This window comes from Hemiscyllium ocellatum, chromosome 45, assembly GCF_020745735.1.
Source record: "Hemiscyllium ocellatum isolate sHemOce1 chromosome 45, sHemOce1.pat.X.cur, whole genome shotgun sequence".
Classification (NCBI taxonomy): Eukaryota; Metazoa; Chordata; class Chondrichthyes; order Orectolobiformes; family Hemiscylliidae; genus Hemiscyllium; species Hemiscyllium ocellatum.
In genome coordinates this window covers 187,926-248,873 of record NC_083445.1, presented here as the reverse complement: position 1 = coordinate 248,873, position 60,948 = coordinate 187,926, and the positions used below count along the sequence as shown (strand labels likewise).

At 44.4% G+C, this 60,948-nt stretch overlaps 2 protein-coding genes across 8 annotated transcripts in view; both read left to right on the top strand.

Annotated features, from left to right (window-relative positions):
* Positions 1–2,017: 2,017 nt before the first annotated feature.
* Positions 2,018–22,754, top strand: acp5a (acid phosphatase 5a, tartrate resistant). 7 transcript variants are annotated; one of them, XM_060855056.1, is made up of 8 exons: positions 2,018–2,440; positions 2,930–3,033; positions 9,130–9,214; positions 10,968–11,167; positions 11,948–12,075; positions 12,171–12,368; positions 15,796–15,943; positions 21,549–22,754. In XM_060855056.1, the coding sequence occupies exons 1-8, from the start codon at positions 2,335–2,337 to the stop codon at positions 21,789–21,791; spliced, it is 1,212 nt and encodes a 403-aa protein (XP_060711039.1). In that variant the 5' UTR covers positions 2,018–2,334; the 3' UTR covers positions 21,792–22,754. The 7 variants fall into 7 exon arrangements, with proteins under 7 accessions (XP_060711039.1, XP_060711038.1, XP_060711043.1 ...); XM_060855055.1 differs by having other exon boundaries at positions 2,019–2,440; positions 9,124–9,214; XM_060855057.1 differs by lacking the exon at positions 2,018–2,440 and adding an exon at positions 2,501–2,703 and having other exon boundaries at positions 9,124–9,214.
* Positions 22,755–40,258: 17,504 nt separating this feature from the next.
* Positions 40,259–60,948, top strand: part of elof1 (elongation factor 1) — a 56,406-nt gene continuing 35,716 nt past the window's right edge. The window contains exon 1 of the mRNA XM_060855172.1: positions 40,259–40,368. The gene's annotated coding sequence lies outside the window, so the exon portion shown is untranslated. The remainder of the gene's footprint in view (positions 40,369–60,948) is intronic.

The window sequence follows — 60,948 nt, the reverse complement described above, 5'->3', positions numbered from 1 at the left end:
GTGCGGCTGTCTCAGAAATGTTCTCTGAAACGATATGCAAGAAGGTGTCCTGTCTCCCTGATGTAGAGGAGACCTCACCAGGTGCAACAGATAGAGTAGTTGACATTGGTAGAGGTACAGGTGAATTGCTGACGGATGTGGAAGGAACCCTTGGGGCCTTGGGCAGAGGTGAAGGGAGTGGTTTTGGTGCAGGCTTTGCACTTCCTGCAGTGGCAGGGAAAGGTGCCAAGAGTGTGGTGTGGGGTGGTGGGGTGTGTGGAACTGATGAGGGAGTCACTGAGGGAATGGTCTTTCTGAAAGGCTGATAGGGGTGGGGAGGGAAATATATCTCTGGTGGTGGGGTCCGCTTGGAGGTGGCGGAAGTGGCAGAGGATGATATGTTATATACAGAGGTTGGTGGGGAGGAAGATGAAGAACTAGAGAGGTTCTGTCTTTGTTGCATTGGGAGGGGTGGGGTTCAAGGGCAGTGGTGCATGAAGTGGAGGAGATATACTGGAGGGCATCATCAACCATGTGGGAAGGGAAGTTGTGATCGTGGAGGAAGGAGGCCCCCTGGGACTTTCTGAGGTGGAATTGGTCACCCTGGGAACAGATGCGGTGGAGGCAGAGGAATTGGGATTAAGGGATGGCAATTTTACAGGAGGTAGGGTGGGATTAGGTGTAGTCTAGGTAGTGGTGGGAGACAGTGGGCTTGTAGTATATGGCTGTGGGTAGTAAGTCATTAGAGATGGTGATAGAGAGGTCCAGGAAGGGTACAGAGGTTTCCGAGATGGTCCAAATGAATTTGAGGTTGGGTGGAAGTTGTTGGTAAAGTTAATGAAAGGTTCAATCTGTTCAGTCATCTATGTAGTGGAGGAACAGGTGGGGGTTGGTGCCGGTGTAACTTCGGAAGTGGACTTTTCCACACATCCAACAAACAGGCAGGCATAGCTGTGTTCCCTGCAGGTGCACATGGCTACCCTTTTGGTTTGGAGCAATTGGGAGGATTGGAAGGAGAAATTGTTGAGAGTGAGGACCAGTTCAGCCAGGTGGATGAGGGTGTCCGTGGAAGGGTACTGGTTGGGACAGTGTGAGACGAAGAAACGGAGGTCCAAGGTGAAGATGAGGCGTTGAGGACCGGGAAAACGAAAATCTTGGAGGAGATGAAGGGCATGGGTGGTGTCACGAACATATGTGGGGAATTCTTGGAGTAAGGGAGACAGGATAGTGTCGAGGTAGGAAGAGATGAGTGCGATGGAACAGGCGCAGGCTGAGACAATTGGTCAACCTGAGACAACTGATCAGGTTGGTGAATCTTCGGGAACTGATAGAATCAGGCGGTGTGGGGTTCACAGACAATGAGGTTTGAGGCTGTGGATGGGAGATCCCCAGAGATGATGAGGTTGTGGATGGTCTGGGAGATGATGGTTTGGTGATGGGAGGTGAGGTCGCGATCAAGGGGTCAGTAGGAGGAGGTGTCTGCGAGTTGGTGCCTGGCTTCAGCAGTGTAGAGGTCGGTGCGTCACACTACTACTGCGCCCCCCTCCCCCTTGTCCCCGGGTTTGATGGTGAGGTTGGGGTTGGAGCAGAGGGAGTGGAGGGCTGCGGGTTGTGAGAATGTAGTGCTGGAAAAGCACAGCAAGTCAGGCAACATAGGAGAAGCAGGAGAATCGACGTTTCAGGCATTAGTCCTTCATCAGGAAGTTTAAAGTGACAGCTCTCCCAGTTTTGGTCCTAGGTCTCCAATGTTAGTTAAGTCAGACTTGCGGGGTCAAATCTCTGGATTTGCCTAAGACATGATCGGTTCTGAAGTAGGTGCTGAGTGGTGTTCAGCTTCTCTGCTTTTCTTGGACTTAATAGCAATTTGATGTGATGTTCTCTTGTTAATTCCGGAGCACATAAGAGTTAACGACATCGCTGTGATCTAAAGTGATACATTGGTCAAGTCGGGTGAGGACAACGGATTTCCTTCGGGCTTCCCTCCTCTCTGGAGATATTGAATCTTGCTTCCTTAAGCACATCACCAAACATCAACAAGTGTGCGTGGGATAGTCACCTGTTTGATTTTCGCTTTCACTGAAGAATTGCTCCTTCCCGAGTCATTAGATATAGCAGGAGCGCGATAGGCTTTTCCTGACCTGAGTACTGAGAGCAGGACTCGAACACAGAGTGAGTGTCCCGCTTTCTGGGCTTGGCACTACTTCAGGGGAGGTGCAGAGAGCACCGCTTGGTGTTTGTCACGAACACAAACAATCATTGCAGAATCTGCAGAGAGAGAGAGAAGCAGGGCTCAGGTCTGGAACTAACTGGGACATTTCTGTTCGTGACGGATCTTGCTGCTGGTATTTCTGGGAGATGGAAAGCTGCGCTCAGCCCCATTTGTATCTGGGAGTGTTCAGTGAAAATGGAGTCGGCTGGGGCGTGAGCAAACACCAACTCACGGACAGATCCGGAATAAAAGGTGAGAGGGTGAATTTCCTGGGAGTCTGTGTTCTGTGAGTTACTTTCTGTTTCATGGTCACGGGAACAGGAGCAGGGCTGGCTGTTCGATCGGGACCGAGCTGACGTTTGAAGCAATCATTAGGAAAACTCGGAGGTGACTAGTTTCTTTAGGGAACCAGCGGGTTGTCTGTTTAAACTTGTTCCAAACGGAAGTTTCCGAACACTATCAGCAGCTGAAGGCGAAACACAGAGTCAAGCGACGACCGCTTCCTGCAGCACCTTGTGAGTTTTTGAATTTTAAGAACTGGGATTTGGTATTAAGGCTAATTTAGATTGAGAACTTTTATCTATCAGAAGGCAAGAGTTTGGGGAAATCTCAGGAAAGAGACAGGAACCCATTTAATTTCACTTCCTCCAGACTGCATCTACAATGTGTTACTTTGGCGGGGAATGTCTGGAGTTTTGTAATGAGAGTTTTTTAAAATCCCTTTCTTGGATACTTGGGCAGGTTATCACAAAGGCCTCCTCCATCGCCAGACCCTGGCCACACGACGCCTGGAGGAAAAGCGCCTCATCTTCCGCCTAGGAACCCTCCAACCACAAGAGATGAATGTAGGTTTCTCCAGCTTCTTCATTTCCCCTCCCCCCACCTTATCTCAGTCCCAACCCCCGAACTCAGCACCACCTTCCTAACCTGCAATCATCTTCCCGACCTCTCCGACCTATCACCCTCACCTCCTTGCACCTATGTATTCCCAGCGCCCCTCCCCCAAGTCCCTCCTCCCTACTTTTTATGTCAGCCTGCCTGACACACCAGCCTCACTCCTAAAGAAGAGCTTATGCCCGAAACGTGGATTCTCCTGCTCCTTTGATGCTGCCTGACCTGCTGCGCTTTTCCAGCCCCACATTTTTCAACTCTGGTTATCACAAACACATGAGAAGCTGCCAGCCAATGTTCTATACTTCTGTACCTCATCATACTTCATCTCAATAAAGCTGGAAAATAAAGGGGAGGAAGTGATGCTTCAGTGTCAGGAAGTGTTAGTTGGGTCAGTTTTAGAGTACAGAGGAATCTCGATTGTCTGACAAAATACTTCCCGCTTGTGTCGTTTGGATAATCGAGGCTCCTCTGTATTCTGAAATGAGTGTTCCTTTCCGGCTCTCGGAGATATGGACAAGTGCAAGTATTTCACACTTAATGCAAGGATAGCCGGTCAACTGGAAACCAGTCACTTTAATCATGTGATGGGAAGCCTGTAGAAACAGTATTTCAGGATAAAAGTCCACATGGGCAAATATAGAAAGCCAGTGTGGATTTATAAAAGGGGAAATCACATTTCTCTAACTTGAATGCAGTTTTGATGAGATAATGGAAAGAGTTCACAAGGTAATGTGGTTGATGTGATGTGCATAGAGTCCAAAAGATAGAGTTGCCAGAAAAACTGAAGGTCTTGAAATAGAAGGAAGCAGCGAGAGCAGGTAAATGAAATTGGTTGAGTGCCAGAAATACAGAACATTGGTAAACAATAGCTTTATCAAGTGGTTGGAAAGATACCGCAGGAGAACAAATGAAGAAGGAGCCCCGTCAAGCCCCGTAAGAACGTCATATGTTGGAGTCAGGTCATTTCTCATTATTCTAAACTCCATTAAAGACCTAGTTTGAAGGCAGCTCACTATCTTCTCCAAGAGCAACACAGAATGAGCAATAAATGCTTGCCCTACCAATGATGCCTACATCCCTGGAGTGAACTTAAGAAAAAAAAAAGTGATGCTCCCTGCCAGGGATTGGTGCTAGAGCCACTATTTTATTGACCATTAATAACAACATAACTATGGATTTACAGGACAGAATTTCATAGTTTTTAGATCTCATAAAACATGCAAGTATCACAAGCTGTAAGGTAGATGGAGCAGGGAATGATCAGACAGGTCATAGAGCACAGAAATGGACCCTTCACTCCAACTTGTCCATGCTAACCAATTTTCCCAAACTAAACTAGTCGCACTTGCCTGCATATGACCCATATTCCTCTAAACCTTTCCTAGTCGTGTACCTTTCCAAATGTGTTTTAAGTGTACCTATATTTACCACTTCCTCTGGAAGTTCATTCCAGATACTCACCACTCTGTGTGAAAAAGTTGCCCCTCGGGTCCCTTTTAAATCTTTCCCCTTTCACCTTAAACCAATGCCCTCTAGTTTCGAATTTCCCTACCCTTGAGAAAAGACCTTTGCTATTCACTTTGTCTATGCCCTTCATGACTTCATAAACCTCAGTAGGATCACCCCTCAACCTCCTATGCTCCAAGGGAAGGAAGTCCCAGTCTGTCAAGCCTCTCATTATAATACAAACCCTCCAGTGCTGGTACATCCTTATCAATCTTTTCTGTACCCTTTCCATGGTGTACTGCACATAGCATACAAAAGTGACCTCACCAATGTCCTGTACAGCCACAACATATCTCAACTCCTGCGCCAAATATCTTCTTCATCACCCTGTCTACCTGTGACACCACTTTCAAGGAACTATGCACCTGAACCCATAGGTCTCTCTGGTTGATAACCTGCCCAGTGCCTTACCATTAACCTTGTAAGTTCTGCCCCAGTTTGTCTTACCAAAATGCAACCTCACATTTATCTAAATTAAACTCCCTCTGCCACTCTTCAGCTAATTGGCCCAACTGTTCAAGATCCCATTACACATTCAGATAGTCATCTTCACTGTCCACTATACCATCAATTTTGATATAATTTCCAAACTTACAGTATGCTTCCTATATTCTCATCCAAATCGCTTATGTAGAAGACAAATAAGAGGACCCAGCACTGATTCCTGTGGAACACTGCTGGTTATAGTGCTACAGTCCAAAAAAAATCCCTCTATCATAACCCTCGTGTCTCCTCTATTAGAACCAATTTTATATCTAATTGACTAGCTCTCTCTGGTTCCCATATGATGAACTTTACTAAGCAGTCTACTGTGCAAATCCTTGTTGAAGGCCTTAAAGTCCATGTAAACAACACCTGGCACTCTATCTTCATCTGTCTTCTTGGTCACATCCTCAAAAAAACTCAATAAAGTTTGTGAGACATGATTTCCCACGCTGACTATCCCTAATTAGTCTTTGCTTCTCCAAATGCATGTTCATTCTGTCTCTTAGAATCCCTTCCAACAACTTAACTACCACTGATGTCAGACTCACATAATTCCCTGGCTTTTCCTTGCAGCATTTCTTAATTAAAGCCACAATATTAGCCACCCTGCAGTCTTCTAGCACCTCACCTGTGGCTGTAGATGATACAAATACCTCTGCTAGGGACCCTGTAATTTCATTCCTAGCTTCCCACAATGTCCTCAGATACTTGATCAGGTCTTGGGGATTTATGTGCATTTTAAGACCTCGAGCACATCCCCCAAGTTCCCTAGTTGCCATGTCTTTCTCCACAGTAAATACTGATGTGAAATATTAATTTAGTATTCTACCCATCTCCTGTAGTTCTACATATAGACTGCTCTGTTGATCTTTAATGGGCCCTATTCAACCCCATTGCTCTTTTGCCCTTGTAGAATTTCTTTGATTCTCCTTAACCTCATCTGCCAAAGCCATCTCATATCCCATTTTTGCCCGCATGACTTCCTTTCCCAGCATGTTCCAACTCCCCTTGTACTCTTCGAGGGATTCATTGATCTTAGCTGTCTATACCTGACACGTGCCTCCTTCTTTCTCTTGATCAGAGCCTCAATATCTCTAGTTATTCAGTGTTTTCTACTCCTAACATCCTTACCCTTCCCTCTTACAGGAATGTGGTAAATTAAATTTAATGTCGAGAATTGTAACAGTTTGTTAGGCACAATGACAAACAAAACATAAAGTAAAGCAATTGATTTGAAAAGGGATGCAGGAACAGTGACCTGAGGGTTTGAAGTGCACAAATTGTTTTAAGATGGGAAGGCAGATCAAGAAAGCAGTTAAAGCATATGGAATCCTCATTTTTACATAGAGCAGAGAAAGTGAAGGAAGGAAGTTATTATGAACCTTAATTAAACACTGGTTCAGCATCAACTTTAATATTGTGTCCAGTTCTGACACCAGATACTAGGAAGTAGGGGAAGCTTTAGGTAGAATGCAGAAAGCATTTACAAGGATGGTCCTACAATGAATGTGTGATAATCAGTTACATAGCTAGTTTGGAGAAGCTGTGACTCTTTTTTTAAAAAAGAGAAGGGTTGAATGGAGATCCAATGAAAGAGTTCAGAATCAAGTGGCATTTATATCAAACAGAGAAAAACTATTATCATTGGTAAGAACTGAGACCTAGACAACATCAGTTTCAGGTAAATGGAAAAGTAACAGTTGGCAACATGGAAAAATATTTTATGCTGACTGTGGTTAGAGTTTGGAATTAATTGTCTGAGTGTGTGTTGGTGGTAAAATGAATCATGAATTTCACTACGAAAATGGATAAGCACCTGAAAAGAGAAACAAAGCCACAGGGTTGAGGACAAACCAAATGCCGTTTTCTGTACTGCAGTCATTCTATAATTTTACAGGTGTGGAAATGTAGCCCAATCTCCTATCAGTTTGGTTTCTAAGGCTTTAATAGCAGTAAATGTCCTTCAGAGAAAAGAATCTATTGGTTTTACCTGTTCTGACCTATATCACATCATAACAATTTTGTTGACTCTTAACTGTCCCTGGAAATGGCCTTGCATGCCACCATTACAATTTAAGAAAAAGAAATTTAAATCAGATGGAGCATCCAACATGGACCTTAGCACCAAAAATAACAATGGTAAACTCAGCTATGATGAATCTACAAAGTACTCCTTACTCACATCTGGGGTTTGTCTCAAAATTGGATACGCTGTCTCACAGATTAGTTAAGCAACAGTCATATTTCCAGAATTGTTTTTTACAATTAATGTCCAAGCCACCACTGTCACTATCTCTGAGTATGTTCTGTCCCATTGGCTGGACAAATTAGCCAGAGGTGATAATGTAGTGCTATGCAGTTAAGATGGGGTTTTCCTGGGAGTCCACAACATTTACCCCAGACCTTGCAAAGTCTTATAACGTCAGATCAAACATAGACATAGAAACCTCCTGCTGAATCCACCTACCACATCATCTCAACTGATAAAGCCATACATATCCATGCTGAACATCAAATGGAAGAATCAATGAGGATGACAAGGGCACAGAATGTGATCTGGATGGGAATTTCACTAGAAATCTCCAACAAAGGCTCAGTAGAAGCACTACTGATTGAATATTAAAGGACGTAACTGTTAGACTGGGTCTGCAGCAGGTGATCAGGGAACCAACAAGAGGGAAAAGCTACTTGGTCCAATCTGCAACAATCCACCAGTTGCGTATGCTTCAGTCCATGACAATGTTGATAAGTGACAATTGCATGTGGCATTGCCACCGTGCTAAATGGGAAATGTTTTGAACAGATCCACCAAGTCAAAATAGTATAAATAAGATGCTGTGACCATTAGAAGCAGCAAAATTGTATTCAACCAACATTTGTAACTTCATGGACTGCTTTGCCTCCCACTCCTCCATTTCAATTAACGTTGGGGGATCCATCCCTAATTCAATGGAGAGTGCAGGCCAGGAGCAGCATCAGACATATTGGAAAAATGGGGTGCCAACCTGGTGAAGCTACAACACCGGATTACTTGTATGCAAAACAATTGAAACAGACAGGGCTAAGAAATCCCACGATCAGCGGATCGGATCTAAGCTCTGCAGTTCCATCACATCTAGCTATGAATATCGGCAGATAATTACTCCTCATAGGATGAGGAGACTCCTCAAATATCCCCATCCTCACCAAAGGGGGAGCTCAATGTAACAGTTCAAAAAGCAAGGCTGAAGCATTTGCATCCATCTTTAGCAAGGAATGAAAAGTGGATGATCTCTCTTGACCTTCTTCTAATGTCCCAGTGGGAGTGTTAGGGATCAGATATTGATGAATAGGTTTGGAATTGGGAAAGAACAAAGTACATAGTCGGAACAGCAAAGTCTACAATGTTTTACTTCTGCTTTGTGAAATATGTATTGGAGAGATGCAGTGCAGACTCACTAGAAGATATCAGGGCCAAAATGGTTAAATTGGGGAAGGGTTGAAAAAAAAAACACTTGGCTTGTATTTTCTTGTGTTTAAAGCTGTGAGGTAATGTGGCTGAGGGTTTTAAAATGACAATAATTATCTTTTTATTTCTTCTCACAGGAATCCAGATCAAAAAGCTATCGTGTTTCCTTCCTTTATTTATTTTGGGTACCTTGCATGAAAAGCTTTGCAATACAAACCATTACGGATTGCACTGTTTAAAGTCAGCAGGAATTATTGAATAAGCTAAGTCAGTCAACATGGGATGTGATTAATACATAAATGATCAAGTTGAACTCTGTTCCAGGGCAGAGTCCAAATGTGCTGTTCGAGACTACTTGAGAAGAACTAGTTAGTCACAAACAAGCACATGAGTAAAATCCAATCAAAGTCTGTTGCAAATAAATCTAGCAAGTGGTGGTGGGAATGAGTCAACACTGTTTTGGAAAAGGTTCAATATAGCTGTTGGTCTGCTATAAATTGTAAATCATGCACATTTAGAGTTGTTGTTACAGAGAAAGAAAGTCCTTGGGATTTAAGTGTTCCTTTGGGTGAATCCTACTAAATTATTTGTGTTGTATAAGTTTCAGATGATGGTGTTTCTGATCCACACAATGGTGCACCTGATCGTTTTTCAGACTGTGATATCAGTCACCAGTTCAGCTCATGTGATGGGTAAGAATTGTCAATTATGCTATCTGTCATGCCATGACAAGCAATATGGATATGTTTTGTGATAAGTTGGGAGATTTCAAAGCTATACAAATATTTGTGTGTTGTTAACTGTGAATGGTTTGTGTATATTTTTATTCCATCCATTAATAAGAGTGGGTTACTTTCACCTGGCAATGGAGCAGGTCTCCAAAATTGTGATTTCAAATAAATCTGGATTGTAATCTGGTGACTTGTGACTTCTGACTCTGTTTACCCCAGTAACAGCTGTTAGACAGTCAAAGATTTACAGGTCATTCTGCTATAACATGCATTTCATTCAGACAAATTTGCTGTCATGTGATTGACAAACTGGGGACACTTTCTAAAGCTCAAACATTTAAAACGTATATAAGCTATGATGCGATTACATGCCAACACTTTAGTAACTGCTTCAAGTGCAATTTTTCTATAATGTGGGTTTGCACAAGTATGCAACTATAGTCACAGAAGAACTATCTATATTATAAAGCAGAGGCTTGAAAATACAAATGGACACTGTCTCTTAAAGGTCCAAAGAAAGATTTTTCACTTTCATAGCATTCCTAAACCTGACAAGGGTTTTGCCCAATTCCTTATCTTGGGAGTCTGGTTTTCTTATTTTCCGACTGTGTGGGGATGGGTAGTGACTAACACCCACACTCACTCACCCAGTCAGTCTCTCAGCCTAATGCAGGCCTTGAGACATTAAAAGCTGTCCGCAAATCAGAGACTGGCATCTTCTGAATCCTAAAGACCACTGGCTGAGATCTATTCCTTTTGGGATACAGAGTCAAGAAAGTAAGATTTTCAGTTGTCAGGAAGGTTGGTGTCCAGGGGTTTGGAGGCAGGGGCAGGAGTATGGCTTTCAGAGACTTCGACTTTGCCCCCACCAATGCTTCAGTGTGCAATGACTGGGGCAAATAGAGATCTCTTGTCCAGTCTGGTAGGCAGCTCATTCTAGTTTCCCAGTCAGGAACTAGCCAACTTCATCAGTCAAGAAGGCACCAATTAGTGGTGGATTAAGCATCTCCAATAATATTCTTGCCCAGAATTTAAAGGTTACTCTACAGGAAAAAAAGGAGGAAAGTATTTACTCCCTTCTCACCTTCTACAAGAGAGAAAAGTTCTGGTGGTGGACTTGTTGAATGGCTTGCAAGGGTCCAGCAAATTCATACTATACCTGAACCAGCTGAAGTAGTTAATTTGGTGTTCAGGTGCTCAACAAGAGACAGAAGCTTCCGGTCAGAGTAATTATTAAGTGGCATTTAGCTGCAAAGTGGGGAAATTGTTATTGATTCCTGGTGGGATGGGGCAATTACTTTGAAATTCTTAGCGTCCAGGAGACTTTGGATTTGAAAGCTCAGATTAAACTTTGTTGAGTATTTGTATGTTGTACTGAATCTGAGATGGGTACAAGTGATTTGGTCCTTTTTCACATTGTTATTTAGTTCAAGGTTCCAAACCTCCCTGTGGTAATCAGTTTGGGAATTTATAAGGTGTGCACGTTCTGATGGTAGGAGAGAATGAGGGAGGGATAATCAGTTTAAGGCACCAGATCAAAAGATTGCTTTTAAATCATGTAACCACTTTGAAAGTTTCTCCTATAAATTACATCAGACAACAAGGCTATTCAAAACTATACTCTTGCACATAGCTTTTCAATTGGCATCTGCTAATTTGCTGACATCTTTTGTGTACAATATTTGTAACCTTTCTCCACTTAAATTTGGCACAGGTCACTCCAAAGTTATTCGTTTCTTGGCAGTTGGAGATTGGGGTGGGCTCCCATATTCACCATTCACCACACCTGTGGAGAAAAGAACTGCACAACAAATGGGTGTTGTGGCTGAGATGATGGGTGCTGACTTTGTTCTCTCTCTGGGGGATAACTTTTATTACGATGGAGTTAACAGTGTAACTGATAAAAGATTCCAGGTAACGTTATCAAATTCTCATTTTCTCAAATGCATACATACAACCGAAGGCTTGAGGAGAACCATAAATGGTTTATGCCTGGGCCTATTTTATAGAGTTACAGTGGGATGGTATGCAGATGTGATTGGGCCTGTGAATGTCCATTAACACTCAAACAATCTTGAAAATGGGTTGACATAGTGATGGATGCCAGGAACTTCTATGAACATCTAGCACTGACCCAAACAACAACAATTAATTGTATTATATGGAACATTTTACAATATTAAAGGCTCTGACAACATTTGGCAGCATTTGTCAAACAAAGTTTGATGAGGTATTTGGACAGATGACTAAAAAGCTTGGTCAAGATGTAGATTTTCAAAGGCGTATCTTAAAGGAGGGCAGATAGAAATATCAAGGTTTAGGAAATAATTTCCAAACCTTGATCCTGAACAGCCATAAATGGTAAAGTGATTAAAATAAAAATGTGCAAAAAAAATCAGAAGTGAATTAATGGAGTTGATTTGGAGGCTATGGAGGTGGTATTTGGTGGGGTAGGGAGGGGATGGAGAGGGCCTTGAAATTAGACTTTTGCCATGGATAGATACAGATATATATCTATTATTCTCAAATGGATTACAGCTTGATACTATCAAATGTCCTGGAAAATAAGCAACCTCAGAAACTAACACTGAAACTTGATGTAAAAGAATATCCGCTTCAAAGCCTCAAAGGTTTAGCTTTGTTTGAGGCAAATAGATTGATAATTTGAGGTTGCAGTGTTCTTTGTAATCACAGGAAACATTTGAGGAAATCTTTTCTGCCAAGTCACTGAAGGACGTGCCCTGGTTTGTTGTAGCAGGAAACCATGATCATTTGGGCAATGTAACAGCACAGATCGAGTATTCCAAGGTTTCCAAAAGATGGTGAGATGGGTTAAGTTTCCTGTAGTTTCCCATTTCTCCAATATCACAACTGTTTTTGATTAATTTGTCTAAACAGTCCATGGTTTGATTTCCAGGAACTTTCCACATTATTACTATGACCTAAATTTCACTATCACAGACTCAAACACCACTGTTACAATCCTGATGCTCGACACTGTCCTTCTCTGTGGAATTTCTGATGACTTCCAGGGGAAGGGACCAGAAGCACCGAAAGACTATACTGTGGCTAATACACAACTTGAGTGGGTCAAAGACAAGCTGAAAAATTCCAGGTACGTACCCTGTGAACTCTTCCATATGTAAAGAGGTTATTCTGTGAATGTGTAATATTATTTAACTGGCTGTGTTTAAAGAAAGTCTTTCATACCATCAATATCTCAGTGTTTCAGTACTAATTAACTGCCATTGGAAATGTGAGCACTGTTATGCAGCGGTCGTGGATTGGGAGCAACAACATTAACAATATTTTCCTTTATTATTAAAATACCTTAAAAACAACTCCTGCTTCTTATTTTTAAATTGGTCCTCAAGGCTGCTGAATCATTCAGTATTTCCATGCAATATCTTTTGCCCCATCTGCTTTTTTTTTACCTGAGACACTGTCCCTTGGGCTTGTAAACATTCAGAGCATCCACAAACTTCAGAATTTCAAATTTTCACAAGCCTTTGCATGGAGAAATTTCTCCATCCAATTCTAATTAATCAAAGACTGTGTTCTAGATTCCCTAGAATGAGACACAGTCCACAATTTCAAAAGGAAATTGGTCTGATACTTGCAAATACTAAACTTATAGGCTGGAGGGACAGTGGAGGAGTGGGGTTAACTTGATTGTTCTACAGAGTGCTGGTATAGACTCGATATATTGTTTCCTTTTGTGTTTGTAATGGCTGTTGGGCCAAATAACCTTTTAATATTTATACTATGTCCCTATACAATTTTGTGCTTCAATGAGGACAACTTTGTGTTTGTTTCAGTAAAAACTACCATGTGAAAACATATTGTTTTTTAATTTCAGATCAAATTATATTCTCATATCTGACTTGTCTAGTAGTGGCATCAGTTTGGGATCATTAAAAAACTCCATTTGTCATACAGTACAATGCCAAACCGAACGGCTTGCTGGAACTGCATGCAGTTATAGACCAGAGCAGACCAAACCCCCTTAAAATGTATTAAAGAGAGAACCTAGATCCTAACTTGTACTTAACAGCAAGTGTAATGTATGGTACTGTGTTCCAGATTTTGATTTGATTGGTCTACCAAAAGGCTTTAAGCAAAGCACACTTTATTCTTGCAACACAGTTAAAATACAAAAAAAAGTATAACTTTAACTCTACTGAAATACTTAGTTAAAAGGTATTATTATTTAACTACTAATCATCAACTGTTCTAATATGGCAGCATTCCATAAACACACCCTTGGCAAAGGCAAATTCAGCAAAACAGATTTCCTTGTGCTATCTCCCTTCCAGTACAGGAGAATGGATTCTGAAAAAAAATCTAGCAGCATAGGAGAACTCAAGCTTTTTGTTGCAGCATAGAGAGCTGCAATAGTCCACCCTGTACTCGTGGGAGATAAGTTCCAAGACTTACTGCGGAAGCCTGAAACAGCAGATATTAGCGAACCCATTTATTTAAATGGGAAATTTAATTCCCTGGCAACCCTTCATCCAAAATTCTGGAGTGTTCCATGTGATATGTTAGCACTGTGGGTAACTGAAACTGCAGAAGCTCACTCCACGGATACAGCGGTCACGCTGTGTATCTATATCGGTTCCACACTGTAGATTAGAGTGGTGCTGGAAAAGCACAGCAGGTCAGGCAGCATCCAAGGAGCAGGAAAATCGATGTTTCGGGCAAAAGCCCTTTTTTGCCCAAAACGTTGATTTCCTGCTCCTCGGATGCTGCCTGACTGTGCATATCTAGCACCACTCTGATCTCCAGCATTTGCAGTCCTCACTTTTGCCCTATTGGTTCCAAACTCTAAGTGAAAGACCCTGGGTCTTTGTGAATCGGACTCCACCCACACATGCTTCTTTTGTTTAATTTAGAAAAAACACTTCTGGCGTTCAAAGCTGTTTTCCCCCATTGCTCCAGCAGCAGATAAACCAACACAACTGTGGCAACAGCTCTCTACAAGAGAAACAGCACAGAACAAATCTCTCAAAGGCACAGTACTGTCATAATTCTAACTCCATCTTCCTTTATAGAAGAATACTCTAGCCTCTGAGTACTAAGTTTTGCTTTTATTATTGTTACCAAATTGAACAAGCTCACACTTGCCGACTGATCCCAACTATACCCTGCTTCCTCCATCTACATAAACCTATTATGTCCAATTTCTTGGATACTGATGAAGTCCATGTTGAAATGCAGCAAGACCTAAGTGGTAAGTATCATTGGCAAGCCACATAAATACCAGCAGTGACCACTTCCAACAACTGAGAATCTAACCATCATTCCTTGACATTCAGTGGTATTACTATCATAGAATTGCCTGCTGTTAACATCCAGAGGGTTACCATGGAGCAGAAACTGCACTGGACTAGCTATAGAAATACAGTGGCTACAAGAACCATTACTCACTGCGTGTGACTCTCTGAATCTTGGCCATCAACTCAGGAATACTCCTCACTCACCTGAATGTGTACAGATCCAACAACACGAGCTTGACACCATTCAGGACAAGCAGACCCCTCAGTTGATCAAGATCCAATTGTACACTTAGATTACATTCACTGTCCACTATATCACAAATTTGGTGTCATCTACAAATGTATTGACCATGCCTCCTATACTTTCATCCAAATTATTTATATAAATGATGAACAACTGTGGACCCACACCATCCTTACAGCACACCACTGGTCCCAGTCTTCAGTCTGAACAACCCTTTACCACTACCCTCTGTCTCCACCATCAAGCCAATTTTGTATCCAATTAGCTATCACTCCCTGGATCCCATGAGGTCTAACCATTCTATCATGTAGCACCTTGTTAAAAGCCTTGCTAAAATCTTTGCAGGTGATATCTTCTGCTCTGCCTTCATCTATCATCTTGATCACCTCTTGAAAACACTCAAACTCCTCCCCCACTGAGTTGAAGCCTTCCTGAGTAACATTAGCAAATCTCCCTGCCAGCATATTGGCTCCATTCCAATTCAGATGCAACCCATTCTCCTTATGCAGGTCACTTCTACCTTGTTGGTACCAATATGTATAAAGATCTCTTGCTGACTCACTTTCCCCTGTTTTAAATGGATCACCAAAAACCTGGTCAATGGTGTTTAAGAGGGACTTTGAAGAAAGAGGATCTTGCAGATTAGGAATGTTTGACTCAAAAAGCTGAAGGCATTAGTTTAAGAATGGCGCAATGGTGGAATTCACAAAAGACCAGAATCAGGGACTCATAATAGCAGCTTTCAGTCATTTAGATGATACCCTCTAAAACTCCTGAACCAAAGCCTCTTCAGCTTTTATTTCCCTATCATATCAAATCTTTAATTTCATTCAATCAAAACTTTATTATTATTTACTTTGATCTATTTCCTTTGCATAAATACCTTGAGATGTTGTAAGCTTTGTCTGTATCTCTGGATGAATTAAAGATATTCAGTTGTGCTGTTTCTGTTTTTCTTGACGTTTTCTCTGTTTTATTCATTGTGTAAAGTGAACAGCTCTCTCTCTTGCTTCCTACAGATCAGACTTCCTGATTGTTGCTGGACACTACCCAGTTTGGTCAATAGCTGAGCACGGACCAACCAGCTGTCTGGTAGAAAGGCTGTACCCTCTCCTCACTCAGTACAAGATCAGTGCATACTTCTGCGGGCATGACCACAACCTACAGGTAAGAAGCAGTCAATACCGGCAAGCAATTGAATGCCACGATAAAGCTCAATACAAGTAATTTTTCATTCACCCAACATCTCAAAGGGCTTCCATACTTTGTAGAAAGTCAACATGAATATAAATACTATGTGGTAGGTAGTAGATGCTTCCTTCCTCCAAGTGAACAGCTAGTAATGTGTGTTCTGTAGCCAGATTTGCAGGTGACACAAAAATAACTAGAAGGGCAAGTTGTGATGGGGAATTAAAACAATTTAGAGAGAGATTGATAAGTTAATTAAGTGAGCAAAAAATTGGCAAATGGTGTATAATATGGGGAAATATGAAGTTGATTATATGGAATGAATAACAAAAAAGTGAATTATTTAAATGGAGAAAAACTGCATAAGGTTGCAACACAAAGGGACTTCAGGGTATGTCTCTATGAAACATGGAAAGCTAGCACACAGCTGCAGCAGCTAATTGGGAAGGTGAATGGAATATTTGCCCTTATTTTAAGGAGATTGGAATATAAAAGTAGTAAAGTCTTACTGAAATTGTACAAGCTGCTGCTGAGACTATGTCTGGAGTAATGTCAGCAGTTTTGGTCCCCTTAAGGAAAAGTATAATTTCATTGGAGGCAGTTCAGGGATCATTCTAGTGAATCTTCTCTGATGTGGAGGAATTGTCTTATGAGCAAGCCAAAACAAGTTGGGACTCCACTCACTGCAGTCAAGAACGAGAGATGATAGGATATGTTCTATGTTCTATAGGATGCTTAAGAGGCTTGACAGGGTAAATCTGAGGATGTTTCCACTCATGGCAGAGTCTAGGGCCAGACGATACAGTCTCAGAATTAAGTGGTGCAAGACTAAGACTGAGATAAAGAGGAATTTCTTCTCTGATGGTGAGAGTCTTTGAAACCCCTGGTCACAAGGAGCTGTGGCAGCAGTGTCCTTGTGGATATTTAATGCTGAGAGATTATTGATACGTAAGGGAATCAAAGGTTAAAGGCAAATGGAGTTCAATGTAGGTAAGTGTGAAGTGATTCACTTTGGTAAGAGTAACAAGAAGATGGAGTACTGGGCTAATGGTCGGATACTTGGTAGTGTGGATGAGCAGAGGGATCTTGGTGTCCATGTACACAGACCTCTGAAAGTTGCCACCCAGGTAAATAGTGTTGTGATGAAGGCATATGGCGTACTGGCTTTTATTGGTAGAGGAATTGAGTTCCGGAGTCCTGAGGTCATGTTGCAGTTGTATAAGACTCTGGTGTGGCCGCATCTGGAGTATTGTGTGCAGTTTTGGTCGCCATACTATAGGAAGGATGTGGAGGCACTGAAACGGGTGCAGAGGAGGTTTACCAGGATGTTGCCTGGTATGGTAGGAAGATCGTATGAGGAAAGGCTAAGGCACTTGGGGCTGTTTTCATTGGAGAAAAGAAGGTTTGGGGTAAATTGATAGAGGTGTACAAGATGATTAGGGGTTTAGATAGGGTTGACAATGAGAACCTTTTTCCACGTGTGGAGTCAGCTATTACAAGGGGGCATAGCTTTAAATTAAGGGAAGGTAGGTATAGGACAGATGTTAGGGGTAGATTCTTTACTCAGCGAGTCGTGAGTTCATGGAATGCCCTGCCAGTAGCAGTGGTGGACTCTCCCTCTTTATGGGCATTTAAACGAGCATTGGATAGGCATATGGAGGATAGTGGGCTAGTGTCGGTTAGGTGGGCTTGGGTCGGCGCAACATCGAGGGCCAAAGGGCCTGTACTGCGCTGTAGTTTTCTATGTTCTATGTTAAAGGAAAAGGCAGAAAAGTGGTTTTGAAGAATGTCAAATCAACCATGTAGATGTTGAATAGTGGAGCAGGCTCAAGGGGCTGAATGACCTACTCCGGTTCCTATTATGGTCTTATTACTGCTCAGTATTAATATCGAGGGGAAAAAAGTGAGGACTGCAGATGCTGGAGATCAGAGTCAAGAGTGTGGTGCTAGAAAAGCACAGCAGGTCAGGCAGCATCTGAGGAGCAGGAGGGTCGACATTTTGAGCATAAGCTCTTCATCAGGAATGTGATGACAAAGAGCTTATGCTTGAAACATCGACTCTCCTATTCCTTGGATGCTGCCTGACCAGCTGTGCTTTTCCAGCACCATACTTTTTTTGACTCTGACTCTGAGTATATATACGATTCCCCAAAACCTGTCCACAATCCACAAGGTAAAGTAGAGTCTGGTAGAATAATCCCAACTTGCCTGGATGTGTGCAGTTCCAATAACATAAGAAGCTTGACACCATTCAGGATGAAGCAGTTGACTCTACTGACACCACAAATGTTCATTCCCATCACTGCTGACGCTCCGTGGCAGCAATGTGTGCTAAATCTAGAAGGTACACTGCAGAAATTCACCAACGATCCTTAGAAGTACCTTCCAAACGCACGACCACTTCCATCTAGAAGGACAAGCATAGAAGATACATGGGAATACCACCAGGTTCCCTACCAAGCTACTCACCAGAAAGTATATCACTCTTCCTTCAGCATTGCTGGATTGAAATCCTGGCATTTCCTTCTGAATAGCATTGTGGCACCAGACTGCAGTGGTTCAAAGAGCTCACCACCACCTTCTCGAGAGAAATTAGGGAGGGAGATCATTGCCCAGATGCTGTTGCCCAAACCCCATGCATGAATGAAAAAAGAACTGAGTATTTGAATATTATCCTTGTGTGGCACCTTTATCAAATGCGTCATGAGCCCAATATCTATTGTCTACATATCATGAATGAATTGTTAAATGAATATTTACTTGTCAAAGACAGTAGACAGTATCACAGCAGTGGAATGGACGATGGAAGAGGACTTGCCATCTGAGGTAGTTTGGGCTGAGGTTAGAAATAGGAAAGGTGAGGTCACCCTGTTAGGTGTTTTCTACAGGCCTCCTAATAGTCCTAGAGAAGTAGAGGATAATATTGCGAGGATGATTCAGGAAAAGAGTGAAGGTAGCAGGGTGGTTGTTATGGGGGACTTTAACTTCCCAGATATTGACTGGGAGAGCTATAGCTCGAGTTCATTAGATGGGTCGGTGTTTGTACAATGTGTGCAGGAGGGTTTCCTGACACAATATGTCGACAGGCCAACAAGAGGGGAGGCTATATTGGATTTGGTTCTAGGTAATGAACCAGGCCAGGTGTTAGACTTGGAGGTAGGTGAGCACTTCGGGGACAGTGACCACAACTCGGTGACTTTTACTTTAGTGATGGAGAGGGATAATCGTGCGCCGCAGGGCAAGAGCTATAGCTGGGGGCAGGGAAATTATGATGCAGTGAGGCATGACTTAGGTTGTGTGGATTGGAAAAACAGGCTTCAAGAGAAGAACACTAATGAGATGTGGGGATTGTTCAAGGAGCAGCTACTGTGTGTCCTCGATAGGTATGTACCAGTCAGGCATGGTGTAAAGGGCCTTGTGAGGCAGCCGTGGTTTAGTAAGGAATTGGAGTCCCTTGTGAAAGGGAAGAAGGCGGCATATGTAAAGATGAGGCGTGAAGGTTCAGTAGGGGCGATTGAGAGTTATAAGGTAGCCAGGAAGGAGCTAAAGAGGGAGCTAAGAAAAGCGAGAAGGGGACATGAAAAGTCTTTAGCTGGTAGGATTAGGGAAAACCCAAAGGCTTTCTATAGGTATGTCAAGAATAAAAGGATGACTAGGGTAGGTATCGGTCCAGTCAAGGATAGTAGTGGGAAGTTGTGTGTGGAGGCGGAGGAGATTGGAGAGACATTAAATCAGTACTTTTCATCAGTATTCACTCAGGAACAGGACACTGTTGCTGATGTGAATATGGAATCACAAATAATTAGAATGGATGCCCTGGAAATGTGCAGGGAAGAGGTTTTGGGAATATTGGAGAGGATGAATATAGATAAGTCTCCTGGGCCTGATGGCATTTACCCCAGGATCCTATGGGAAGCTAGGGAGGAGATAGCAGAGCCATTGGCCTGGATTTTTATGTCGTCATTGTCAACGGGAATAGTACCAGAGGACTGGAGGATAGCGAATGTGGTCCCATTGTTCAAGAAAGGGAGTAGGGATAGCCCTAGTAACTATAGGCCAGTGAGTCTGACTTCAGTGGTGGGCAAAGTCTTAGAGAGAATGGTAAGGGATAAGATTTATGAACATCTGGGTAGGAATAACGTGATCAGGGATAGCCAGCATGGTTTTGTGAAGGGCAGGTCGTGCCTCACAAACCTTTATTGAGTTCTTTGAGAAGGTGACTAAGGAAGTGGATGAGGGTAAAGCAGTAGATGTTGTGTATATGGATTTTAGTAAGGCGTTCGATAAGGTTCCCCATGGTAGGCTAATGCTAAAACTTCGGAGGTATGGCATTGAGGATACATTAGAGGTTTGGATTAGGAATTGGCTGGCTGGAAGGAGACAGAGGGTAGTAGTTGATGGATTATGTTCATCTTGGAGCGCAGTTACTAGCGGTGTACCACAAGGATCTGTTTTGGGACCATTGCTTTTTGTTATCTTTATAAATGATCTAGAGGAAGGACTTGAAAGCTGGGTAAGCAAGTTTGCGGATGACACGAAAGTCGGTGGAGTTGTGGATAGTGAGGAAGGAAGTGGTAGGTTACAGCGGGATATAGATAAGTTGCAGAGCTGGGCGGAAATGTGGCAAATGGAATTCAATGTAGCTAAGTGCAAAGTCGTTCACTTTGGTAGGAATAACAAGATGATGGATTACTGGGCTAATGGTAGGCTACTTGGTAGTGTGGATGAGCAGAGGGATCTTGGTGTCTATGTACACAGATCTCTGAAAGTTGCCACCCAGGTAAATAGTGTTGTGAGGAAGGCATATGGTGTACTGGGCTTTATTGGCAGAGGAATTGAGTTCCGGAGTCCTGAGGTCATGTTGCAGTTGTATAAGACTCTGGTGAGGCCTCATCTGGAGTATTGTGTGCAGTTTTGGTCGCCATACTATAGGAAGGATGTGGAAGCTTTAGAACGAGTGCAGAGGAGGTTTACCAGGACGTTGCCTGGAATGGTAGGAAAATCTTATGAGGAAAGGCTGAGGCACTTGGGGCTGTTCTCATTGGAGAAGAGAAGGTTTAGGGGAGATCTGATAGAAGTGTATAAGATGATTAGGGGTTTAGATAGGGTAGATACTAAGAACCTTTTACCGCTAATGGAGTCAGGTGTTACTAGGGGACATAGCTTTAAATTAAGGGGTGGTAGGTATAGGACAGATGTTAGGGGTAGATTCTTCACACAGCGGGTTGTGAGTTCATGGAATGCCCTGCCCGTATCAGTGGTGAACTCTCCTTCTTTATGTTCATTTAAGCAGGCATTGGATAGGCATTTGGAAGTTATTGGGCTAGTATAGGTTAGGTAGGACTCGGTCGGCGCAACATCGAGGGCCGAAGGGCCTGTACTGCGCTGTATCCTTCTATGTTCTATGTTCTATATCTCTACAGGACTGAGTTTATCCACAGAGCAAATGGGTGAGGGTTGATTGGTGGGGGTTGGGGGATTTGTGCCCATAAAATATTTACATTGACATTTCAAGATAAATGTTGGATGCAATTCATAAAATGACAAGTTTCTTGATTTTTCTTCCACCTTCCTTTGAATTTAGTTTATTCAGGATAACAATGGTATTGGCTATGTCCTAAGTGGAGCTGGAAATTTCATGGAAAATTCAACGAGGCACAAAGACTTTGTTCCAAAGGAGTGGCTTAAATTTTTCTACGCAGACATCAGCTCTTTGGGAGGCTTTGTTTATGTAGAGATCACCTCAGATGAGATGCTGATCACATTCATTGAGGCTCATGGTAAATCCCTTTATCAGACCACTATCCCCAGACGCTCAAACAGATGAAGCAACTTAATTGGCTATTGCAAAAGATAGTAAAAAATGCATAGTGCTGAATGGGAGATCTCGTTGCTTTTACTGCTTTAAATGTAACAAGTGGCTCTCTGCTTTCCTTTCATGTACATTTAAAAAGGATGTCTGCTGAAAATGAGTTTTTATTGGGACATTCTCTTCAGTCTAACATCTGCCAAGTTAACCCTCCCATGGTTTCAAAAATCTTGCATTGAGCTGTTAATACATGCAAATAGACAGACTGGTGCCCTGGCTTCTTCCACATTTTAGCTCCGTAGACTTTAAATTTACATATATATTTCTAAAGTCCATTGTTTCCTTGAATAACAAGATATCTGTGGCAGACATGTAATGTTGCAATAAACTTGTTTCAACTTGTATAAAGGATATTGCTGATTGAAGCACAAGCAGTATTTTCTCAGTGTTTAGCTCAGCTACATCAACAAACCAGGAGCAAAAGAAGGAAATGATGCAGAATGAGTTTGAATAAAGTATAAGGAGGAAGTGACATAGTGTCAGCCACTCTGGTTAAGAGATCTCCTACTGCCAGAGAATGTTTGCTGGAATACTGACACTGCAAAAAAAATTCATCAGGCTTTGCGAGCACATCATTATCAGCTGGAATTGGAATGATATCAAGTGAGAGTTTCAACTGTAAACAGGCCCCAACCACACCTCCCATAGCACACATGAGCTAGTGGCATGATTCAACTCTAGTTGTTTGTAAAAAAAAAAGTTGGTTTAATAGACGTAACAACAAAAATTATGTCAGCAGAAATGAAGTAATAAAGTGGCCAGAAAGCTGCTTACTGTATTCAAGGCCTTCTCTGACATTTGAATTAACCTGATGTTTTCTAAACCTATTTTCTGATATAAAGTGTTCTTAACATTCTGTAATTGTTTTTGTATGATTCTTGATTTCTAAATTTGGGAATAAACACTGAAGTAATTTTTTAATGTTGGCAAGTTTTTTTTACAGCCACCCTAATATTACATAAACACAGAAGGTTCACATCCGTATCTAATATTAACATCAACATCAAGTGCCCATGTATATCTCCCTGCACTGCATTGCATTCCAAGGGCGTACAAATTCTATTCTATTTGGTTCTGACTGAAGTACAGAAACCAAATACAAAGAAAATTGCATTTTTTATTAGCTTCTATTGTTCTAGACTACTGCACTCCTCCTAAAGAAAAATACAATTGTGGCAGCCACATAATATATCCACACTACATATTATACTTCATTTGCAGCTTGATTAGGAGGGAATAAAAGGTTTGATGAAACCAATGTTCTCTAGCACATGCTTGGTTACAGCAACACTATTTATATACTCACTAATAGCTGGAAAGGCACTTTGAATGGAAAGTTGCCTACAGTGAGACTTGATATATATATCAAAAAACACTGCCTACCATTTAGTAACCAAGGAAGTAAAGCACTCAACAAATAAAAAAAATTATCACACTTAACAAGATTAAAAAGTAGTCGCATACAAAACATGTGACCAACAGCAACTAATACAGTTAATTATTAATCAAACAATTATCCTTTTGGCATTTTAGTGCATTAATTATTATACAATCACACATAATCTTCATAGAATCAGAGTATAGAAGAGGACCTTTGGCCTATTGAGTCTGCATTGACAAATAAAAACTACACAAAACCAACCAGAGAGTGGTGAATCGATAGACTTCAATTCCACAGAAGATCAGGCCATTGAGTATATTTAAGACTGAGATAAACGGGTTCTTGATTGTCAAGGGGATCAAGGGTTCTGGGCAAAAGTGGGAGAATATGGTTGAGAAGAAAGTGAGGACTGCAGATGCTGGAGATCAGAGCTGAAAATGTGTTGCTGGGAAAGCGCAGCAGGTCAGGCAGCATCCAAAGAGCAGGAGAATCGACGTTTCGGGTTCCTGAAGAAGGGCTCATGCCCGAAATGTCGATTCTCCTGCTCCTTGGATGCTGCCTGACCTGCTGCGCTTTTCCAGCAACACATTTTCAGCTGGAATATGGTTGAGAAACATGATTGAATGGCAGAGCAGACTCTATGGACTTGAATGGCCTAATTTCTGCTCCTACGTCTTATGGTCTTAAGCTTTCTAGTCATAGTCATTGTCACACTTCAAAAGCTTTTCCAAGTACATTTTAACAGTCGTGAGGTTTTCAAACTCCACTACCCACCCAAATTGTGCATTCCAGATTCTCACCGGCCTCTAGATGAAAAAGAATTTCCTCATTCCCTCTAAACATCCTGCCTTTCATCTTAAAATTATGCCTCCTTGTTAGTGACCTTTCAACTTAGGGGAAGAGCTGCTTCCAATCCATGTTCCTCAAACCTATACACCTCTATCAGATCCCTAAAGAAAACAACATAAGCTTATTCAGCCTCTCTTCATTACTAAACTGCTCCATTCCAGTTAACATCCTGATGAATCTCCTCAAAAAAAAGGGATTAGTTCAGTTTAGCAAACCTGGCCAGCATGGACAAGTTGGACCAAAGGGTCTGTGCCTGCGCTGTACAACTCTATCCCCTCCAAGGCAATTACATCCTTCCTGGAGTACAGTGACCAAAACTCTACGCACTGCTTCAGCTGTGGCCTAAACATGGCTACGTGCAGCTCCAACAGAACTTCCCTGCCCTTATAATCTATACCATGACCATATGCCTTCTTAACTAACCTTTTAACCTGTCCTTCAGGTACCTGTGGACAAGCACTCCAAGATCCTTCTGTTCCTTTGAGCTTCTTGGTGTCCTTCATTAAATATTCCCTCGTCTCATTACTTCTTCCAAAATGTATCATTCCAGGGATAAAAGGGCTATGATATGAAGAGGGCTTGAATAGTTTTGGCTTGGACTCACTGGAGTTCAGAAGAATGAGGGAGGTTCTGATTGAGTTACAGTAACGGTGGGGGATATGTTCCAGGACCTACTGTGGAAGCCTGAAACCGCGGATAGGAGCAAACTCATTCATTTCAATGGGAAACGTACCTTCCCAGCAGCTCCTGGTCCTCTGTAATATGTTCCATCCGCAGTTAAATGAAATCGCAGAAAATGATTCCGCCGACACAGGGAAGTGCTGAAGGGGATTGATAAGGTGGATGTTGAACAGATGCTCCCCCTTGTGGGGAACAGATGCTCCTCTATTGCCCGCTGATTATTGTACACTCCCAGCAGTGTGATTACCCATTTTATTCCTAAATTCTATCCATAAAATCACATTTAAAAGGTCCTTCTTGGATATCATCCCACCTTACCACAGAAATGTAATTGCAGTGACTCCTTAGCTAATAATGTGACACCACCTCCACGTTTACACACTTGCCTATCCTGCCTGAAGATTCTCTGCTCTAGGATGTTCAATTGCCAGTTCCTGCTCTTTCCTCAACCACATCGACAATGACTCTAACCTTATACCTTTAATGCATTGTCTGAGCTGAGATATCAATTTTATTTATAAAACCTTACAGTATCTCAGAACTATGATGTGAAGGAAGTTCTGGGATTTACATATTAATGAATCCAAACCTGCAACCCATTCTAAAAGATTAAAGACTTAACAGCAATCAACTTTGTTCAATATATCGAGTAAAATATATCCTCTTATTCCTGATGAAGGGCTTATGCTCGAAACGTCGAATTCTCTATTCCTGAGATGCTGCCTGGCCTGCTGTGCTTTGACCAGCAACACATTTGCAGCTTTGTTCAATATATGAACAGCTAGTTGTCGTGGTGCATATAGGCACCAATGATATAGGTTTAAAAAAACGGGATGAGGTCCTAGAAGCAAAATTTAGGGAGTTAGGAGCCAAGTTAAAAAGTAGGACCTCAGAGTTAGTAATCTCAGGATTGTGACCAGTGCCAAGTGCTAGTCAGAGTAGAACTGAAAGAATAGGCAGGATGAATGCATGGCTTGAGAGATGGTGCAGGAGGGAGGGATTCAGATTTTTGGGACATTGGGACTGGTTCTGGAGGGGTTGGACTGTTACAAGTTGGATGGTCTACACCTGGGCTGGACTGGAACCAATGTCCTTGGAGAGGGTTTAAACTAATGTGACAGGGGGCTGGAAACCAACTGAGGAGGTTAGTGGACAGTAAAGAGATAGCAACTAAAACCTGTAAGGGACTAGATAATGAAGTCAGTGTGACTGAGGGGAAGAGTATGATGAATGGCTTCCTGATGAAGTCTTATGCCTGAAATATCGATTTTGCCACTCCTCGAATGCTACCTGACCTGCTGTGCTTTTCCAGCACCACACCCTCAACTCTAATCTCCAGTAACTGCAGCCCTCACTTTCTCCTAAGAGGGAGTAGGCAGGGAGCAGATGATGAATGCAAAGGGACAGGTGGTCTGAGCTGCATTTGTTTTAATGTGAGAAGTGTGTTAGGTAAGGCAGATGAACTTAGAGCTTGGATTAGTACCTGGGAATATGATATTATTGCTATTACTGAGACTTGGTTGACAGAAGGGCATGATTGGCAACTAAATATCCCAGGATATTGATGCTTCAGGCAGGATAGAGAGGGAAGTAAAAGGGGTGGAGGAGTTGCATTACTGGTCAGGGAGGATATCACAGCTGTGCTGAAGGAAGGCACTATGGAGGATTTGTGCAGTGAGGCAATATGGACAGAGTTCAGAAATAGGAAGGGTGAGGTAACAATGTTGGGGCTGTATTACAGCCTCCCAATAGTGAGCATGAGATAGAGGTACAAACATGTAAACAGATTATGGAAAGATGTAGGAGCAACAGGGTGATGGTGATAGGAGATTTTAATTTTCCCAACATTGACTGGGATTCACTTAGTGTTAGAGGTTTAGATGGAGCAACATTTGTAAGGAGCACCAGGAGGGCTTTCTAGAGCAGTATGTAAATTGTCCAATTCGGGAAGGGGTCATCCTGGTCCTGGTATTGGGGAATGAGCCTGGCCTGGTGGTCGAAGTTTCAGAAGGGCATTACTTTGGAATAATGATCATAATTCCATAAGTTTTAGAATACTCATGGACAAAGACGAGAGTGGTCCTAAAGGAAGAGTGCTAAATTGGGGGAAGGCCAACTATACCAAAATTTGGCAGGAGCTGGGGCATGTAAATTGGGAGAAGCAGTTTGAAGGTAAATCCACATTTGATATGTGGGAAGCTTTTAAAGGGAGGTTGATTAGAGTGCAGGAGAGACATATTCCTGTGAAAATGAGGGACAGAAATGGCAAGATTAGGGAACCATGGATGACATATGAAATTGTGAGACTAGCTAAGAGGAAAAAGGAGACATACATATGGTCTAGGCGACTGAAGGCAGACTATGCTTTGGAACAATATTGGGAATGTAGGACCAATCTGAAATGAGGAATTATGAGTGCTAAAGGATATCATGAGATATCTTTAGCAAACAGGGTTAAGGAAAATCCTAGAGCTTTTTATTCATATATAGGGGAAGCAAGAGGGTAACTAGAGAAAGTGTTGCCACTCAAGGACAAAGGAGGAAAGATATGCGTGGAGTAAGAGAAAATGGGTGAGATTCTTAGTAAGTACTTTGCATCAGTATTTACCAAGGAGAGGGACACAATGGCTGTTGAAGTTAGGTCAAGTCGGCATATGGAGGGAGGAAGTGTTGGATTCTAAAAGGCATTAAAGTAGACAAATCCCCAGGTCTGGATGGGATCTATCCCAGGTCACTGAGGGAAGTGAAAGAGGTAATAGTTGGGGACTTAACAGATATCTTTTCAGCATCCTTGAACACAGGTGAAGTTCCAGTGGACTGGGGACTTGCTAATGTTGTCCCCTTGTTTAAGAATCGTAGCAGGGATAATCCAGGTAATTATAGACCAGTGAGCCTGACGTCAGTGGTAGGGAAGCTGCTGCAGAAGATACTGAGGGATAGGATCTACCTGTATTTCCATTTGGACAAAAATGGGCTTATCAGTGATAAGCAACATGGTTTTGTACAGGGAAGGTCATGTATTACCAATTTAATAGAATTATTTGAGGAAGTGATAAAGTTAATTGATGAGGGAAGAGCTGTAGATGTCAGATACATAGACTTCAGTAAGGTTTTGATAAGGTTCCACATGGTAGGCTGATGGAGAAAGTGAGGTCGTATGGAATCCAGAACGTACTAGCTGGATGGATAAAGAACTGGCTGTGCAATAAGAGACAGAGAGTAGTAGTGGAAGGGAGGTTCTCAAAATGGAGAACCGTGGCTAATGGTGTTTGTTGGGACCACTGTTTTTTTTGATATACATATATGATCTGGAGGAAGGTATAGGTGGTCTGCTTAGCAAGTCTGCAGATGACATTAAGTTTAGTGGAGTAGCAAATAGTGAAGGAGACTGTCAGAGAATGCAGCAGAATATAGATAGATTGGAGAGTTGGGCGGAGAATGGTAGATGGACTTTAATCTGGGCAAATACGAGGTGATGCATTTTGGAAGATCCAATTCAAGAGAAAACTATACAGTAAATGGAAAAGCCCTGGGGGAAGTTAATGTACAGAGAGATCTGGGTGTTCAGATCCATTGTACCCTGAAGTTGGCAACAAAGTTGATAGAGTGGTCAAGAAGGTATACGGCATGCTTTCCTTCATCGGACGGGATATTGATACGGGAGTTGGCAGGTCAGATTACAATTGTACAGGACTTTGGTTCAGCCACATTTGGAATACTGTGTACAGTTCTGGTTGCCACATTACCAAAAGGCTGTGGGTGTTTTGGAGAGGGTGCAGAAGAGGTTCACCAGAATGTTGCCTGGTATGGAAGGTGTCAGCTATGAAAAGGGGTTGAGTAGATTAGGATTATTTTCCTTAGAAATACAAAGGTTGAGAGGGGACCTGATGGAGGTCCACAAAATCATGAGAGGTATAGACAGGATAGATAGCAAGAAGCTTTTTCCCAGAGTGAGGGACTCAATTAATAGGGGTTACGAGTTCAAAAGGAAAGGGGATAACATTTAGGGGAGATATGTGTGGAAACTTCTTTAAGCAGAGGGTGGTGAGTGACTCGAATGCTTTACCAATGGAGGTGGTAAAGGCAGGAACGATAGCGTCATTTAAGATGCATCGAGGCAGATACATGAATGACCAGGGGGCAGAGGGACACAGACCCTTAGAAAATAGGTGACGGGTTTAGATAAAGGATATGGATCAGCGCAAGCTTGGAGGGTCTGTTCCTGTGTTGTAATTTTCTTTGTTCTTTGTGTATTGCATCGTAATGGAGGCTGATACAATTGCAACATTTAAAAGGCAATTGGATGGGTGTATGAATAGGAAGAGTTTGGAGGGACATGGGCCGGGTGCTGGCAGGTGGGACTAGATTGGGTTGGGATATCTAGTCGGCATGGACACATTAGACTGAAGGTCTGTTTCTGTGCAGTACGTTTCTGTGACTCTATGACTATGATCTTTTGCTATAAATTCTGCATCCTATGTTTCTACTCCACTAGCTACCTGATGAAGGAGCAGCAGTCTGAAAGCTTGTACTTCCAAGTAAACCTGTTGGGACTATAACCTGGTGTCTGTGATTTTTAACTTTGTCCTTCCCAGTCCAACATCAGCACCTCCACCTCACATCTATGATGACAGCAACACTGCAATTTCATGCATTAATCCATACTCTTAACTCATTTGTCTTACCTACAATACTAGTGTTAATGTAGAGGCTGGGGTCAAGAGTGTGGTATTGGAAAAACACAGCCAGTCAGGCAGCATCCAAGGAGCAGGAGAGTCAATGTTTCGGTCATAAGCCCTTCATCAGGAGTGAGGCTTGTGGGCCAAGGGAGCTGAGAGATAAATGGGAGGGGGTGGAGTTGGGGGAGGGTAGCTGAGAGTGCGATAGATAGATGAAGTTGGGGATGAAGGTGATAGGTTGGAGAGGAGGTGGAGTGGATAGGTTGCAAGGAAGATGGACAGGTAGGACAAGTCAAGAAGGTGGTGCCAAGTTGGAAGGTTGGATCTGTGATAAAGTGAGGGAGGGGAATTGAGGAAACTGGCGAAATCCACATTGATCCCATGTGATTCAGTCCCAAGGTGGAATATGAGGCCTTCTTCCTCCAGGCAGCGGGTGGTGTGGGTTTAGCGATGGAGGAGGCCCAGGACCTGCATATCCTTGGGGGTGTGGGAGGGAGAGTTAAAGTGTTCAGCCTTATGGGCGTGGGGTTGCTTCATGCATGTGTACCGAGGATGTTCTCTGAAGCGTTCCACAAATAGGCATCCTGTCTCCCCAACATAGAGGAGACCGCATCGGGAGAAACGCTACAGTAAATGATGTGTGTGGAAGTGCAGATGAATCTCTGATGGATGTGGAAGGCTGCTTTTAGGCCTTGGACGGAGGGGAAGTGGGAGGTGAGGCCACAGGTTTGGCAATTCCTGAGGTAACAGGGGAAGGTGCTGAGACTGGTGGATGAGTTGGTGGAGGGAGGCGTGGACCTGATAAGAGAATCACAGTCTTTACAGAACACAGATAGGGATGGGGAGGGGAATATAAATATATGGCAAGGTCTGTTTGTAGGTGGAAATGGCGGAGGATGATGCAATCTATCTGGAGGTTGGTGGGGTGGAAGGTGAGGATGGGCGGTTCTGTCCTTGTTGTGGTTGGAGTGGTAGGGTTCAAGGGCAGACGTGCTGGAAGTGGATGAGATGCCTTGGAGGGGTCATTGACCACATGGGAGGGGAAATTGCGGCCTTTGAAGAAGGAGGCCATCTGTTGTGTTCTGTAGTGGAATTGGTCCTCCTGGGTGCAAATGCAGTGGAGGCAGAGGAATTGGGAATAAAGGATAGTGCTTTACAGGGAGGTAGGGTGGGATGAGGTGTGGTCCAGGTGGCTGTGGGAGTTGGTGAGTTTGTAGAAGATATCAGTGTTGAGTTGGTCACTGTTGATGGAGACGGAGAGGTCCAGGAAGGGGAGGGAGATGTTTGAGATGGTCCAAGTGAACTTAAGTTCGGGGTAGAATGTGATAGTGAAGTTGATGAGCTATTCAACCTCCACAAGATGGTGTGGATTCAGTAGTTAATGTCATGGAGGAAAGGTGGGGAATGGTGCCGGTGTAGCTGCGGAAGATGGACTGTTCCTTGTACCCGACAAAGAGACAGGCATAACTGCGGTCCATGCAGGTGCCCTTGGCTACCCCTTTAGTCTGGAAGAAATGGGAGGATTCAAAGGAGAAATTATTGAGGGTGAGGACCAAACAAATGAGTGTTGCAGAGGTAATCGTCTTTATGGAATGCAGTGTCACAGAGGGAATGGTAATGCTGAGCTATCTAGTCATGCCAACTTCCTCGAGACACAGAATGGCTGAACTCTCTGTGCCTTGATTCCTTTAATAAAATATACTGTGTCCCTATGGTTTGAACACTGTGTCCCCTCCTCCAACCAAGCAGTTTAAATTCCTCACAACAGCATTAGCAAATTCAACTGCAAGGATGTTGTCTGAAAGGTAAAATTCCCATATTCCCAGAGAGCTGCTCTCTCATTAGTGGAAGACAACTGGTTGTGAGTTTAACCTGAGGGTCACCACACCTCAGTCAAGACCTTAGCAATGCAGTGTATATTCTTGTATAACGTTTTCCCTTTTTGCATGTCATTTGGTAAAACTTGAAGAGATCTGACTAAATTTAATGAAGGCTAAAATGTACCCCAAAGTGACAAGAATCCAAATAATTCCAATTCTGAAGAGGGGTCCAGAGCTCAACAGTTAACTTTGATTTCCCTCCACAGATACAGCCAGACCTGCAGAGTATTTTTTCAGCAAGTAGCATTTCTGCTGTTGATTTCAAGCGATTGCTTACAACAAAATATCTGGATAAATTAATAGTATTGGGGTGTGGGGCAGGGCTAGGTGAGTTGGAGGGTGTTAGGAGATGATTGAGGGTGAGGGTGTTGGGAGATGATTGAGGGTGAGGGTGCTGGGAGATGATTGAGGTTGAATGTACTGGGAGATTAGTGAGGGTGACGATGTCAGGAGATAATTGAGGATGAGGGTGTTGGAAGATGAGTGAGGGTGATGGTGTTGAGAGATGATTGAAGGTGAGGGTGTTGGGAGATGATTGAGGGTGACGGCATTGGGAGATGCTTGAGAGTGTTAGGAGATGATTGAGGGTGAGAATGTTGGGAGATAAGTGAGGGTGAGAATGTTGGGAGATGATAAGGGTGTTGGGAGGTGAGTGAGGGAGAGGGTGTTGGGAGATGATGAGGGTGTTGGGAGATGAGTGAGGGTGAAGGTGTCGGGAGATGAGTGAGGGTGAGGGTGTTGGGAGATGGGTGAGGGTGAGGGTGAGGGTGTAGGGATATGAGTGAGAGTGAGGGTGAGGGTGTTGGGAAATGAGTGAGGATGAGAGTGTTGGGAGATGAGTGAGGGTGAGAATGTTGGGAGATGTGTGAGGGTGTTGGGAGATGAGTGAGGGTGAGGGTGTTGGGAGGTGAGTGATGATGAGGGTGTTGGGAGATGAGTGATGGTGTTGGGAGATGAGTGATGGTGTTGGGAGATGGATGAGGGTGTTGGGAGATGAGTGATAATGAGGGTGATGGGATATGAGTGAGTGTGCTGGGAGATGGGTGAGGGTATTGGGAGATGAGTGAGAGTAAGGGTGAGGGTATAGGGATATGATTGAGGGTGAGGGTGTTGGGAAATGAGTGAGGATGAGAGTGTTGGGAGATGAGTGAGGGGTGAGAATGTTGGGAGATGGGTGAAGGTATTGGGAGATGGGTGAGGGTGTTGGGAGATGAGCGAGAGTGAGGGTGAGGGTGTTGGGGATGTGTGAGGGTGTTGGGAGATGAGTGAGGGTGTTGGGAGATGAGTGAGGGTGGGGGTGTTGGGAGATGAGTGAGGGTGTTGGGAGACGAGTGAGGGTGTTGGGAGATGGATGAGGGTGTTGGGAGATGAGTGATGATCAGGGTGTTGGGAGATGAGTGATGGTGTTGGGAGATGAGTGATGGTGTTGGGAGATGGATGAGGGTGTTGGGAGATGAGTGATGATGAGGGTGTTGGGAGATGAGTGATGGTGTTGGGAGATGAGTGATGGTGTTGGGAGATGGATGAGGGTGTTGGGAGATGAGTGATAATGAGGGTGATGGGATATGAGTGAGTGTGCTGGGAGATCGGTGAGGGTGTTGGGAGATGAGTGAGAGTAAGGGTGAGGGTGTAGGGATATGAGTGAGGGTGAGGGTGTTGGGAAATGAGTGAGGATGAGAGTGTTGGGAGATGAGTGAGGGGTGAGAATGTTGGGAGATGGGTGAGGGTATTGGGAGATGTGTGAGGGTGTTGGGAGATGAGTGAGGGTGAGGCTGTTGGGAGATGAGTGAGGGTGAGGGTGTTGGGAGATGAGTGAGGGTGTTGGAAGATGAGTGAGGGTGTTGGAAGATGGATGAGGGTGTTGGGAGATGAGTGAGGGTGTTGGGAGATGAGTGAGGGTGAGGGTGTTGGGAGATGAGTGAGGGTGTTGGTAGATGAGTCAGGGTGAGGGTGTTGGGAGATGAGTGAGGGTGTTGGGAGATGAGTCAGGGTGCTGGAAGCTGGATGAGAGTGAGGGTGTTGGGAGATGAGTGAGGGTGTTGGGAGATGAGTGAGGGTGAGGGTGTTGGGAGATGTGTGAGGGTGTTGAGAGATGAGTGAGGGTGAGGGTGTTGGAGATGTGTGAGGGTTTTGGGAGATGAGTGAAGGTGAGGGTGTTGGGAGATGGATGAGGGTGAGGGTGTTGGGAGATGAGTGAGTGTGTTGGGAGATGAGTCAGGGTGAGGGTGTTGGGATATGAGTGAGGGTGTTGGGAGATGGGTGAGGGTGTTGAGAGATGAGTGAGGGTGAGGGTGTTGGGAGATGTGTGAGGGTGTTGAGAGATGAGTGAGGGTGAGGGTGTTGGGAGATGTGTGCGGGTGTTGAGAGATGAGTCAGGGTGAGGGTGTTGGGAGATGAGTGAGGGTGTTGGGAGATGAGTGAGGGTGTTGGGAGATGTGTGAGAGTGAGGGTGTTGGGAGATGAGTGAGGGTGTTGGTAGATGAGTCAGGGTGAGGGTGTTGGGAGATGAGTGAGGGTGTTGGAAGATGGATGAGAGTGAGGGTGTTGGGAGATGAGTGAGGGTGTTGGGAGATGAGTGAGGGTGAGGGTGTTGAGAGATGTGTGAGGGTGTTGAGAGATGAGTGAGGGTGAGGGTGTTGGGGATGTGTGAGGGTGTTGGGAGATGAGTGAGGGTGTTGGGAGATGTGTGAGAGTGAGGGTGTTGGGAGATGAGTGAGGGTGTTGGTAGATGAGTCAGGGTGAGGGTGTTGGGAGATGAGTGAGGATGTTGGAAGATGGATGAGAGTGAGGGTGTTGGGAGATGAGTGAGGGTGTTGGGAGATGAGTGAAGGTGAGGGTGTTGGGAGATGGACGAGGGTGAGGGTGTTGGGAGATGAGTGAGTGTGTTGGGAGATGAGTCAGGGTGAGGGTGTTGGGAGATGAGTGAGGGTGTTGGAAGATGGATGAGAGTGAGGGTGTTGGGAGATGAGTGAGGGTGTTGGGAGATGAGTGAAGGTGAGGGTGTTGGGAGATGGACGAGGGTGAGGGTGTTGGGAGATGAGTGAGTGTGTTGGGAGATGAGTCAGGGTGAGGGTGTTGGGAGATGAGTGAGGGTGTTGGGAGATGGGTGAGGGTGTTGAGAGATGAGTGAGGGTGAGGATGTTGGGAGATGAGTGAGGGTGTTGGGAGATGAGTTGAGGGTGTTGGGAGATGGGTGAGAGTGAGGGTGTTGGGAGATGAGTGAGAGTGAGGGTGTTGGGAGATGAGTGAGGGTGAGGGTGTTGGGAGATGAGTGAGTGTGTTGGGAGATGAGTCAGGGTGAAGGTGTTGGGAGATGAGTGAGTGTGTTGGGAGATGAGTGAAGGTGAGGGTGTTGGGAGATGGACGAGGGTGAGGGTGTTGGGAGATGAGTGAGTGTGTTGGGAGATGAGTCAGGGTGAGGGTGTTGGGAGATGAGTGAGGGTGTTGGGAGATGGGTGAGGGTGTTGAGAGATGAGTGAGGGTGAGGATGTTGGGAGATGAGTGAGGGTGTTGGGAGATGAGTTGAGGGTGTTGGGAGATGGGTGAGAGTGAGGGTGTTGGGAGATGAGTGAGAGTGAGGGTGTTGGGAGATGAGTGAGGGTGAGGGTGTTGGGAGATGAGTGAGTGTGTTGGGAGATGAGTCAGGGTGAGGGTGTTGGGAGATGAGTGAGTGTGTTGGGAGATGAGTGAGGGTGAGGGTGTTGGGAGATGGGTGAGGGTGTTGGGAGATGAGTGAGGGTGTTGGGAGATGAGTGAGGGTGAGGGTTGTTGTAGTTCTGTTCGCCGAGCTGGGAGTTTTTCTTGCAAACGTTTCGTCTCCTTTCTAGGTGACATCCTCAGGGCTTGGAAGCCTCCTGTGAAGCGCTTCTGTGCTGATTCCTCCAGCATTTATACTGGTTTGAATCTGCCGCTTCCGGTTGTCAGTAGCTGTCCGCTGCAGTGGCCGGTATATAGGGTCTAGGTCGATGTGTCTGTTGATCGAATTCGTGGATGAGTGCCATGCTTCTAGGAATTCCCTGGCTGTTCTCTGTTTGGCCTGTCCTGTAATAGTGGTGTTGTCCCAATCGAATTCATGTTGTTTGTCATCTGAGTGTATGGCTTCTAGGGATAGCTGGTCGTGTCGTTTCGTGGCCAGTTGGTGTTCATGGATGCGGGTTGTTAGCTGTCTTCCTGTTTGTCCAATGTAGTGTTTTGTGCAGTCCTTGCATGGGATTTTGTAAACCACATTGGTTTTGCTCATGCTGGGTATCAGGTCCTTAGTCCTGGTGAGTTGTTGTCTGAGAGTGGCTGTTGGTTTGTGTGCTGTTATGAGTCCTATTGGTGGCAGCAGTCTGGCTGTCAGTTCAGAAATGCTCCTGATGTATGGGAGTGTGGCCAGTCCTTTGGGTTGCGGCATGTCCTCATTTCATTGTCTTTCCCTTAGGCATCTGTTGATGAAATTGCGCGGGTATCCATTTTTGTTGAATACCTTGTATAGGTGTTCTTCTTCCTCTTTTTGTAGGTCTGGTGCGCTGCAGTGTGTTGTGGCCCTTTTGAATAATGTCCTGATGCAACTTCGTTTGTGTGTGTTGGGGTGGTTGCTTTCATAGTTCAGGAGGGTGTTGGGAGATGAGTGAGGGTGAGGGTGTTGGGAGATGGGTGATGGTGAGGGTGTTGGGAGATGGGTGAGGGTGTTGGGAGATGGGTGAGTGTGTTGGGAGATGAGTCAGGGTGAAGGTGTTGGGAGATGAGTGAGTGTGTTGGGAGATGAGTCAGGGTGAAGGTGTTGGGAGATGAGTGAGTGTGTTGGGAGATGAGTGAAGGTGAGGGTGTTGGGAGATGGACGAGGGTGAGGGTGTTGGGAGATGAGTGAGTGTGTTGGGAGATGAGTCAGGGTGAGGGTGTTGGGAGATGAGTGAGGGTGTTGGGAGATGGGTGAGGGTGTTGAGAGATGAGTGAGGGTGAGGATGTTGGGAGATGAGTGAGGGTGTTGGGAGATGAGTTGAGGGTGTTGGGAGATGGGTGAGAGTGAGGGTGTTGGGAGATGAGTGAGAGTGAGGGTGTTGGGAGATGAGTGAGGGTGAGGGTGTTGGGAGATGAGTGAGTGTGTTGGGAGATGAGTCAGGGTGAAGGTGTTGGGAGATGAGTGAGTGTGTTGGGAGATGAGTGAGGGTGAGGGTGTTGGGAGATGGGTGAGGGTGTTGGGAGATGAGTGAGGGTGTTGGGAGAAGAGTGAGGGTGAGGGTTGTTGTAGTTCTGTTCGCCGAGCTGGGAGTTTTTCTTGCAAACGTTTCGTCTCCTTTCTAGGTGACATCCTCAGGGCTTGGAAGCCTCCTGTGAAGCGCTTCTGTGCTGATTCCTCCAGCATTTATACTGGTTTGAATCTGCCGCTTCCGGTTGTCAGTAGCTGTCCGCTGCAGTGGCCGGTATATAGGGTCTAGGTCGATGTGTCTGTTGATCGAATTCGTGGATGAGTGCCATGCTTCTAGGAATTCCCTGGCTGTTCTCTGTTTGGCCTGTCCTGTAATAGTGGTGTTGTCCCAATCGAATTCATGTTGTTTGTCATCTGAGTGTATGGCTTCTAGGGATAGCTGGTCGTGTCGTTTCGTGGCCAGTTGGTGTTCATGGATGCGGGTTGTTAGCTGTCTTCCTGTTTGTCCAATGTAGTGTTTTGTGCAGTCCTTGCATGGGATTTTGTAAACCACATTGGTTTTGCTCATGCTGGGTATCAGGTCCTTAGTCCTGGTGAGTTGTTGTCTGAGAGTGGCTGTTGGTTTGTGTGCTGTTATGAGTCCTATTGGTGGCAGCAGTCTGGCTGTCAGTTCAGAAATGCTCCTGATGTATGGGAGTGTGGCCAGTCCTTTGGGTTGCGGCATGTCCTCATTTCATTGTCTTTCCCTTAGGCATCTGTTGATGAAATTGCGCGGGTATCCATTTTTGTTGAATACCTTGTATAGGTGTTCTTCTTCCTCTTTTTGTAGGTCTGGTGCGCTGCAGTGTGTTGTGGCCCTTTTGAATAATGTCCTGATGCAACTTCGTTTGTGTGTGTTGGGGTGGTTGCTTTCATAGTTCAGGAGGGTGTTGGGAGATGAGTGAGGGTGAGGGTGTTGGGAGATGGGTGAGGGTGAGGGTGTTGGGAGATGGGTGAGGGTGTTGGGAGATGGGTGAGGGTGAGGGTGTTGGGAGATGAGTGAGGGTGTTGGGAGATGAGCCAGGGTGAGGGTGTTGGGAGATGGGTGAGGGTGAGGGTGTAGGGAGATGAGTCAGGGTGAGAATGTTGGGAGATGAGTGAGGGTGAGGGTGTTAGGAGAGGAGTGTGATTGTTGGGAGATGGGAGATGGGTGAGGATGTTTAGATTAGATTAGATTACTTACAGTGTGGAAACAGGCCCTTCGGCCCAACAAGTCCACACCGACCTGCCGAAGCGAAACCCACCCATACCCCTACATTTGCCCCTTACCTAACACTACGGGCAATTTAGCATGGCCAATTCACCTGACCTGCACATCTTTGGACTGTGGGAGGAAACTGGAGCACCCGGAGGAAACCCACGCAGACACGGGGAGAACGTGCAAACTCCACACAGTCAGTCGCCTGAGGCGGGAATTGAACCCCGGTCTCTGGCGCTGTGAGGCAGCAGTGCAAACCACTGTGCCACTGTGCTGTCCGTGTTGCGAGATGGTAGAGGGTGTTGGGAGATGAGTGAGGGTTTTGGGAGATGGATGAGGGTGTTGGGAGATGAGTGAGGGTGCGGGTGTAGGAAGATGGGTGAGGGTGAGAGTGTTGGGAGATGAGTGAGGGTGAGGGTGTGGGAGATGGGTGAAGGTGTTGGGAGATGGGTGAGGGTGCTGGGAGATGGGTGAGGGTGTTGAGAGATTAGTGAGTGTGAGGGTGTTGGGAGATGAGTGAGGGTGTTGGGAGATGGGTGATGGTGTTGGGAGATGGGTGAGGATTTTGGGAGATGAGTGAGGGTGTTGGGAGATGGATGAGAGTAAGGGTGTTGGGAGATGAGTGAGGGTGAGGGTGTTGGGAGATGAGTGAGGGTTTTGGGAGATGAGTCAGGATGAGGGTGTTGGTAGATGAGTGAGGGTGTTGGGAGGTGAGTGAGGGTGTTGGGAGATGGATGAGGGTGTTGGGAGATGAGTGAGGGTGTTGGGAGATGAGTGAGGGTGAGGGTGTTGGGAGATGAGTGAGGGTGTTGGTAGATGAGTCAGGGTGAGGGTGTTGGGAGATGAGTGAAGGTGTTGGGAGATGAGTGAGGGTGCTGGGAGATGAGTGAGGGTGAGGGTGTTGGGAGATGTGTGAGGGTGTTGAGAGATGAGTGAGGGTGAGAGTGTTGGGATGTGTGAGGGTTTTGGGAGATGAGTGAAGGTGAGGGTGTTGGGAGATGGATGAGGGTGAGGGTGTTGGGAGATAAGTGAGTGTGTTGGGAGATGAGTGAGTGTGTTGGGAGATGAGTCAGGGTGAGGGTGTTGGGAGATGAGTGAGGGTGAGGGTGTTGAGAGATGAGTGATGGTGAGGATGTTGGGAGATGAGTGAGGGTGTTGGGAGATGGGTGAGAGTGAGGGTGTTGGGAGATGAGTGAGTGTGTTGGGAGATGAGTGAGGGTGAGGGTGTTGGGAGATGGGTGAGGGTGTTGGGAGATGAGTGAGGGTGTTGGGATATGAGTGAGGATGAGGGTGTTTGGAGATGAGTGAGGGCGAGGGTGTTGGGAGATGGGTGAGGGTGAGGGTATTGGGAGATGAGTGAGGGCGAAGGTGTTGGGAGATGAGTGAGGTGAGGGTGTTGGGAGAAGATTCAGGGTGTTGGGAGATGAGTCAGGGTGAGAATGTTGGGAGATGAGCCAGGGTGAGGGTGTTGTGAGATGGGTGAGGGTGAGGGTGTTGGGAGATGGTTGAGGGTGAGGGTGTTGGGTGAGGGTGTTGTGAGATGGGTGAGGGTGTTGGGAGATGAGTGAGGGTGCGGGTGTAGGAAGATGGGTGAGGGTGAGGGTGTAGGGAGAAGGGTGAGGGTGTAGGGAGAAGGGTCAGGGTGAGGGTGTAGGGAGAAGGGTCAGGGTGTGGGTGAGGGTGTAGGGTCAGGGTGAGGGTGTAGGGAGAAGGGTCAGGGTGAGGGTGTAGGGAGAAGGGTGAGGGTGTAGGGAGAAGGGTCAGGGTGAGGGTGTAGGGAGAAGGGTCAGGGTGTGGGTGAGGGTGTAGGGTCAGGGTGAGGGTGTAGGGAGATGGGTCAGGGTGTGGGTGAGGGTGTAGGGTCAGGGTGAGGGTGAGGGTGTTGGGATATGGGTGTGGCTCAGGGTGAGTGTGTAGGGAGAAGGGTCAGGGTGAGGGTGTAGGGAGAAGGGTGAGGGTGTAGGGAGAAGGGTCAGGGTGAGGGTGTAGGGAGAAGGGTCAGGGTGTGGGTGAGGGTGTAGGGTCAGGGTGAGGGTGTAGGGAGATGGGTCAGGGTGTGGGTGAGGGTGTAGGGTCAGGGTCAGGGTCAGGGTGAGGGTGAGGGTGTTGGGATATGGGTGTGGCTCAGGGTGAGGGTGTAGGGTCAGGGTCAGGGTGAGTGTGTAGGGAGAAGGGTCAGGGTGAGGGTGTAGGGAGAAGGGTGTAGGGAGAAGGGTCAGGGTGAGGGTGTAGGGAGAAGGGTCAGGGTGTGGGTGAGGGTGTAGGGTCAGGGTGAGGGTGTAGGGAGATGGGTCAGGGTGTGGGTGAGGGTGTAGGGTCAGGGTGTAGGGTCAGGGTCAGGGTGAGGGTGTAGGGAGAAGGGTCAGGGTGAGGGTGTTGGGATATGGGTGTGGCTCAGGGTGAGGGTGTAGGGAGAAGGGTCAGGGTGAGGTCACTTGGGGGCTGTGGCGCTCCCAAATTTTAAAGCTAACGGTCGGTGTCACAAAGAAAGCCCAACCACACCCCCTCCCCACCCATAGATGACCGACGGTTAACTGAACCAATCAGCGCCTGAATCGCCATAGTATTGTCCAATTGGTGCAGGGAGGTGGGATTTCCGTTCCGTAAGTACCGTCTGGACGCGGCTCCTACCGCCGCCGCCAACAGCAACAACGGGCAGGAGGGGGTGAGGGCTGCCGGGTGGGATCACTACCTCAGGTATTACCACTGCACTGAGCACAGTTGTGAAGGTGAAACTTTTTATTGATATCGAGTGTAATCCGGTTGTTATATGATAGGCAACTGCAGTAACCAATCGCAGGCAGTGAGACGGCCTGGTGAACATTAATGAAAGGCACGGAACCCTGATTGCGTTAATGTCGGGCTCTCATTGGTCAGTATGTAACATTGACGGCTGTGTTATCCAATCAGAGCTGGTTTTATGTTTGCTCTGTCCAATGGTGGGTGAGGAGTGGGTCAGTAAACCACCTCTTACCCTCTCGATGCTGAGGCCTAGGCCTCAAGCGTTTTACAGATATTTCAGCAGCTGGTTCAGAGATACTAAGTTGCTTGGCCTGAGATGTAGTCACTGGTACCACGCCATAAGACGCTAAACCTGCCACAATCGGTCTGGCGAAGGGTAAACTCCTGCAGCTTTGGTTGCCGAGCCCCCATCCGGCAGGATGTAGTGTGGGATAACAGGGATTCCTCGTTTTTCGAGGAAAAAGAAACAAAAAAATTGCCCGCAGGGTGAGAATGGTGAATGGTGGCGATCACCAAGGAGAAGGTGCTAGAAAAATTGAAAACTCTTAAATGGATAAATTGCCTGGACCAGATGGGCTACACCCTAGAGTTCTGAAGAAGATAGCTAAAGTGATAGTGGAGATTTTAGTAGTGATCTTTCAGGTATCACTGGAGTCATGGCTGGTCCCAGCGGACTGGAAAATAGCTAATGTAATGCTCACCCTGTTTAAGAAGGGAGCAAGGGAAAAATGGGAATTATAGGCCAATTAGCCTGACCTCAGCCATTGGTAAGATTTTGGGGTCCCTTGTGAAGGGTGATATTTCTGAATGATGGGAAGTGCATGGTAAAATAGGGCAAAGTCAGCATGCTAAAGCCATCAAGGGGAGATATTGCCTGACATATCTATTAGAGTGCATTGAGGATTTAATGAGCAGGAGAACTGATAGATATTATCTACTTGGACTTCCAGAAGGCCTTTGAGATGCTGCACAGGAAACTACTGAGTAAGATAAGAGCTCATGGTGTTAGAGGCCAGGTGCTAGCATGGATAGAAGATTAGCTGTCTGGTAGAAGGCAGGGACTGGAGATTAAAAGGACCTTCAGTGTGGAAGCCAGTGACATGTTCCACAAGGGTCTGTGTTAGGGCCACATCTTTTCATGATATACGTTATTGACCTGAATGATGAGTTGGAAAACAGAGGACTGGGAAGCTTTTAAAGAACAACAAAGGATAACTAAGAAGGAAATACGCAGAGAAAAAATGAGGTATGAAGGTAAATTGGCCAAAAATATAAAGGAGGGTAGTAAAAGCTTTAAGTATATGAAAGGAAAAAAAAGGTTGACTAAAATTGGGCCCTTGAAGACAAATGGGTGAATATATTATGGGGAACAAAGAAATGGCAGAAGAGTTGAATTGGTACTTCAGATCTGTGTTCGCTGGGGAAGACACAAGCAATCTCCCAGCGGTAATAGTGGCTGAAGGACCTGAACTGATGGGAATTTATGTTTGCCAGGAAATGGTGTTGGAGAGACTGTTAGGCTTGAAGGCTGATAAGTCTATATCCCAGGGTACTGAAGGAGGTGGCTCTAGAAATCGTGGATGCATTAGTGATCATTTTTCAATGTTCTATAGATTGGAGGGTGGCTAATGTCCCACTTTTTAAGAAAGGAGGGGGAGAGAAAGCAGGGAATTATAGACCAGTTAGTCTGACCTCTGTGGTGGGAAAGACGCTGGAGTCTATTATAAAGGATGAAATTACAACACATCTGGATAGCAGTAACAGGATTGGTCAGAGTCAGCATGGATTTATGAAGGGGAAATCATACTTGACTAATCTTCTGGAATTTTTTGAGGATGCAACTCTGAAGATGGACAAGGGAGATCCAGTGGATGTAGTGTACCTGGAATTTCAGAAAACCTTTGATAAAGTCCCACACAGGAAGTGAGTGAGCAAAATTAGGGCGCATGGCATTGGGGACAAAATACTGACTTGGCTTGAAAATTGGTTGACTGACAGGAAATGAGTAGTGATAAATGGCTCTATTTTGGAATGGCAGGCGGTGACCAGTGGGGTGCCGCAGGGATCAGTGTTGAGACTGCAGCTTTTTACAATTTACATTAATGATATTGATGATGGTATTAAAAGTAATATTAGCAAATTTGCTGATGATACAAAGCTGGGTGGCAGGGTGAAATGTGAGGAGGATATTAGGAGACTACAGGGTGACCTGAACAGGCTAGGTGAGTGGGCAGATGCATGGCAGATGCAGTTTAATGTGGATAAATATATGGTTATCCACTTTGGTGGGAAGAACAGGAAGTCAAATTACTGCCTAGATGGAGTCAAGTTAGGTAAAGGGGCAGTACAATGAGGTCTAGGTGTTCTTGTGCATCAGTCAATGAAAGCAAGCATGCAGGAACAGCAGGCAGTGAAGAAAGCTAAGAGCTGGCCTTCATAACAAAAGGAATTGAATATAGAAGCAGAGAGAGGTTCTTCTGTAGCTGTGCAGGGCCCTGGTGAGACTGCACCTGGAATATTGTGTGCAGTTTTGGTCTCCACATTTGAGGAAAGACATTCTGGCTATTGAGGGAGTGCAGCGTAGTTTCACAAGGTCAATTCCTGGAATGGCGGGACTATCTTACGTTGAAAGATTGGAGTGACTGGGCTTGTATATCCTTGAGTTTAGAAGGCTGAGAAGGGATCTGATATAGACGTATAAAATTATTAAAGGATTGGACACTCTGGAGAGAGGAAGCATGTTTCTGCTGATGGGCGAGTCCTGATCCAGAGGACACAGTTTAAAAATAAGGGGTAGGCCATTTAGAACAGAGTTGAGGAGAAACTTTTTCACCCAGAGAGTGGTGAGTGTGTGGAATGCTCTGCCCTAGAAGGTTGTGGAGGCCAAGTCTCTGGATACTTTCAAGAAAGAGTTGGATAGAGCTCTTAAGGATAGTGGAATCAAGGGTATGGGGATAAGGCAGGAACAGGATACTGATTGTGGATGATCAGCCATGATCATAATGAATGGTGGTGCTAGCTCAAAGGGCAGAATGGCCTACTCCTGCACCTGTTGTCTAACTGAGGGCATTTGGCTAAGTTTGTAAATATAGGAATAGCTGGAGGGGCAGGTAGTAGGGAGGAGGTGGGAGGCTGCAGAAAGATTTAGTTAGGAGAGTGGGCAAAGAAGTGGCAGATGAAATACAACATGGGAAAGTCTCGAGGATTTACAAAGCTCTAGTCAGATCACATTTAGAGTATTGTGAACAATTTTGTTGTCCCATACTTCGGGATGTTTTAGCCCTGGAGCAGGTCCTGAGGAGGTTCATGAGAATTATCCCTGGAATGAAGGACTTAACATGAGGGATGTTTGAGGATTCTGGGACTATACTTGATGGAGTTTAGAAGGATGAGAAGAGGAAACCAGAGCACCCGGAGGAAGCCTATGCAGACATGGGGAGAATGTGCAAACTCTATACACAGTCCCTCGAGGCTGGAATCAAACCTGGGACCCTGGTGCTGTGAGGCAGCAGCGCTAATCACTGAGCCACCGTGCCACCCCTGGTGGATGGTGGAGCAAATTCGATGGGCTGAATGTCCTCATCTCTGCTCCTGTGTCTTATGGTCTAAACTTTCAGTATTAGTAGTTATTGAATTGACTTAATATCTGAAAAACTTTTGGCATTCTCATTAAATATATTAAGCTGAACATCTACAACCCTCTGTGGCAGGGAATAGCAATAATTCATAAACGTTTGAATTACGAGATTGCTTCTATCTCAGTCCAAAATTGCAGATTCCTGTCCTAGGATATTGTGCATTCTTCAGCATCAACCCTGACTACCCCCCAAAAAAATTGTACTTATTGTACATTCTGTATGTGACTATTATGGCAAGTAAATAACTCACAGGGGTAGCACATTGTAAATTGAGCCCCACTGTTTTTGGAAGTTAAATGGTATACACGATACCACAATTTACCTGACTTCCAAACCAGGGTGGACAAAAGGAATGGATTAGGTTTCTGTATGAAACTAGAATCATTACTTATTATTGACATAGAACATCAGTAACTATATCCCCACAACAAGTCAACCCTAGTGTGCATATGCGCCCACACACACAGACAAACAAATATGGAGAATAGTTTATTGGTGGATATTTTTTAAAAAACCTAGAAAGTTTGGTTACTGGTCTTTGCTCATAGACAATAACAGAAGTTGCTAGAATAGCTCAACCGGTCTGGCAGCACCTGTGAAGAGAAATCAAAGTTAACGTTTTGAATCCGGTGCCCTTCCTCAGAACTGATGGTAGCTGGGCAAATGTTGGTTTATATGCAGAAGAGGGAGGGGGGTAAGGACTAAACAATAGGTAGGGATAAACCCAAAGAAAAAGAACAGTTGGACACACCAAGAAGTTGATAATGATTTGGCTGGGAGGGTAAATATCTGTTAATGTAGACTGTTAGTGGCTCACAATGGGTAGTGTGTAACTGTCATTAGACTACTGAATTTTGAACTTTTAAAACTGGGAAAGAAAAGGTAGATGTACCATGCTGCCTCCAGATTTTCTGATCTATGTCCTCACTTGGGCTGTGTCTAACTCTGGATGTGACATCTCTTTCCGAAATGTGTAAAGCTTACTCTTTATATAATTGCTGATTCAAATCTAATGTTGTGTATTTTGTTGGTAATTTTACAAGCATGGCCTATTTAGATATGGTTGGGCTACTGTTAGTGACACCATAATGAAATGCAAATTATGAGAAGGATGTAAGCAGGTTTCAAGATGACTTAAATGTGCTAAGTGAGTGGACAAGAGTATGGCTAATTGAAAATAACAGGGAAAAGTTTTGGTCTCCTTACTCATGTACTGACACTTGGAGGGGGAGTTGAGAGGGTTGGTTTATGAGGAGTGATTGTGTAGACTGGGACTAGATTTGTCTAGATTAGAGTGGTGCTGGAAAAGCACAGCAGGTCAGGCAGCATCTGAGGAGCAGGTTCCACTCTAATTTATACTCTGGTTTCCAGCATCTGCAGTCCTTGTTTTTACCTGGGACTACATTTGTTGATATTTACAAAAATGAAGGGGGAGATCTTGCAGAAACATATAAAATTATGAAGGGCATAGATAGGATAGAAGCAGGGAGGTTGTTTCCACTGGCAGGTGAAACTAGAACTAGGGGCAATATCCTCAAAATAAAGGGGAGCAGATTTAGGACTGAGTTGAGGAGGAACTTGTTCACCCAAAGGGTTGTGAATCTGTGGAATTTCCTGCCCATTGATGCAGTTGAGGATACCTCATTGAATGGGTTTAAGGCAAACATAGATGGATTCTTGAACAATAAAGGAGTTAAGGGTTATGATGAGTGGGCAGATAAGTGGAGCTGAGTTCACGAAAAGATCAGTCATGATCTGGCAGAGCAGGTTTAATGGGCCAGATGGCCTACTCCTGCTTCTATTTCTTATGTTGTTTTCTTATAATTTTAAGTTATCCTCTTTGATAAGAAAAACAGAAATGCAGAGTATTCCTTAAATGGTGAGAGATTGGCAAGTGATGATCTCCAAAGGGATCCAGATGGCCTTATTGATAAAGCACTAAAAGCTAGCATGCATTTGCAGCAAGTAATTAGGAAGACAGACATTATATTAATCTTGTTTGCGACCGGATTTGAATATAGGAGTACTGATGTCTTACTGCATTTGTGTCGAGCCTTTGGAAATCGCATTTAGGATAAGATGTATGATTTTAGTCTCCATAACTAATGAAAGTTATACTTGCCATAGAGAGTATGCAATGGAGATTCGCCAGATTAATTTTTAGGGATCTCTGGATTGTTTTCTGGGGGCAGTTTGAAAAGATTGAGTCTGTATATTCTAGTGGTTAGATAAATGAGAGGAAACCTCATTCAGAAAGACAGAATTTCTATTGGGCCTGATGGGGTAAATGCAGATAGGTTGGTTTCCTTGGTTGGAGTATCCAGAACCAGAAGCTACAGTTTCAGAATAAGGAGGTAGGCCAGTTTTTTTAAAAAATGAGGAGAGGAGGAATTTCTTCACTTGAAGTGGTAAATCTTCAGAATTCTCTATCCTAGAGGGCTGTGGAAGTTCAATAATTGAGCTGGTTCCAGATAGAGATAAATAAATACATCTCTAGGTATGATTGATGTCAAGGTATGAGATTGGTGCAGGAAAATGCCATTGTGATAAACTTGCCATAATGAAGATTATATTTGTAAAGTAGTGTTTTGTGTAGACATACTGTTGAATTCAAATACTTGTATGTGATCTCATTAAGCGTCACAGTCACAGAAGTATTATGGCACAGAAAAAGGCCATCCAGCCCATTGTCTCTTTTGGCGCTTCAAGTGAGCATCGTTATCTGCTGCCAATTTCCTGCTTTTTTTCTCCCCCCCCCCCCCCCCCCCCCCCCCCCCCCCCCCCCCCATACTGATATGCACTATTTCTATCGATATGCTTTCTTAAATGCTTCAGTTGAACATGCCTCCACCACACTTCATGGCAATGCATTCCATACCCTAACGAGCAGATGAGCGCAAAAAAAAACTGGTGGCCTCAAATGCATCTCCTTCAATGCAAGGCGTGTAGTATGTAAGGCAGCTGAATTTAGGGCTTGGACTGGTGCCTGGGACTATAACGTTATTGCAATCACAGAGACTTGGTTGAAGGAAGGGCATGATGATTGGCAACTATAAGTTCCAGGATATAGAGTGGCACGGTGGCACAGTGGTTAGCACTGCTGCTTCACAGCGCCTGAGACCCGGGTTCAATTCCTGACTCAGGCGACAGACTGTGGAGTTTGCACGTTCTCCCCGTGTCTGCATGGGTTTCCTCCGGGTGCTCCGGTTTCCTCCCACAGTCCAAAGATGTGCAGATTAGGTGAATTGGCCATGCTAAATTGCCCGTATGATTAGGTAAGGGGTAAATGTAGGGGTATGGGTGGGTAGCGCTTCGGCGGGTCGGTGTGGACTTGTTGGGCTGAAGGGCCTGTTTCCACACTGTAAGTAATCTAATCTTAAAAAAGGGAAGGAAGTAAAAGGTGGGGGGGGGGGGGGGGGGGGGGGGGGATGGAATTGCATTGCTGGTCAGGGATGATATCACGGCTGTGCTAAAGGAGCACACTGTGGAGGTCTTGGGTAGTGAGGCATTATGGGTGGAGCTGAGAAATAAGAAGGGTGAAGTTACATTGTTGGGGCTGTATTCCTGTTGCTGGAAAAGCACAGCAGGTCAGGCAGCATTAAAGGAGCAGGAGAATCGACGTTTCGGGCATAAGCCCTTCAGGATTATTGGCCTCCCAACAGTGAGCGTGAGCTAGAAGAACAAATAAGTAAACAGGTTATGGAAAGATGTAGGGGCAATAGGGTAGTGGTGCTGGGAGATTTTAATTTTCCCAACATTGACTGGGATACACTTAGCATGGGGTAGAATTTGTACGAAGTGTCCAGGATAGTTTCCTAGAGCAGTATGTCAATAGTCCGACGAGGGAAGGGGCCATATTGGACCTGGTACTGGGAACGAGCCAGGACAGGTAGTAGAAGTTGCAGTGGGGGATTTCTTTGGGAACAGTGACCACAATTCTAAGTTTTACGATACTCGTAGATAAAAAAGAGAGTAGTCCTAAGGGAAGAGTACTAAACTGGGCCAAGGCCAATTAATCAAAATTAGGCAGGAGCTCAGAAATGTAAATTGGACACACTATTTGAAGGCAAGTCCACATTTAAGATGTGGGAGGCTTTCAAACACAGCGCAGGATAGGTATGTCCTGTTGAAGGCAAAGGATAGGAAGGGAAAGATTCGTGAACCGTGGATGACAGGAAAATTCATACGACTAGCCAAGAGGCAAAAGGGAAGCGTACATAAGGTCTAGGCAGCTACGGGCCCTGGAGGAATATTGGAAGAGTAGGACAAGTCTTAAATGAGGACTTAAACGGGCGAAAAGAGGTTATGAAATAGCTTTAGCAAGCAGAATTAAGGAGAATCCTGAAGCATTTTATTCTTGTGTAAAAAGCAAGTGGGTAACTAGAAAAAGGATTGGTCCACTGAAGATGAAGGAAGGCTGTGTGCCGAATCTGCGAATGGGTGAATTCTGAATGATTACTTTGCATCAGTGTTCACTGAGGAGAGGAACATGATGAATCTTGAGATTAGAGATAGAAGTTTGATTAGTCTGGATCATGTTGGCATAAGTTGGGAAGATGTGTCGGGTAGGTTAGAGGTTATTAAGGTGAACAAATCCCAGGTTGCTGAGGGAGACGAGAGGAAATAGCTGGGGCCCTGACAGATATCTTTGTGGTATCCTTAAATACAGGTGAGGTCTGGAGGGTTGCTCATGATGTCCCTCTGTACAAGAAGGGAAGTGGGAATTTTCTGGATAACTACAGACCAGTGAGCCTGACATCAGTGGTGGGAAAGTTGCTGGAGAAGGTACTGAGGGATAGGATCTATTTTATATTTAGAAAAGAATGGGCTGATCAGTGATAGGCAACATGGTTTTGTGCAGGGGAGCCTTACTAATTTAATAGAGTTCTTCGAGGAAGTGACCAAGTTGATAGATGAAGGGCTGTTGATGTCATATACATGGACTTTAGTAAGGCCTTTGATAAGATTTCCCCATGGTAGACTAATGGAGAAAGTGAAGTCACATGGTGTGCAGGGTGTTCTAGCTAGGTGGATAAAGAACTGGTTGAGCAACAGAGTAATTTGTTGAAGGGAGTTTCTGGAAATGGAGAAAGGTGACCAGTGGTGGTCCATAGGGGTCAGTGTTGGGACCACTGTTGTTTGTGATATACATAAATGATCTAGAAGAGGGCACTGGTGTGATCAGCAGTTTTGCAGTTGACACTAAGATTGGTGGAGTAGCAGAAAGCATAATGGACTGTCAGAGAATACAGGAGGATATAGATAGACTGGAGAGTTGGGCAGAAAAGTGGCAGATGGATTTCAGTACAGACAAATGTGAGGTGATGCATTTAGATTTAGGCAAGACTAACTCTTGAGTGAATTATACAATGGACGGAAGAGCCTTGGGAAAAGTAGATGGGCAGAGAGATCTGGGAGTGCAGGCCCATTGTACCCTGAAGGTTGCTGCACAGATGGATAGTGGTCAAGAAAGCATATAATACGCTTGCCTTCATTGGACGGGATATTGAGTATAAGAGCTGGTAAGTCATTGGTTCGGCTGCATTTAGAATACTGTGTACAGTTCTGGTCGCCACATTACCAAAAGGATGTGGATGCTTTGGAGACGGTGCAGAGAAGGTTTATGAGGATGTTGTCTGATATGGAACGTGCTAGCTATGAAGAGAGGTTGAGTAGGTTAGGTTTATTTTAATTAGAAAAAAGGAGATTGAGGGGGGACCTGATTTGAGGTTTGCAAAATCATGAAGGGTAGACCAGGATAGATAGCGATAAGCTTTTTCCCAGGGTGAAGGATTCAATAACGAGAGGTCATGCTTTCAAGGTGAGAGGTGGAAAGTTTAAGGGGATGCACATGCTAAGTACTTCACACAGAGGGTGGTGGCCGCTTAGAACGTGTTGCCAGCAGAGGTGGTAGAGGTAGGCACAGTAGATTCATTTAAGATGCATCTGGACAGATGCAAAGTAGGTGGGGTGCAGAAGGATACAGATGCTTAGGAATTGACTGACAGGTTTAGGTAGTACTTTAGATGGTTCAGGCTTGGAGGGCAAAATGACCTGTTCCTGGGCTATAAATTTTCTTTGTTCTCACTGAGTGAATAATGTTTCTCTCACACCACATTTGTTCCTTCTGCACATCAGTTTAAATCTGTCATCTTGTTCTTTTTCCATTAGGAATGGTTTCTCCCTATCTACTCTATCAAGTCATCTCATTATTTTAAAGTCCACTATCAGATCTATTCTTAGCTTTCTGTCTAAGGAGAACAGTCTCATCATCTTTAGTCTATCCTCAACTGAAATTTCTCATCCCTGGACCTATTCTTGTAAATTACTTCAACATCTATCCAATGCAGTTACATCTTTCTTTCTTATGTGGCACGCAGAACTGAACACAGTATTTGAGCTGAGGTCGAACAAATGTCTTGTGCAAGTTTTAACATTCCCTTCCGGTTCTTATATTCTGTGTCTCTATTAATAAAGCTGAGGCACCTGTGCAGTTGAATAATTGCTGTATCAACCCAGCTAACATTTCAGTGATCTCTGTACATATATACCCATGACCCTCTGCTATTGCACCCTATATTTTATATTTCACATTTTCCTACTAAAATGCATCTCCTCACACTTCTGTGTATTAAGGAATCCTATCTGCCTACCTCAATTTCTCTGTATCCTTTTCTGTATTCTCTCCTCACCGTTTTGAAAATCTCTACTTTGTGGTGTATTGATCTTTCTTTTGAGGATGTTTCAACTGATTATCTCACAATCCTTGAAGATGAAGTTCATTGACTTTGACTTTGTAGAAATCCAACATAGACCATAGAATGTAGGAGCAGATGTAAGTGACTAGAGTAAAAAGTGAGGTCTGCAGATGCTGGAGATCAGAGCTGAAAATGTGTTGCTGGTTAAAGCACAGCAGGTCAGGCAGCATCCAAGGAACAGGAAATTCGACGTTTCGGGCCAGAGCCCTTCATCAGGAAGGGCTCTGGCCCGAAACGTCAAATTTCCTGTTCCTTGGATGCTGCCTGACCTGCTGTGCTTTAACCAGCAACACATTTTCAGCTGATATGTGACTAGGCCCATTAAGAATGTTCTGTCATTCAATGAGATCATGGCTGATCTAATCTTCAATTTCACATTCCTCCTTTATCCTTATCACTCTTGATTCCCTTAAGAATGAAAATCTATCTGTCTAGGCCTTGAATATATGTAACAACCCAGCCTCAAGTGCTCACTATGGTAAAGGATTCCACAGATTGATATCCTCTGAAAGAAAAAGCTATTTTAATCTCAAACCTAAATGGGCGACCCTTTACTCTGAGGTTATGCCCTCTGGTACTAAACTCTCCTAAAAGACACTCTGCAATTACCCTGTCAAGTCCCCTAAGAATCTTGTATGTTTCAATAAGGTCTCTCATTTTTCCAATGAGTACAGGCTCTCCCTCTTCTCATAAAAGAAATTCATAATTGAGACCAACTTCTGCGTGAACGTTCTCTGGACTGACAGCAATGCCAGTCTTTGTTAGATGAGGATCCAAAATTATTTGTGGGTAATCTAGTTTATGTCTGACTAGTGCTTTATATAATTTTAGCAAGTTTTTCCTATTTTGATACTACATTTCTTTTTAATTCCCTATTACCTGCTGGATGCTAGTTTTATTTTTTGTGATGCATACACCAGGACTCCTAAATGCATGTGTGCTGCAGCTTTCTTCAATCTTTCCCAATTTAAGTGACATTAAGGTCTTCCATCCTTCCTGATGGGAGGCCAAACCATTCATATTCCCAAATTATACTCCACCTGCTAAATTTTTGTCCACTTATTTTTGTCAAAGATTACATAAATAATGATTTCAAATTAAAAACCTATTGAATTTGTGCCATATTATCCAGGGAGTGAAGCAGGCTAGTCTGGACCTTCTTTCAAACCTTGGATGAAATCCAGCAACCAACCTCTCTGTAGATTCTGTTTTTTTTTAAAAAGTTGCTTGGCAGGTCATGTCATGTTATTTACTTAAGGCAGAAGTGAGGACTGTAGATGCTGGAGATTAGAGTCTAGTGTATGGTGCTGGAAAAGCACAGCAGGTCAGGCATCATCTGAGGAGCAGGAGAGTCACCATTTTGGGCAAAAGCCCTTCATCAGGAACCTTATTTAGTTAAGGTCCTGCTTTCACAGGGAGTGAGGATGTTGCTGAGTGTTTCTCATGGAAACTTTACTATGAGCTACTGATTCTCTGATGTAGATCAGACATTTTATATTCTAAGCAACTTGAAAAGACTTGAATAGCCATTGATTTTGTTACATTTTGGAGTCTCAATGGTGAAATGTTGTACAGGTCAGGGCTTTCAATACTTACATTACAGTGCTGTTTGGACCCAACTGTTGATGCGTTGCTTCATGTGTTCATCTCATTGGAGGTGTGAATTAACACCCAAAAAGAAATGACTTTGGGTTCACACAGTGATAGGGTAATGCTAGAGTAAAACAAAGAACAATGCAACGCTGTAACAGGCCCTTCGACCCTCTAAACCTGTGCCAACATATTTTGACAGGAAGATTTTTGATAGAAAAGAAACATGTTATCTAAATGGTGAGAGATTACAGATGGATTTGGGTATCCCAGTGTGTGAGCCACAAAAGGTTAGTATGCCAGTACAACAAATAATTCATATCATAGTAGATGATTACTGTATATTACTATATATTGTGAGAGGAATTGAATATAAAAGTAGAAAGTTATAGAGTGCACTTGTGAGACCACATCTGGTGTTGTGTTGGTCACCTTCCTTTAGAAAGGAAAGAGTAAATTGGAAACAGTTCAGAGAAGAGTTACCAGATTAGTACCTGGAATAGACTGTCTTTTGGGGAAAGGTTGGTCATGCCAGACTTGTGCTGAAAATGTGTTGCTGGTTAAAGCACAGCAGGTTAGGCAGCATCCAAGGAACAGGAAATTCGACGTTTCGGGCCAGAGCCCTTCATCAGGAAGGACCCTACATGCCAGACTTGTATCTGCTGGAATTTAGAAGAGCAAGAGGTGACTTGATTGTGTGGGATCTTGATATTACGGCTGGGGAGAGGATACCTCTTTGAGAGAATCCAGATCTAAGGGTTACTGCTTCAATGTCAGGAGTTACATTTGAAGTGAAACTTTTCTGAAGATTTTGTGCCTTTGGAATTCTCCTCTATGAAAAGGTGGTAGAAGTCAAGTCCATGAATATTTTTAAGGCAGAGGTAGGTGGATTCTTGATTAGCAAAGGGCTGGAAGGTTACCACAGGTAAATGGGAATGTGGGTTTGAGGTATCAGTCAGATAATCCAACTCCTTTATCATTACCTAAATGTGACCAGTTCATACCTGTCTTTAGTAGCAACCTTAAACTGTACAACTGCCACCAGATCTCTGATTTAACCCAACAGAACAATGTTTCCACAGCCAAGTCTAGAATTTCAATTAACAAAATTTATGCGATAGTGATAGACTTGATGACAGAATATGCAGCTGTTAAGTATCAGACGCTTGAGTGACTTGTCAAAATTTATAAATTAATCATTCTCACTCATCCTGCACATTTTATTGTCCATCATATTGGGGAGTTGGAAGCAGTATCTACAGTCCAGCATTCTGTGAGAACACTATGATTTTTTTTTCCTGTGCATTTGTATACACCTTTCACCTTCATGACCTCCAGTGAGTTGCAAGTGGATTAGTGGTTGGATCCAAACAGCACTATGATGTAACCATTTAAAGCCAGACACAGTAGTGACCAGTACACTAAAGAGAGTTGATGAAAAGTTCTGAATCAGAGAACTCCAATAATGCAGATAGAGACAACTTGGCTCATTTAACCTGCACTGACCTTCTGAAGAGCATCTCACTCGGACCCATAACCCCACCCCAGCCAATACACCTAACCTGCACATCTTTGGACTGTGGGAGGAAACTCGAACACTTGGAGGAAAGCCATGCAGAAGGTGGGGAGAACATTCAAACTCCATAAAACCAGTCACCTGAGGCCAGAACTGAATTTGGGTCCCTGGTGCTGTAAGACAGCAGTGCTAATTACTAGTGTATCCACATCAAAAAGCTAAAGGCACTGGAAGGGAACTGAAGAAGAATGCCTGTAATCCGGACTGCTGACTTTGCGAACTTTATTTTCTTTCCTTTCCCACCCATGATGTTTGTGTTTTCTCTTGTCTCTGTGTGTCTCTTTGTAAATGTGTCGTAATATTTTAAACTGGTGTGGAATTCAAGTTAGTGAGTTACGTTATTCATTTGTTACTTCTCTACCATGGATTAAAAGCCATCTATTTGCAATAAATAGCTGTTTTCCTGTTAAATGCAGAAACCTGATGAGGGTTTTCCTTTCCTGGTTTAGTCAGTCAGGTAAATTTTAGACTTTAGAGAGTGTGATAAATTTTTTCCACAATCGTAACAACTCTGGGAATAATGGGTTTGATTTCTAGCTCACTGTGACATAGTCCGTGTCAACCTTTATTTATTTACCTGTGGGATATGGGCATCACTGGCAGATCAGCATTTCTAACCGATCTGTATTTGCCTATGCATGGTGAGTTGCCTTCTTGAATCACTGCAGTCCATGTGCTGCAGGTTAACTCATTGTGCCATTCGGGAAAAAATTCCAGGATTTTAACTCCAACAGTGAAGGAACAATGATATATTTTCCAGTCAGGATAGTGAATTGCTTGGAGGGGAGCTTGCAGATGGTGTTCCCATGTATCTGCTGCCTTTGTCCTTCTAGATAGAAGTGGTTCTGGCTGAAAATGTGTTGCTGGAAAAGCGCAGCAGGTCAGGCAGCATCCAAGGAACAGGAGATTCGATGTTTCGGGCTTAAGCCCTTTTTCTGCTGCCTGACCTGCGCTTTTCCAGCAACACATTTTCAGAAGTGGTTGTGGGTTTGGAATATGCTGTCTAAGGATCTTTTGTATTTCTGCAGTGCACCTTGTAAATAGTAGATGCTTGTGTGATGTAGTCCTGATCAAGCAGGCTATTTGGATGATGTGAAGCTTCTTATGTTGTTGGAGCTTTTACCTATCTGGGCAAGTGGGGAAGATTCCATCACACTCTTGATTTGTGCCTTTATAGATAGCCAGGCTTTGAGGAGTCATGTGATGACTGACTTGCCGCAGTATTCCTAGTCTCTGACCTGCTCTGGTAGCCACCGTGTTTAGGTGGCAGGTCCCGTTGAATTGCTGGTAAATGGTAACTCAGGATGGTGATAGGAGGGGATTCAGTGATGGTAACATTATTGAATGTCAAGGGGTAGTGGCAGTGGTTAGATTGTGTGGAGCGAATGTTACTTGCCACTTGTCACCCCAAGCCTGGACATTGTCCAGGTTTTTGTGCATTTTGAACATGGACTGCTTCAGTATCTGAGAAGTTGCGAATGGTGCTGTTTTCCCATTTCCCCCTCCTTAGTTGAAGCAAGACACTCAAAGACACAGTATAGCTTTACCCCCTTCATCTTTATTCCGGGCCCTGGAGGAAGAGAGAACAGTCACCCATGCACACAGGGACATGAGTTCTCTGGAACAGCAGTTTCTTAATGAATTATATAGTCATTTTACAGGGAGGAGCATCCAGATAAGACAGCATAATATTAATTGGGTGACCGTTACAATCAACGAGTATCAGTAACCGAGACCAAGTCCTTTACTGTTATACAATGAATGTTCTTAACCTTGTTAACTGAATTCATACAATGGATAATTGTTAGCTGACCTTGCATACTGAATGTTTCCAATATTGTTAAATGGCTCTACATAATGACTGCTTTTCCACCTTGTGAACCCATTACCCTTGCCTCCAGCACCCCATTGTTAACTAAGTTCTTATCTGATCTGAGTCATGCTCAGCTGAACATTTTTGTTTCACAAAACTCAGAAGTTAACTCTTTCCCCGCCAGCTTATACCCTATACACATTCTCAATGCTGAACATCTTCACTTATGATGGTGGGGAGGTCATTTGATGAAGCCGTTGAATATGGTTGAGCCCAGGACACTACCCTGAGTAACGCCTTCAGAGATCACCGAATCCGTAAATGTAGAAACAGGCTGCTTGGCCCAATAAGTCTGCACCAACGAGTGACTTGTCAAAGAGAACCCATCCAGATCCTTTCCCCTACCCTATTACTCTACATATACCCCTGACTAATGCACCTAACTATATTGGTTAGGTGCATTTATTGGCAATTTAGCATGGCCAGTTCACCTAACGTGTACATCTTTGGATGTTGGAGGAAACCCACCCAACACTTGGAGAATTTAAAAACTCCACACAGTCACCTGAGGCTGGAATCGAACCTGGGTCCCTGGCGCTGAGAGGCAGCAGTCATCACTGAGCCAACATGCTGCTCCAGATATCCTGGAACTGAGATGACTGACCTTCAACAACCACAACCATCCTCTTATGTGCCAGATATAATTCCAACTGTTGGAGAGTTTGCCCCACATATCCATTGATTCCAGTTTTGCTGGGGCTCCTTGATGGTACATTTGATTGAATGTCATGTTGGTGATGAGGACTGTCACTTTCACCTTCACCTGAACTCTGGAATTCAGCTCTTTTGTCCATGTTCAAACCAAGGCTGCAATGAGGTCAGGAGATGAGTGACCATAGCAGAACCCAATCTGAGCATCACTGAGAAGGTTATTATTGAGCTAATACTGCTTGATTGCACTGATGACACTTTCTATTACTTTGATTACAGTAGACTGGGGCTAGTAAATGTCCTGCTTTTGTGTACAGGATATACCTGGGCAGTTTCCACATTGTCAGGTAGGTGCCAGTGTTGTACTGGAAGTACTTGACTAGAGGTGCAGCAAGTTCTAGAGCACATGTATTCGGTACTATTTCCATAATGTCAGACTCTGTAGCCTTTGCAGTATCCAATGTTTTGAAAGATCTCTTGATATCTTCTGGAGTTAATTGAATTAGATGAAGACTGGTATCTGTACTGCTCGGGATCACTAGAGGAGGTTAAGATGTATCAGTGATGTGGCACTTCTGACTTAAAATTACTGACATGTTGTGCTTTTGCATTATTGAGGAGGGAGCCTTTTCCTTTAGTGAGTTAAAATCATAGAATCACTACAGTGTGGATGAAGGCTGTTCTGCTCATTTGAGTCCACACCGATTCTCCAAACAGCATCTCATCCAGACTCCATCGCCAACCCTATCCCAATAACTCTGCATTTCCCATGCTAATCCACCTCATCTACATCTTTGGACTGTGGGAGGAAACCAGAGCACCCTGTTATCCACGCAGGCAGTCGCCTGAGGATGGAATTGAAGCAACATCCCTGGAGCTAACCACTGAGCCACTGTGTTGTCCTTGTTCACTGGATGTAGTAGGACTGCAGGCTTAGATCTGATCCATTGATCGTGGGATCGTTTAGCCATATCTGCTGGTCATGTTATTGGGCACACAAATAGTCCTGTTTAGTAGCTTCATTGGCAACTTATTTTTAAGTATGCTTGGTGTTGCACCTGACATGGTGAGCGGTGCTGGAAATGTACAGCAGGTCAGGCAACATCCGAGGATCAGGAAAAATCGATGTTTCTGGCAAAAACCCTTCATCAGGAATGAATGATTCATTTCTGATGAAGGGCTTTTGCCTGAAATGTCAATTTTTTAAAAAATTATCTATCTTCCCTCCGCTCCTCGGATGCTGCCTGATCTGTGCTTTTCCAAAACCACTTTAATCTTGACTCTGATCTCCAGCATCTGCAGTCTTCACTTTCGCTTAGCTGCTCTTGACATGCACTCCCAACGAGTTAGGGTTGATCCCCTGCCTTGATGGTAATGGTTGAGTGGAGGATTTGCCAGCCATGTGGATTGTGTTGGAGTATAATTCTGCTGCTGTTGATGGTGGACAGTGCCTCGTGGCTGCCCAGCTTGGAGATGCTATCCTGCAGCTATGTCTCTCCAGTGGTTACTAGATCATACTTAATGATTTCTCTTAGCATATTCTGTTTATCTGTGCTATTTTGAATGGTGCTGCAAAAATTCAGATGGTTTGTCATTTAATTTTATATATTTTTAAAATTTTTTTAGCTTCTATCTGTTTTGTTGTTTTTATTTTCACTCTTAATCTCTTCCTAACCTGGTCTGTTTATCATTTCCCATACTAATACTTTTCTCTTTTGCGTGCCTGTACTTTGATTTGCACTACTTCCCAAGTTTAGTTTAAAATCCTCTACTTTCCAAGAATTATACAGTACCGAAGAGGCCCTTTAAGACTGCACTGACGACGCTGTGTAGATCACAAGAACACCTGATGAAGGAGCAGTGCTCTGAAAGCATGTGATTGCTAATAAACCTGTTGAACTATAACCTGCTGGAATGTGACCTCTGACTTTGTCCATCCTAGTCCAACACTAATACCAAGACATCATGGCTGTCCTGTAGTAGAGTAAGATCCAATGCTTGGAAGCTGAAAAAGTTAGAAAAAACAAAAACCAAGGCCACCTTTTTTCCCTCCTTTTCATGACTTCCATAAATCACCACCTAATTCCCAGCACTTGATTGTTAGTCACATTAAGTCGAATAGATGTTTATGCACCTAACATAAAATGCCTACCTGACTCAGTTACAGGGGAATTGTTTTCCGATGCTCCCTTTAATTACACCCAATTGCTCTTCCTATTAAGACCTTTTAAGCTGCAGGTTGCAGTTAAAGGATCTCTGCAAAGAAAATGAGGTTTGTACAATAAGATTTAGACTTCTCATCAGCCAATTTAGAATTTTTAAAAAAGTATTTGTCATCGATAGTCACAGGTGAGGTGCCGGAAGACTGGAGGTTGACTAATGTGGTGCCACTGTTTAAGAAAGGTGGTAAGAACAAGCAAGGGCTCTTTAGACCAGTGAGCCTGAAGTCAGTGGTGGGCAGATTGTTGGAGGGAATCCTGAGGGACAGGATTTACATGTATTTGGAAAGGCAAGGGCTGATTAGGGATAGTCAACATGGCTTTGTGCGTGGGAAATCATGTCTCTCAAACTGGCTTGAATTTCTTGAAAAAGTTACAAAGAGGATTGAGGGCAGAGTGGTAGATGTGATCTATATGGACTTCAGTAAGGCGTACAAAGAACAAAGAAGGTTACAGCCCAGGACCAGGTCCTTCGGCCCTCCAAGCCTGAGCCGATCCAAATGTACTGTCTAAATTTGTCAGTCAATTCTTAAGCATTTGTATCCCTCTGCTCCCCACCTACTCATGCATCTGTCCAGACGCATCCTAAATGAATCTACCTAGCCTGCCTCTATCACCTCTGCTGGCAACGAGTTCCAATCGTGCACCACCCTCTGTGTGAAATACTTGCCACGTGCATCCCCCTTAAACCTTCCACCTCTCGCATTAAAAGTGTGACCTCTCGTTGTTGAATCCTTCACCCTGGGAAAAGGTTGTCTGTATCTGCCCTGTCATGATTTTGTAAACCTCAATCAGGTTGCCCCCTCAATCTCCTTTTTTTTCTAGTGAAAATAAACCTAACATACTCAACCTTTCTTCATAGCTAGCACCTTCCATATCAGGCAACATCCTCATAAACCTTCTCTGCACCCTCTCCAAAGCTTCCACATCCTTTTGGTAATGTGGCGACCAGAACTGTACACAGAATTCTAAATGTGGCCGAACCAATGTCTTGTACAATTTTAACATGACCTACCAGCTCTTACACTCAATACCCCGTCCAGTGAAGGCAAGCATACTATATGCCTCCTTGACTACTCTATCCACCTGTGCAGCAATCTTCAGGGTACAATGGACCTGCACTCCCAGATCTCTCTGCCCATCAACTTTTCCCAAAGCTCTTCCATTCTTTGTATAATTCACTGGAGAGTTAGCCTTGCCTGAATGCATCACCTCACATTAGTCTGGATTGAAAGCCATCTGCCACTTTTCTGCCCAACTCTCCAGTCTATCTATATCCTCCTGTATTCTCTGACAGTCCCTTATGCTTTCTGCCACTCCACCAATCTTCGTGTCAATTGCAAACTTGCTGATCACACCAACCGTGCCCTCTTCTAGATTACTTACTTATATTACAAACAACAGTGGCCCCAACACTGACCTCTATGGACCACCACTGGCCACCTTTCTCCATTTTGAGAAACTCCCATCAACTAATTACTCTGTCTCCTGTTGCTCAACCAATTCTTTGTCCACCTAGCTAGAACACCCTGCGCACCATGTGACTTCACTTTCTCCATTTAGTCTACAAAGGGGAACCTTACCTAACACCTTACTAAAGTCCATGTATATGAACTTCTAGGAGAAAGTGAGGACTACAGATGCTGGAGATCAGAGCTGAAAATGTGTTGCTGGAAAAGCACAGCAGGTCAGGCAGCATCCAAGGAGCAGGAGAATTGAAGTTTCGGGCATGAGCCCTTCTTCAGGAATGAGGAAAGTGTGCCAAGCAGGCTAAGATAAAAGGGAGGTAGGGAGGAGGGACTTGGGGGGGAGGGGCATTGGAAATGCGATAGGTGGAAGGAGGTTAGGGTGAGGGTGATTGGCCGGAGTGGGGGTTGGGCCAGAGAGGTCAGGAAGAAGATTGCAGGTTAGGAAAGTGATGCTGAGTTCAAGGGTTGGGAGTGAGGCAAGGTGGGGGGAGGGGAAATGAGGAAACTGGAGAAATATGAGCTCCTCCCTTGTGGTAGGAGAGTTCCTAGGTGGAAGATGAGGTGCTCTTCATCCAGCCGTCGTGTTGCTATGGTCTGGTGATGGAGGAGGCCAAGAACCTGCATGTCCTTGATGGAGTGTGAGGGGGAGTTGAAGTGTTGAGCCACGGGTTGGTTGGGTTGGTTAGTCCAGGTGTCCCAGAGGTGTTCTCTGAAACGTTCCGCAAGTAGGCGGCCTGTCTCCCCAATATAGAGGAGGCCAC

Coding starts and splice junctions, on each gene's coding strand:
- acp5a (XM_060855055.1), top strand. CDS start 2,335: ATGGAAAGCTGCGCTCAGCCCCATTTGTATCTGGGAGTGTTCAGTGAA. Junction 3,034..9,123: donor TCCAACCACAAGAGATGAAT/GTAGGTTTCTCC, acceptor GTGTTGTATAAG/TTTCAGATGATGGTGTTTCT. Junction 15,944..21,548: donor GGCATGACCACAACCTACAG/GTAAGAAGCAGT, acceptor CTTTGAATTTAG/TTTATTCAGGATAACAATGG.